Below are 72089 nucleotides of genomic sequence, written 5' to 3' on the forward strand. Positions count from 1 at the left end.
TCAGGGCTGGGCAAAGACAACCCAAATTACACCTGTAGGAGAGAGAGCAAGTCTCTAGCAGTCCTTACTGAAAGAACATGTGCAATTTCTGCCCAGATTGGTACACTGCTGGAACTGTACAAATTTCCACAGGTAAGCCTGTGTGGGATGGGGAGCCATGAAATCATGTCTACTTTAATGCCATTCTCAGGTGCCTGAAAAGGAAGAAAGGAGGAGACTGTGTTTATGCATCTCTCACAGGATGTAATCTCCCAGGACGAGTGTATAGAGTCTTAGTGAGGTATGCACATTTCCTTTGTTTGGCAGCCCTAAGCACTATGATTTCATCCATGTCCATTGATAACAAGGTTCCAGGGACCATCTGCTGTTGACCAGATTGGGTCCCAATCCTGAGTCAACAAGTCATTTGCATGAACATCATTTGCAACGATGCAAATGAACTGCATCAGAGGAGGCAATGTCAGGTGTAAGGTGCAAGTGTCAGAAAGGGCCCATGTCACTCAGGGCTCAGACAAGAACATTCTAGCATCACAGCCTCCAAAGTGCAAGATAGGGAGGGACAGCCTCACACACCCAGGGCCCAGGGCAGCCACAGGACATTCTATGTGTGACCCATGCAGGGCTGCACACCAATCATGATTGCAGAAACACCACAAGCCCATGAGGCCCTGCCTGGGGAAGCAAAAGTCATGCTGAATTTATAAGATTCCAAATCAGTAACTCAAGATCAATGCAGAAATAAATTTGCATTTTTGATTTTCTAAAAATTGACCTCCTTTGCTTTTCCTCAGTTCTTTTAACCATGCTAATTCCGGGATCAATATGTTGTGATGATCCACTTCTGCACCCTCAACATTGGTTTCCTCCATTATTAATGCTGTTGTGAGAATTTCCTCCCTTTCCTCACCCTAAAGCAGAGGATACTAGCTGGAAGGAACCCCTGTATTCGCCATCATGCCAAACATCTATGACTATGACAAAGGTCACACACACCTCTATGGCCCTGGAGCAAAGGGGATTTTAGGGCAGTGAAACCATAGTTCTATATGATTCTGTAATGGCGGATACATATTACTACGCATTTGTCAAAACCCATAGAATGTACAACACAAAGAGTGACCCTAATTCCAACTATGGACTTTCATTAATTATAATGTATCTGGACTGGTTCAGGAATTATAACAAATGTACCACACTAAAGTTAGTAATTTGTAGTTAATAGTGTTATAGTAATAATGTTATATAAGTTATATAGATTACTAATGAGATGTTAATAATAGGAAAACTATGCTGGGAGGGATGAGGGGATATATAGGAACTCTATAATTTCCACTTAATTTTTCTGTAAACCTATAACTGTAAACCGTTATATGAAATAAAATCTATTTTTTTAAATCATATTTTCCTATCTGGTAGCCTCTAGCTACATGTCACCATTGAGAATTTAAAATGTGGCTAGTCTAAATTGAGATGCACTGTAAATGTAAAATACACTATGGGTTTCAAGGATTTTATATAAAAATATGAATGTATAATACCTCAATGACAATTACATATTGACTACATGTTGAGATAATAATTCTTTGGAGATGTTGGGTTAAATAAAATATATTAAGATAAAAAAATGAAAGGCTTACATGGCTACTGACTTGGGAATTGCAAGATGCACCACCACACACACACACGAGACTCTGGCTGAGGCAGGGGGTTCTAGGTTTTGCAACCACCTCATAAATTTATGGCCTCCCACACTCAAACCCTCCTCTCCTGACTTGGAGCAAGGCTATTGCTATGGGTTGAATTGTGTCTCCCAAAAGATATGTTGATGTTCTAATCCCTGGAACCTATGAATGTGGCCTTATTTGGAAATAGGGTCTTTGCAGATGTGATCAAGTTAAGATGAGGTCCTTAGTGTGGACTCTAATCCAATATGACTGGTTGGAGAGGAAACAGCATTTGATGACAGAGGCAGAGATTGGACTGATTCAGCTGCAGCCAATGAACACCGATGATTAGCAGCCACCACCACAAGCTGGGGGAGTCAAGGAAGGGCCTGCTGATACTTTGATATCAGATTTCTAGGCTTCAGAACTGGGAGAGAATGAATTTCCTTTGTTTTAAGTCACCCACTTTGTGGTATTTTGTTACAGCAGCCCTGGAAAGTCATACAAGTATAAATGGCAGAGCTCATGTCACACAGGAAACATAAAACAGAGGCAGACAAAAGGGGCTTTATTCTCTTCCTTCCAGGTTGGAGTGATTTCTAGACAAACTGGTTGCTGTAGCAGAGGTCCCTGGTGTCACTGTGGTTTTTCTGGGGCCACAGGAGCTGGTGAAGCTGTTGGGCTGTTTGAGGAGACAGAGATAATGGTATGCAGAGCCCTAACTACTATGCTGGAAATTATGGAGATATTTGTGATTTAAGAGTCCTTAACTGGGGAAAAGGCCGTCACAAGGTGATTGGAATCAGGTCCGACTTGTCCTTCCCCACTGATGTCTGAGAACAATGGGACCTTGTCCAATTCATGATGAACCAAAGAAGACCTTCCGTGTAACCTTATTTATAATATTGAAAAATTTCCAAACTCTTAAGTGTCTATTGATAGGATGCTGGTTAAAGATATTATAATAAATTTCAATTAAGTAATCTAGTCATTAAAAATCAAATCGGAGTCTATTTTTGAGCAAAAACTAAGTTTAGCTATTATAGGATACCAATGTTGTGAAATGAAATTTTTATGTTTGTATACATAAGAGGAAAATTGGCTGGAAGACAAAGCACCAAAATATTAATAGGGAATATCTTTGAAAGATGAACTTACAGTTGACTCAGTTTTCATTTTTGTCTCTCTTTGCTTACCTGATTTTCTACTAAAATGATCATGCAATTTTGGTAATAAGGAAAATTGTGTATTGTTTTACATGACTAGACCATAATCGCTGAAGATTCTAATGAAACAGGTGGGAGAAATAAGGGATCAGGTGTGTCTCTGACTTTTGTCAGGAAACAGCGCTCAAATCTCTGGCTACAAGAGGAGTGCTGCTTTTCTAGGGTAAGGGCTTAAACAGCTTACTCCCTCTCCAAGGAGAAAATTATCTAACGTGTAGTTCAAGCCTGCAGATAAACTGCTGAACCTAAAAGACAGTTGTCTTCAGATCACTGTTATAATCTCCATCTTCTTTTAGTCTCCTAAGCCGCAGCATCGCTTTATCCATCCTATGTCATCCATGCACCCTTGTTGTTGATGTTAGTGGTGGTGGTTGTGTGTGTGTGTATGTGTTTGTGTCGAGGTAAAGGTGAGGGGAGGGAAAAGGTCAAGGAAATAATGATGGCAAAGATTGCATCATAAAATTGAGACTTCACAAGTACTATCCAACAGTCTTAATCTTACATGCACCTTAAAATCCTGTGTCATTAAAATGTGACGTTGGTGACAATCCCAACCAAATAAGAATACACCTCTAATTGTTGACTCTCTTTCACTCCAGATGAAAACTTGGTAGATGACAGAATTTATACTAAAAATTTAATGAGAAAGGTAGAGAGAATTCAAACCGTGAAAAATTGATTATTTTAATTAAAAAGTAGGATTAGTCTGTTTTGCAACATTTATAATACCAAGAAAAATAAAGAAAATATGCAAAAGCAAAACAAAGTACTGAAAGAAAATATAAGACAATATCTTTATAATAGGAAAGAATTGTTTAGAGAAGGCATACAATGCAGAATGATAAAGAGAAGATTAATAAATTTGAACTACATTAAAATGAAAAACTTCTGCACCAACCACCAAATAAATACATCATGCACAAAAATGAAATACAAGCTACAAACAGATTGAAGACATATGCATTTCATATATCATTAAAATATTAGTACCTAGTACAGAATATATAAGGATCTATTTACAAATGTAGGAAATAAAGATAAAATAACTCAGTTGAAAAGTGGACAATGAATATGGACATACAACCGAACAAAAAAAGAGGAATCTTCAAATAGCATCAAAGCATTTAAAAATACTTCACTTCATTTGTAATGATGATCCAAAAACTTCAACAAGAAATAAGAATCCATTTTGCACCCAACAGATTGGAAAACATTTTAAATGTCTGACAATATACTACGCTGACAAGATTGTAGAGTCAAGGGCACTCGCACACTCCGTTGGCGGGAGAACAAATTGGTAGAGGGATTTAGCAATATCAACTAAATTTAAAGATGTTCATAGCTTATGACCCAGAATTTACCATCCTAGGTATATATTCGAGAAGAATTCTTGAACTGGTACATATTCAAAAGTTTGCAAGAGAGTGTATTGCTGGATTTTCATATTATCAAGAAAAAGGAAAAATGTATTCACCATCAATAGCAGAGTGGATAAGATCTATTGTGGCACATTTATATATCAGCATAGAAGACATCAGTGAAAAATGCTGCTACACAAATCAGCATGGATAAATCAAACAATATTTAGTGAAAAATACAATATATTGCAGAAGGACACGTAGAGTGATTTCATTTATATCAAGATTTAAATCTAGCAAAATAATGTTATATAATTCTGTGGATACATAAACACCAGTAAAACTCTGCATAGGGATAAATAACATAAAATTCATGTGAGACTTCAATGCAGGAAATGGAGAAATGAACAGAATCAGGCAGGGAGGACTCAATTTGAGAATATCTGCGTATCTGAAATGTCAGAAACAGACTTGGTGTTGTGTGAAAATTTAATAATGATTAGTTATGCTTACATAAGTGATCTTTAATTTTATATTTTTAGCTGTATGTTGGAAACACTCCATAATAAAAAATTAACAGGTGAAACCACAGAACCAGTTTCATGACGGGGATGCATATCGTTAAAAAAAAAGATCTTCTAAAGGAAATTTGCCATTCCATGAAAAGCCTATGAATTCTAAAGACATTTCTTAGAGTAGTAATCTGAGATACCAATAGATTTTTCATTGCTATACAGTTTGCATAAAAGGAAAAAAATTCACCTGACATGGTTGACAAGTTTATTGAAAATCATTTGGAAGTCATTAAGTACTATAAAAATATAATGGATGATATTTGTCATAGCATCATTTGGTGATTCTGTCTTTTGCACATTTTAACCAGTATGGGTGTTATGGGTGGAATCGTCTGGTCTTTATTGACTTTACAGAGCAATCATGATGCTTTCTGGTCTTTCACTTTCTATGCAGCATTTTTTTTTTAATTCTAAGAGATGGTACTGTAAACACTAGTAAATAATTTGACACATTCTTCCAAGACTCATATGCAAATTATAAAAGACAAAAATACTCAATAAAATAAAGTGATTTGTTAATTTAAAACGCTCATTAATTGGTCAAATAATATAGATTTATTACATATCTGTGAACAAAATGCCTACTTTATTTAGCAACCAATGTCTTTTGGATCACTTTCGTGATTGCTGTTTTAACATCTTTGTTCCGCAAGCTATAGATAAAAGGGTTTAACATAGGACTCACGAAGATATAAAAAACAGCTACAATTTTCCCGTGTTCCACAGATGCCTCAGAAGGGGGCCTCAGATACATGCAGAACAATGTCCCATAAAAGATGATGACAGCCGTCAGATGGGACCCATAGGTGGAGCAGGCCTTGCGTCTCCCCTCAGCAGAGCGCATATGCAGAATAGCTGTTAAAATGAAAATGTAGGAGATGAGGATGATGGTGAGAGAACAGGTAAGGTTGGAGCCAGCCACTACAAACACGGCAGTTTCTTTGACATGAGTATCTGAGCAGGCAAGGACTAGGAGAGGAGGGTCCGCACAGTAAAAGTGGTTGATTTCATTGGGTCCACAGAAGGAGAGAAGAAGCATCAGGATGGTCTGTGCCAGACCATTTGCAAAGCCATAAGTGTAAGGAGTAGCAACAGGAGAGAGGCAAACGCATCTGGACATTTTGCTACCATACAGCAAGGGTTTACAAATGGCCATGTAGCCATCATAAGCCATCACTGTGAGCATATAACAATCTGTGATCCCCAGGGCAATGAAAAAGTGGAATTGTATAAAGCAACCAATGAAGGAAATGGTTTTTCTTTTGGATAAAAAATTAACCAGCATCTGAGGAGTGACACTGGTGGCATAACAGAGATCTACGAAGGAGAGGTGACTGAGGAAGAAGTACATTGGAGTGTGAAGTTTTGGGTCACTTCTGATTAACAAAATCATGCTCACATTGCCGATCCCTGTGATGAGGTAGATGACTAGGAAAACCACAAAGAGGCCAGGCTGCAACTCTGCTTGATCTGTCGGTCCCAGGAGAATAAACTCAGTCACTGCTGTGTAGTTTTTCTTTAACATTGTGTTTGCTTGGCTTCAAGTGAGGTCTAAAGTAATGGAAATAAAAATGCATTTGTCTTTTCTCGTTTCTCCATTACCCTCAACATGTCAGCTAATACTTCTTCCCCTTCTCTCAAACTTGCAAATACGTGTTACATAAGTAAGCATGTGATTGATGTTTTAAATAGATAGGGTTCCTTTATGTAAAGACAGTCATATTTTTAAATGCTTTTCTGCAAATGTTTTCATATTTGAAAAGCCTTTATGTTTTCTGCACATCTTTATCATATTTATTCAATTATAATTTCCTCAAACACTTTCCTTAAACGTTGTTTTCCTCTGAAATTGTAATCTTTCATTTTTCAGTATACCTTTTGATGTGGTATCTAAAGCATCTGTCATTGAGAGCAATCTGAGCTGAATGGACTTAGGGCAGTGGAACTGATGGATGGCGTATATTCTTGTAAAACTAGGATCTGTCTACTCGCCCCTGTAAACTCAAGATCATTTTCAAGCTCTTCCCTCTCCCGGAAATGTATGTCCATTTTCCCCACTCTAATCTACCTCAGGTGGCGATGATATCAACAAATTTTACCTTAACTCTTAGGACTCAGCTCAGGATCTCCTTTGTTTTGTATGTTATTACCCGAAGAGAAAAAATTGGTTCACGGGGCACAAAAGAAAATCTTAGTGTTTTTGTATGAAAACAGAAATTTTTACAATACATAAATTATATATCCGTATATCTATCCATATATACAAAGAGAGAGAGAGAGATGGACAAACATAGACCGCTGTATGTGCATACATATATCAATGGTATTCAACGTTATTGTTTGGGACTGGGGGTGATTAGGGGAAAAATAATGTATTAAAGGGCTCCCTGGTGTGGCGGGAGAGGATAACGGAAACCAGGTTGACAAATATCCCCAGATCATAATGATTTTGTTGTAACTCTACCTCTTTTTAATTCTTGCAAAAATTGAGAAAAACTCTATAAAATGAATTCAAGTTCTTTACAACATGTAAAAGGTCATACTGAAATCATAATCATAGTACCCACACAACTGAGACAGTACATAAGACATCATGAAGTGCATCCCCCAATGTTGCGGCAGAATAAAAGTGACCACAAAGACCCTCATGGAAAATTCTATATTTTCCTTCAGTAACACATACCCAGGTAGGACAACGTTGCACTGACTGTCGTTAATAGCTACAATACCAAGGATGGAACCAGGTTACTTTGTAAGGCACTTTGTAAATCCATCACTCCAGCTTCCTTGGTTATTGCATTTTCCTATTCCGTGCATGAGATTTGGACTTATCGACTAGGGTAAAAAAATGTAAGACAAGTCACCTAAATCAATAAAATCATTTTATGTTGTTTTTTTTATGTTTGTAAGATCATTGTCATAACAGACATATTCTCTTTGGTGCTGGGATGGTATTTTTAATAAGTATCTATTTATTGAAACAGTCATCAAGAAATAATTAATATCAGCACTTATTTTTTTACTGTGGAGAAATGAGGCAATGTGAGCAATGAACATCCCATATAATTTAACTGAGAATTATACGGTAATAATTTTCCTTTAAAGAAAAAGAACACAACACCCTACACGATTTGAGCAAGGAGACCTCAGCGAGAAGTATTTGCATGTGGACAGAAGTGGCTCTGGGAAACCCGAGGCTTTACAGTCATGACATTCAACCTCACCTTGAGAATCTCTCATGTAGATGTTTACTGCCACTACCCATTCACCCAAAGAGTCTAGAAGATTGATCTTTAGCTTTAACATTTGTCACGTCTCCTTGGCGTATCGTTGTGGTTCAATTGGCAGTGGAAAAGAAATTTCCAGAAAGCATCTTCACGAAATGCATTTTGAATTAATTTTAAATAATTAATAATGATTATAAACCTAGAAGTGACCAGTTCTCCATGAAGGGGGTACAGATCACTAAATGATATGATGCGTATAATTATAAAGAGTAGCATTGTTAACTGGGAAAGAGCCAGAAAGATTACTTAATACCACTCCCTTATTTATCTTCATGAAGCGAGAGAGAGTAAGCATGGTTAGTTCCTGCGAGTCAGCAGAGTGTAACAGTTACTGGGGTCTGCAGCCAGACTTCCTGGCTGGAAATCTCACATCCTCTAATTCCTAGCTGTGGGGCTTGGGCAAGCCATTCATCTCTCTGTGCCTGAGTTTCCTCACGCGTAAAATTTGGTTATTAATAGCAACTTCCTTCACGTGTGGCAGTTAATCCCAGTAAAACTTTTAAAATATGTCTGACATGTATTGAGCACTTAATAGGTTGTAGCTACTATTACAATTTGGTGAAAAATGCAGGTCTAGTCTAAAACAAGACTCAACATCAAAGTGTGAGCTCCTTGGGGACAAGGAGTTTATCTAATCTATAGCTACAGCTTCAGTGACACCTAGAACAGTGCTTTCCCAAGTGGAGGTAATCACTAATTATTGATGGAATGATGTTCTCTTTGGTCTAGTTCCCTTTCATGATAAGTACTGCTCCACTGTGCATTTGTAAATACTTGTACTCTGAGAGAATAGTAGAATTTAATTCAAGATATTTGCTAATTCATCAGAATGTTTCAGCTCATAATTTTATTTTTATTGATTAAAATATTTATTTCAGATTCCAAAATATATTTTAAAAATACCTAATCCTACCTGTGAAAGAAGAGTGATTTCCCAGTGAGAACATGGGTATAAAGAACCTGAAGACTTGTAATGTCATTGTCACATAGGGACCAGATCCCCGGGGTTTAATTATTTCTAGCAGAAAGTCAGACTATGAGCAACCACTCTCTTTTTATTCTATTGAAAATTCTAAACTCATTGGGAACATGATTTTTGCCCACTCCCCGGTATCATCAGGGAATCAAATCTCTGAAGAATGATGCAGCAATGGGATTCATTATTTATTTCAATTTACTCCTGAATGTCTTAACATTTTTTGACTTGAGGGAATCATTAAGTTCTCATGTTTACAACATATAAGATAGAATAATGCATGGTATAGGGAGTAAGTTTTGGAGTCCAGAGGACCATTGGAAGATAAATAAACTTTTGTTGAATTTGGAGTAGTTATTTACAGATTCCGAGTCTCGTGCTTTATTTTTCAATAAATATTTTCAATTCCTATTTTTCAATAGGAATAATAATACATAACTACAGGAATATTGTACATATGTGGATAACATAGATGTGCTAATGATTCTTCCTTGGTCACCCTACCCCAGCCAGACCTATTGTCTTTTTTCTCTACCTTGCTCTGTCCACCTGGAGTTTTACCCTTAGGGGTCACATCAATAGAGCTCCTTTGGTGTATAGTTTTCAGCTGAGTTTGACCAATGGGAGAAACCACCAGGATGTCACAAGTGGGAGGAAAAGAACAAAGTAGCTCAGTTTCCTTCTCATTCTCTCTCAGCTTCACAATGAAGGTGCTAGAGTGGCTGCAACCTTCCAGGGAAAACTCCTGCAGAGGTGTGTGTTGGGGTGGCTAGGGACTTTCTTCCTGGTTCTAACTCTCATTGGGCTCTGGCGACATATGCCACTGCCCAGCCATTTCAGGACTAGGGGTGGAAATTGCTTTCTGCAATTAGCCTCCAGGTGCTTCAACTGCGTTGACTGATTTCTTTAACTTCACTTGTATTCTCTGTCATTTCATCAAATTCTCTTCAGTTAAACTGTTTGCATAGAATTTTGTTTTATGCCAAGTTCCTGACTCAGGCCAGAGCAGCACATAGTAGTTTTTAAATAAATGTTGCAGTGGAAGTAATAGCTATAATTATAATTATTGTAATAATGATTATTTATTTTGATAAAATTTTGGGATATTTCTGGGTTCACCATTGTTGGAGCTTAAAGGGACTATTGAATCATCTGGATCCTGAATCAACTGACGACTACACACAGGAGTCAGATATTTAAATTCCTAGCATTATCAAAGGTAAACTTGGATTTGAAAATCTGGCTTAGACATATTTTCTGTTTCTATCCTCTGAACTGAAGTCACCTACACAAGCAGAGCAGTGGGAAAACTTTTGTTCCCTCTTTCCCTTTCCAGAGCCATGACCAGTCAGCGTGTCTGATTGACACCTGTGTATCAATCCCATAAAGAAGAAGCAGATGCTTTGTATTGAAAAACCAGGCAGCTGCAATGATCCTTTTCATAATCTCACCCATCTCCATTCACCCTACTGAGGTAGATAAGTGGGGAGCGTAGCGAGAAGAATGCAAAGTTTCCTCTAAGACCTTCCCCTCCAAGGTCATTTAGAAGCCTCCGCCTCCATCCTTTGTATCACATTTGGCACCCTCTTTTATCTGCTTATGCATTCCAGAAATCCCTGAGTCTTCCTAGATTTCCTGCTCTCATTCCCACTCCCTCCCATAGACTATATCATCTCCATGACTTTTTAGATAACTCAAGTCAAATTTTCCCACATGAAGAAGGAGGAGGAGAAGGAGAAAGGAATTACAAGCAATAGAGAGGAACTTGAGAAAAGCTTGCAATGATGCTTTGCAAGTATTGATAGGGGCCGGCCCGGTGGCATAGTGGTTAAGTTTCCGCGCTCTGCTTCGGCGGCCTTGAGTTTGCAGGTTTGGATCCTGGGCGCAGACGGCTGCATTGCTCATCAAGCCATGCTGTGGCGGCATCCCATGTAAAGTAGAGGGAGATGGGCATGGATGTTAGGCCAGGACCAATCTTCCTCAGCAAAAAGAGGAGGATTGTAGCCCAGGGACAATCTTCCTCACACACACACACACACACAGACACACACAAAAGTATTGATAGGTCATTTGTCTTAAAATCTTACAAAATTTTATTGATTACTTTCTTTAATAAACATTTCAACTTTGGGGAAATGCTATAAATGGGAAGTGCATGATGTGAGGAAAAAACTCATAGGCTCTTACCACTTTTTGTCTCCTCCATCACTATCACCCTGGTACCAGACGCAATCTTTTTTGCCTGGAAACTAGGAAACTGTAATAGCTTTTAGTGGCCACCCCTGTCTTCTCCATAAGAAATCTATATATTCATACATTTTCAAAACTGTCTGAAACATGGCTACCCATAAATATAATTACTCGCTAAGCATCTTAATGAACCCATATGGTTTGGCGTGTTTTCAGAGCCAGCCCAGAAATATCTAAGAGAATAATATTTGATTTGAAACCTCTCTCTGTGTCCTTGAAAAAAATTTTTAATGTCTCCAAGCTAGAGGATTTTTATCAGTAAGAAATAAATTATAATATCTCTATCACCAAGATATAATGAGTTACATAAACTTTGTTTTTCCTTGGTAGTGAATACAGATATGCATTTAAAATGCTTAGCACGGTGGTGGCTGGTATCTAGTAAATGCTCAAGAAGTGATAGCAGTTATACTAAGAGAGTTGCAAATGCGTTCGCTCTACAAGCAGTTGATGTGAAGAACATGTGGAAATGCGGCTTTTTACATTCTCTGTAAGTGCTCTGCTCTTCCACAGGAGCCCCATCCTGCTGAGCAGAGATGCGGTGAAACAAGATTGCAAAGAATGTTTTCTACAGTGAATCCTCCATAAAAACAACTAATTCTATTCGTCCAATCTGAATTTAGGAAAATCCAGAAATAATTTCAGCTACTAAAGGCATGTATACAGAGTTTATAATGTTGAAGTTGACTATAAAAATATTTGCAGGGTCATCAACAATGGACCGATTATCATAGATTTGTTGAGCAAATTCAAATTTTTATAATGAACATAATGTATCACTTTAGGTGAGAAAACACAATTTTTTAATGTATTTCTTCTAACCAACATACTCAACGAAGGATTTGACAGTAGCATGACTTTAGGACTAAGTGTTATGAAATATGAGATAAATTATCCTAGTAGAACATTCACCCATCTCAATTAACCAACTAGGCAGAAAGACATTTTTTCAGAATGAAAAATAAAGAGTGCATATAAGTTTGTTTCATTTTTTTTAACTAGCAAGATTTTTGCCCATCTGACAAATGCTTTTATTTATTCTTTGCATGTTCATGGCAACTGGTAATAAATATTGTGCTTGTTTCTCTTTTGTCTTTTCAGAAACAATGTAATGACAAAATATCTTTAATTAGCATATTGCCTGGGTCCTTATGTCAAGAAATAATTACATATCACACGGATCTGTGACGTGTGGCTTTCTTTTAAAGAGTGGCTTTGGACTTAGAACAGTCAATAATTTAAATAACTCTCTTGATTGATCTTTCTCTTTAGGCAGACGCCCAGTCCTCCACGTTGTAATCCTTGTTCTCCTTTTATAACTTAATGAGGCCTCCCATCCCTGGGGAAGGGGGGCTTTGATCTGCGTGCATAATCTTTGTGCTTCTCTCTGAGCTGCATGGTGGTGTTTGCGCTGCTGTCGCCACCATGACGAGTGCAGCTTGGGGTCATCACTTGCTCTTGGCTGGACGCAGCCTGCTCGTCTTCCCTGCTGACCCAGCTGCACTGTGGTTCTTGTGGGAACTACAGACCCCCTGACGTCTGCCCCTCACATTCACCCACAATTGGCCTGGGAAGTCTGCTGTGCAGTACTCAGCTTCACTGGTGCAACACGTCCCAGTCATCAAATTTTAGCTATTTTCATACTTCCACGTTAGGGATATGCTGGAAATTTGGAAATTTGGGTACGATCCATGCCACAAGGACACTAAAGAAACTGTGGGGGTATTAACTCAAGTCCAAGTGGGAATGCTTAAGTAAGATGAACTTTGTTAAATGCTTAAATGCTTACGTTTACTTTACTGTGGCTACCCAAGAAATTGATTCAGAGCTAAAGCCTACAGCAAGGAGATTGGGGTAGCCTATCTCAGAGAGATCTCCTAAGGCCTTGAATTTTCTTATACTTTTTTCTATCTACTCACTAGTATGCCAAAAGGTGAGGCTTTGGGCTCTTTACTCTCTCTTTCTGTCATAATCTACATTTTTTTTGTGTGTCATGCATTAATGGTGGATGGAGTTCAGAAGAGGAAGATTGGCTTAATCATAAGAAAGGTATGACAGTACTATGTGATCTTTGTGTGGTTATTTATAATGATAGTGTTACTATGAACCTGGCCCAAAAGTATTAGGATTTTACTCTGATTTCAAATACTAATGTAGTAAGACGCGAAGAGAAAATATTAAGGTAGATAATGTACATCAAGAACCATAAACTAAACATATCTTTGTATAAGTGGTCCAAGCTAATAAATCTATTTAAACTAATTTCATTTAAACTAATATTTCAATTAAATATGAGAGTCTAAAAACTGATTCCCTGCAACTTGGAATTTAATTCATGAGAAGTGATCCTAGATTACTAGTGAAAATGAAATAAATTACTGTTTACATGAAAGACCACTAATTCACAACCCTCTGCCTAGCATCACTGTTTAGTTATTCATTCAATAACATTGAATTCTTTATTCACTGAATATTAACTGGGCGCCCAAAATTTTATACCGATGTCTACAGGGGGTATCAAATGAAATGACACTAATTCTGCCCTAAGAGCACTTACCATCCTGTAAAAGAAATAGATTTATAAAAGGAGTCAAGTACCACAAGACAGGCAAAGAAAACCCCCCACGGGCATTCAGAAGAGGGAAAGACTATTCCAGCTGAGGATATGATGAGCAGAGTCATGGCAAAGATCTTTTCACTCTAAAGAATGGAATACTTTATATCTGCCCTAGAATTAATCCCAATATCGAAACCAGTACTATGTGTGTTTGCATTTACCAAGAGACACCGTGTGCATCTAATGATTCACCCATAAATTAGGATCCCATCCATTAGGATGTGACTATTAAAACACCTCCAGGGTGAGTTGCAATGATGTCCCAAAGGTGACTTCTTGATGAATGCTTCAGGGATGAGTCTCACAAAGTTAGCCATTCAGCTATAAATCCTTCTACTTTGGGGAACTTTGAGGAGGCTAAGAAATCACTATCCCTCCACAGGTAAGTCTGATAGTTCTGAAAATCAATAATTCTAAGAAATATTGTTTGATTTCTTATTATTTCCTCTTTTGAACAAAAAATGGAATAAGTAGTGACCCTAAGAACTGCCACATTAAGACAAAGTCACAGGCAGACAGAGGGCAGACTCTTTCTGGCAAAGAGAGCAGGTGACTTGTGATATATTAGGAGGTCAGGCAGGCCTTGCGCCATAGCATCCCTGGCCTTAGTTACAGACCCATTTCACAATACAGCAAAGATTTAGAGTAGGCTTACAGGGTGAGCTTCAGCCAATTGTTGGAATTCAAAAAGTCCATACATCATACTTCCCTTTTTTTTTTTATTGATGTTTTAACGGTTTCTAACATTGTGAAATTTTGGGTTGTACATTTTTGTTTGTCCATCACCCCATATATGACTCCCTTCACCCCTTGTGCCCACCCCCCACCCCCACTGCCCGGGTAACCACAGTCCAGTTTTCTCTGTCCATGTGTTGGTTTATATTCCTCATATGAGTGAGATCATACAGTGTTTGTCTTTCTCTTTCTGGCTTATTTCACTTAACATAATACGCTCCAGGCCCATCCATGTTGTTGCAAATGGGACGATTTTATCTTTTTTTATGGCTGAGTAGTATTCCATTGTATATATATACCACATTTTCTTAATCCAATCGTCAGTCGAGGGACACTTAGGTTGCTTCCACTTCTTGGCTATGGTGAATAATGCTGCAATGAACATAGGGGTGCATAAGCCTCTTTGGATTGTTGATTTCAGGTGCGTTGGATAGATTCCCAGTAGTGGGATAGCTGGATCATAGGGCATCTCTATTTTTAATTCTTTGAGGAATGTCCATACCGTTTTCCATAGAGGCTGCACCAATTTGCATTCCCACCAGCTGTGTATGAGGGTTCCTGTTTCTCCACATCCTCTCCAACATTTGTTGTTTTTTGTCTTGGTGATTATAGCCATTCTAACGGGCGTGAGGTGGTATCTTAGTGTTGTTTTGATTTGCATTTCCCTGATGATTAGTGATGTTGAGCATCTTTTCATGTGCCTATTGGCCATCTGTATATCTTCCTTGGAGAAGTGTCTGCTCATTTCCTCTGCCCATTTTTTGATCGGGTTGTTTGTTTTTTTGTTGTTCAATTGTGTGAGTTCTTTATATATTATGGAGATCAACCCCTTCATCATACTTCCCTTTTAACTTGTATTTCTTCTCCAATTCTAGAGCCTTAGAGATTGGCACAAGAAAATATACTCCCACTCCATATGCTTTTAATAATTTCCCACATTTATTATTAAAAGTTTAAAGAGATTTTGCTAAATGAGTGTAAGGTTAAAGGTGAAAAGAAAAAAAAAAGTAAATGTGAATACTTTTCCTTCTTCATCCGAAGGGCTTCTCTTGGGTTTTTCCAGTTCACTTTTGCACTGAAATGTGATGGCGTTGCTATATCCAGGATGACCAAAACAAGTTTACGATGCTTAGTTCAAAGGGAATACAGTTTTCTCTAATATGTTTGTGTCTTTTCCCAACATTTCTATGGATTTTATTGACCTTTCAACTTAACCATCCCATTTGGCCTAAGTTCTCAGGAAAGATTGCATAGGGCTTAAAGATTTTTAGGTTTCTTTCCCCTGCATTGAAGATAGATCTTTAGTTCTTTCCTACAGTAAGCATAATTGTAGCTCTTTTCAATAATTCTGTTATTTGACCTATACATTTAATGAACACCTTCTTTTGGAATATCCTTATTCCTTTCATTTTCTCACTCACTTTCCACTTGGAATGAGAGAGAAGCACTGAATGAAGAAGGTATCTTAACAATTTGGAAGGTATCCATCTAGTGGAAGTCCATGGCATTGTGGGCTATGCTATGTGAGATGGGACTGAAACATTCTCAGACACGATTCAACACAAATGATCTGCACCAGCGTTTTTAAAACTCTGATTATTTTAGTGAGAACGATGAGACACAAGTTGTTCTCCACTCCCTCACTTCAGCTTATAACTTGAAATATAACTATACTAAATCTACTTTCACAACTGGTGTTTTTCCATATGAATCCCAGAAATTAAAGCCTGGACTACGTGTAATAAATAATAGAATGACATGATCCTTAATGAGAAAGTTTACTTCCTTTTCCTTCTATTTCTTGAGTGCAAGAAGACTTGAGATAGGATCATGGAGATTCTCAGAAAGATTCTCTCTTTTCAAGCTTCCTAAAACAACAGAGTACTATAAGAGCTAAAGTTAGGGGCTAGCATATTTCCTTCTTCAAACTAATGGAGAAAAATTTTGTGTACATTAATGACGGGAAGTTCTATACTGAAGGGTACTTTGTCACAATACCTCAGAATCCACCGTAAGGGGAAGGTGTAAATGAGCAGAGGGTAAAGCCATGTGATAATAAATCTTTTCTTTGGTTTAAACACGTTGTTCCAATGATCTCATTCAGTGCTTCATCCCGGCTGTGCATTAAAATGATGTAGAAAGCTTGTTAAAATGTACCAACGTGTGTGCCCCACCTGGGACCCAAATGTCAGTGTTTTTAAAACTCCCACACCTGAACTTAATGTGAAGCCAGAGTTGAAAACCACGGATCTAAGTGTTAGATTTGTGAATATGTGATTTAATAAAGCAACAGAGTTATTTTTGAAAGGTGTGAACTTTCTATGTCCTCCTGGCCTTGCAAAATTTGCTGTAGTAATTAAAGGTAACTCATTTTTTTCAGTCCCCAGTAAATTTCCACCTGTTTCCAACAGTCTAACCTGCAAGTTATAAATGTCAGTTATCAAGGTTTTGGTCAGGCACCATTTTCACTAGCTTGTGCTATTAAATGAACCCCTGACGGCGCTCCCTCCTGTACATTGTTTACATGGCAGCTGGAGTGTCTTGTACTAACTCAATCTCCACTAGTAACATTAGGGAGGTAAGAAATCTACATACCATGAAAAATCAACTGATGTGAGTTGGCAAATCTACCTCATTGATTTATTTATTCAACTAATGGATACTGTGTCGCCTATGATTCAGGCACCTGCCCAAGTTCCAAAGGTCTGGGGATATGGCACGAATAAATTTCCTGCTCTCATGTGTATAACATTCTAATGGAGGCAACAGACAAAAAATATGAAAATAAAAATTATTTGTGTAAATAATAATTTTAGAATTGATAAATGATATGAGAAAAACAGATCATGGTACATGATTAACAAGCTATTTGAAATGAAGCTAACTTAGACAAATGGCCGGGCAATGCTTTTCAGAGGAGGTGTCATTAGAAGAGAGATCTAAATGAAGTAATGAAATGAGTCACTCAAAGGTCTGAAAGAAGAACATTCTAAGCAGAGGGAACAGTATGTGCAAAGGCCCTCAGGTGGGAATGTGCTCAGCATGTTCAAGAAACAGTTATAAGGTTAATGTGGCAGGAGAAGAAGGACTGAAGAGAAAGTGGTCAAAGAGTTTGGAGAGGTAGCTGGGAAGGAATCACTAAGTCCTTTAGGCTCTGCGATGTTTCTTAGAAAATTTAGATTTCAGCCCAAGTGTGACGGAAAATCTTGGACCATTTCACCAAGTCAGTAACACGATGTGATTTATGTTTATAAAGACCACTGGCTTGCATTGGGAGATAGAGGATTTCCCGTGTGGAAGAAGGAAGATCACTGTAGTAGCTTTGGCAAGAGATAATTTTGTCTTAGATCCGACTGGTAGCAGAGGAAATGCTGACAAGCTATTTTAAGATGCAACGTGCAATATTTTGAAGGTGGAGAAAACAAGATCTCCTGGTAGTTTAGATTAAGGATGTGAAGTCAAAGGTATGAGATAAATTGAAATAGTAATATTAAATATGTATGAGATATAAAATAAATTGGGACACTGTACAGTAAAAAGAGATTACCGAGAGGAAAGGGCATGTTAAGTGAAGAAACAATCCAGATACCGGGTGTTGATTTAGAACAAAGGAGACGGGACGGACAGAACTCCAAGGGACCAGGAGAGGTTCACTGCTGTCAGAAAGTAAGAAATGAGGTAGAAACTGAACCTGAATAAACACACAATAGGCTCTCAAGAATTATATGCTGCTCCAATTACAGAAGGTTTGCCTCTGCTGACAGTGATGGAACCAGTAAACAGAGACTCATCCATTCTCCCTATTCCCTGATCAACAGTTTATGCCATGATCCACCGCAGTGGTAGCCGTGTTTGAGGATCAGGGGTTCTGACTGCATAGCCTATTTAGGGAGACCAGTGAGCTGAGACACATTCTGTGTGTGCTAGCCAAGTTGAGGGGGGGGTTGCAAAGCAGCCAGCAAAGCATGGTGCATGGCCTTCAAAACGTGTTTCCACTGCAACGTCCACTTTAGTCAGCACCACCGACCACCTGAAGGCACCTCTGGAAAGTCTTCCATCTCTGAGGGAAATAGTAACCTATTTAAACCTCTCTTCAAAACCTGTATGTTATAGGGTACATTTATTTTGTCTATTCTTGGATTGCATGCAATTTATTTCTCTCTTTATACCTGAACAATTCTTCTTCTTTTATTAGAGAACATGAAGATAGAAAAAGTTCCCCAAAGCAATGGCACTGAGGCAACTGGGTTCATTCTTCTGGGACTGACCAGCCGACGAGAGCTGCAGCCCATCCTTTTTGTGGTGTTTCTCCTGATTTACGTCATCACCATGACAGGGAACTTTGGATTGATTATATTAATCAGAATTACTCCCGGGCTGCAAACCCCCATGTACTTTTTCCTCACCCATTTAGCATGCGTGGATATTTTTTATTCCACTAATATCTCTCCTCAGATGCTTGTTAATTTCCTATCTGAGAAGAAAACCATTTCTTACTTGGGATGTCTGATCCAATGTTTTGTTTTTGTGACTCTGCTCCTTACTGAATATTACATGCTTGGTGCCATGGCCTATGACAGGTACGTGGCAATCTACAGTCCCCTGTGTTACAGCAGCAAAATGTCCAGGCCACTTTGCATCTGCCTGGTCACTTTCCCTTACCGCTGGGGTTCTATGGCGGGCACAATGCAGGTGATATTGACCTCTCGCTTGTCCTTTTGTGGACCCAACACTATCAACCATTTCTACTGTGCTGACCCTCCCCTCTTAATGTTGACATGTTCTGACACTTACATAAAGCAAACGGCCCTATTTGTGTCTGCAGGGATTAACCTCACAGGTTCCCTACTCATCATCGTCGTCTCTTATGTTTTCATTTTCATCACCATTATGAGGATCCATTCCAGTGAAGGGCAGCGCAAAGCCTTCTCCACCTGTGGCTCCTACCTGACGGCTGTCACTTTGTTCTATGGGTCCCTATTCTGCATGTATCTGAGACCAGCAAATCAGCAGTCTGTTGAACAAGGGAAAATTGTGGCCACGTTTTGCATTTTTGTGAGTCCCATGCTGAATCCATTTATCTACAGCCTGAGGAACAAGGATGTGAACCAGGCTTTGAGAAGAGTGTTTATGAGAAACCTTGGTATAATGGAGAAAAGTTCCGTTTTGACACTCTCCCAATGAATACTAAAAAAAGAATCTCAAAAATGATCAAAAACCCTTGTTGGTGGTGCCTGAATGCAATTCTCTGGAATAAGAATGATGTTCTTTATGTACGCATAGCTTGGCATCAATTGAGAGTCTAATGGAAAAAATGAATGGAAAAGAGGTTGGAAATGATGATTGATAGGAAACACAAGAGTGAAAGTCAGTTGTTTGTAATAATGCAGGGTCATGTTTTTAGTCTCACTAAAGAACTCATTTCCACTTGGTTATTTAGCAGATAAATTCTTCCTTTCACTTCCTAGGTCATCAGTATTGAGCATCGCTGAGCCATCTTATCAGCAAAGAAAGTGCTTTACCATATATTTCCTCGATATGAAAACGACTTACTTTTGTACAATATATTACATAGTTTCCTTTAATGAAAGCTGATTATCTTCGCAAAAAATCTCATATCTCTAATTTCGGATGTTTGGTCTCAATATATTTTTGGCATATTTTTATGTCTACTTCTCTTGAATATAAAAACATGTGTTTAATTTTTTCAACAAAGAACCTGATATTTTACATTTTAATAAGCCAAGGATTTGTTTCATTAGTTTCCTTTAATCGAAACAGATACCCTTATTAATGGGAGATAACCATTCCTGATTTAGAATTTTCATGTCTTACATAAGAGGTTTATATCATTTTGTTCCTACAATATTAACAATTATTTTTTCTACAATATTATATATTACCTTTCATTTTGTGTCTACTCACAAACTATTTTAAAATAACCACTATTCTACTATGCATGAATTTGTTTTCAGTGTTTTACAACTAAATAGTAGAATAAGCATATTCTAGATTGTTTGATACTCTTTGAAATTGGTCTTTATTTAAGAGCATGATATAACTTAACATTGATGTGAAACATTTTAGTACATCACTACATTAATATTTAGGAGATTTTTTATTTTTCCCTCTTTAGGAAAATCTTTATGCATATAAGTCATTACTTCTGATCAGTTATTGTATTAAGATAGATTTCCAGAGATTTGTTCTTACTTATTTTTATATTTCTTTCTTTTTGCATGTAGCAATGTATGAAATCACCGCCAGCAAAAGAGTACCCTAGTTTCCCTATATCCTCAAAGGCATTGGAAGCATCCATTTGATTGTGTGTATGTGTGAATATAGTAGATGTAAATTCAGTACAGAAAACATTCATGCAGCAGATATAATTTATTAGAACTTAACATTAATTTATTTTACTTTTTCTCAATTTCATAGTATGCTAGCTACTATGATGGTAATGTTTAAGTTTGAGAAGAAAAAGAAAAAAGCTTTTATTTGAAGGAACTTTCTTTTGAGATGGAAACTTCCTGAGTAAAGGAATAATTAGGTTTCCAGATTTAAAAACAGTAGATAGAGATATTCATGTACACCATCTCTCATTCCTAACAAACAATTAAGTACAGCCTTGTTTACCATTGAAGATCTCAACCTATTCAGAAGTATAATAATTTTCGGGAGAAAAATAATAGAAGTTGGAATTAGAAGAAAACTGGATGATCATCCTATTCAATACTGTTATAGAACAGATTTTTTTGTGTGTGTGAGGAAGATCAGCCCTGAGCTAACATCTGTTGCCAATCCTCCTCTTTTTGCTGAGGAAGATTGGCCGTGGGCTAACATTCGTGCCCATCTTCCTCTACTTTAATTGGACGCCGCCACAGCATAGCTTGACAAGCAGTGTGTCGGTGGGCACCTGGGATCGGATCCTGCCAACACCGCGCCACCAAAGCCAGGTGCGCGCACTTAACCTCTTACACAACCAGGCCGGCCCCTAGAACAGGTTTTGAATCCCTACTTTTTCCTACTTTCATATTCCAATTCTAACATTAATAAATAAAGATCTTTTAATTTTATATCCTGGGATCTGGATGATATTGGAAATATGCACTTTGTTGTTTGTTTGTTTCTTGATTATAAAAGCAATAATTGTTTGTCATGGGGAATTGGTACACAGATATAAAGTTTCACTTTTCCTTAATCCTAGTATTTTACAAAGTTCGCGTAATGTATATATTGTTGTACCGTTTCTTTTTCATAAAAAGCAGTATAAAATAATATGCCTGTGTCTTAACTGAGAACTTCTTCATTTTAATGTGTGTATAACATTCTAATGCAAAAATTTGTCACACAATAGTCATACTCTTCTTAGAGTCTCAACCAACGCACCCTTTCAGGGGTTCTAGTTATTTACACCCATCATACTGCCTGTGCTTAACCGGTTATTAAATGCAGGAGTCCTCACTTTGCATAGTGCTGTGGAAACTGAGTTCCATGAAAGCAAAGACACATTTCCAGTCTGTAGATGGTGCAGTTTACCAGCACCATGCAAAAGGAGGGCTGCTTGTGTTAATATATCACTTGTCTCCCTTTCCTCAATTATAAAAAAAATCTTAGGAAAATCTCCCAAGTTTCTTATTATACCTTCAGCACGTTTTTAAAATTGGAATACCTGAGTAAAACTGTACAAACATTTTTGACTCTTAAAAACATAAGGTGAGATGAATTTCCAGAGAAATTGTATAATTTTATTTTTCTAACATCAATGTATAAAAGTGCAGTTTTTTGAACTCTCTTAAATGTAGATACTAGACAGAATAATATTTCAATTCATATTTTTGATTACTAACAATTTATTCATTAATTTTAGCATTTTTGTATTTTTATTAATTTTCAGTTCATAGCCTTTGAAATGCATTTATATGTTGGTGTTTAATGCTTCAAATGATTTCTATAAACTTACTGTATCTTAGTATTATTATCACTTTATCTTATGTGTGACAAAATCTTTGTCAAATTGTTAGAGCTGCTTATTTTAAATTTTTTTAAGGTCAAAATGAAGTAACTTTTCTATTGGGAATTTCTCAGTCTGCTATTAAGCTCAGAGACATTTTCTTCTGATTATTGAAATGTTTAATATTTATTTGAATTTTGATCAAATTGTTTTTGAGGATTGTTTTCAGTGATTGAATGACTCACAGTTGAGGAGTTATGTGTGGACATGACAGTTCTTTTGGGGGATAGTTGTTGGCAAAAAGCAAATCCAGATACAGATAAGATTCTCTATTTAGATATCTTTGTTGAAACTATATTGCATCATGGACACTGGGATGGTGCAAAAATAAATGTATGTGTACAACTGTTAATAAATAAACAGCATTAGTGTGCCAAAGTTGTATGCTTTTCTCCTCATTTATAGGCCACCATCACCTCTCCACCTTTCTAGTAAAAATACTTAACTCACCTGTAACCTTTCAGCCCTAAGCAGTCCTCTCTGTGGCCTCCGTGCCATACATCTCCCCATCGGATCTGGGGACCAAGCTATAACAATACAATTAATACTAAAATATTTTTCCACATTTTTCACATAATTTACTATGGATATGTGTTGGATGTGTCGCCACATATGATATTGTATATGTGTGCATATTCTTCTAAATTGAACTATTGTATGCATAATTTCTGGGTTAAAAATATCAGGTAGCTAAAAGCATCTGATTTGCATTCTCCTAATGTAAATTTGAAAGGCAAAAATAACAAAGATGGAATTTCTCTACTAGAAATTGAAACATTTAGGGGGCCTGCCCGGTGGCATAGCTTCGTCGGCCCGGAGTTTGTAGGTTCTGATCCGGGGCACGCACCAACGCACCGCTTGTCAAGCCATGCTGTGGTGGCATCCCATATAAAGTAGAGGAAGATGGGCATGAATGTTAGCCCAGGGCCAATCTTCCTCAGCAAAAAAGAGGAGGATTGGCATCAGATGTTAGCTCAGGGCTGATCTTCCTCACACACAAAAAAAGAAATTGAAACATTTTAAATCTACATTAATTATAAGAATTTGGTTTAAATTTGTATATAGATTGGTCAAAGAAAAAATCGAAATGGATTCATTCAGTATACAATTAAGATAACATCACAAATTAATGAAAAATAAAGGGTTGCTTAATAAATAGAAGGAAATGGGTTAAAATGTGAGAGAAAAAGTTATATACAATAGTACAACATACAACAAAATTGTATCTAGAATAACTCAAGGTATTCCTATAATATATAGCCGCAAAAAATCAATAACATAATATAGATACTTGCTTATTTAATTTTAGGATGGAGAAAATCCACAAAGCAAAACAAAAAGAGACAAAATTTTTCCAAATAAAAATGTAAATATTCTTCACTTGAAGAATATTGGAAACAACTTGAACAGTAATCATCAAGCTGATGTATATATTTCATTTGTTAAACATATATTTCAATTCTTTTTCGGTTCAAATTAAAATAGAAACCTTGCCTAAGAGTTTCAGTTGAGACAATAAAGAAGCAAATAATCTTAAATGATATTTCTTAATATTAATATAAGTACAGTGAAATGGTTACTTTCAAACGTTACTAATCCTACATGTAAATGGTTGATGCTTTCTGGAGAAAAATTTACCCATAGAAAAATTTAACAAGGGCTTTAAAAGTGCTCAAAGCATTTAAGTCAGCAATTCCACATTTAGGAATTTATCCTAGAGAAATAACAAGAGGGATATGGAAGTAGATATACGAGTCAATCATAACAACAATAGGATATATCAATATGATGGAATAATTGTTTGCAAGATAAAGTAGAAAAAAATAAACCAAATGCAGAGAACAACTCTCTTTTAATAGGAGATTGCAAGTAAATTTTACTTTCGTTCCAAAATTGAAACTAAATTTTGTTGCAAAATTTAAAGATCTTTTAGTATTTTTCAATCTGCCTCTCTACAACTATGTGTTATTTTTGTAATTAACTTCAAGTATGATTTAATTTTGTGTATTAGACCACATTGAAAATAATGTTCACTAGAAATATTTAGTCTATATGAAAACACAAACATTATACTCTCAAGTGAAAATCAATGTTAAAACTTGCATATGGCAAATGATTCCAATTTTGTTTTAGGAATTATAAGAATATATACACACAGCAATTTATTAAGAAAAATATAAGAAAATTCAAACAGAAGTTGTCCATTGGTTTAGGACACATCACTGACAAATGTTACTTCCTCACCACTGTCTGTCTTTTCAGTTATTTATAGTGAACATGTTTGATAGAACAGCCTTATTCAATCAACTGAGACTTAAGAATGGAGCTCAGTTTTCTAAAACTGCATGTCATCTGAGTGATTTTCTGGAAAGTTATTTGAACACAGAGTAAATATAGCAGTTGATTTCATGTGAACATTTAGTATCACGGTCTAAGTTAAAATCAAGGCACACAATATTAGAATACCAGACATTTAAGACAATTTAAAGAAATTTTAATATACGTCTCAATATGCAGCCATCTAGTTGAATAATAGTGCATAGATTAATGAGGATGATTTATGTATCTCTTTATATAACCTTCTTTACTGAAGATTTTCTCAATAGAAATTTTGAGAACTACTGGAACAGACTTATCTAGAGAATAATGTCACAGACAGTTTTATGAACCAAAGTAAGAATCGAGTGTTCTCCTCCAAAAAGATATGTAAACACCTACTTATCTATATACTGTTTCAGGGCCTTCTCAGGTTGCAGAAGCCACTTGACAGACTGTATTAACTCTTAATAAATTAGACCTAACTCAGTGCTACTACATAAAAAGTATACGTAGAATGCTTTATACTATACTGTGCTTGAATTCAATCCATATTCCTGGAAACTCACAAACAGGTGTTGACAGTTTATTTTCAAAACTGAGGATCATAACCAGTATTTATAAATAGACAAAAAGTTTTTTAGAATGTGTATGATTCGGGTTGTGGGAGAATTTACGGAATGTTTTAACCTATGTGTGATCTATTTAAAATTTCCCTGAGGTGATTCCAGTAATTAGTCAGGCACCAGAGACATTGTTCTACACCACACTTGAAGAAGAAATAATTTCATAAGTAAAAAAAACTGCAAAACTAATCCCCCTGCTTTGAACGTCACTATGGCTCTGTAGACCACATAACTCAGAGAAGATGGATTTCCAGTGTTTCCATCAGAGTGAGTTAATTACAAGATTTATCCCCAAGAAAGTAAAGATATTAAAGTATTACATGGAATTATTGGATACTGTCCATTTTATTTTTAGAGATTCCCTGCTAAAGAAACTATTGTTTAATTTCAATATTACAGTTTTTATTAAAACAAGTTGTCTTGAAGGTATTAATTTTGTGGAAAATTTAGCTAATGTCATTGACAGTTCATGAAGATAAACAAATCATGACTATAGAGTAGTAGATTTGTTCTTTGAAGGGAGTCACCATGTCATCACAGACACTTAGTAACGACAAATGAACACATGCTTAAACTGCAATTTTATGAAAGAGATTTCCCTTAATCCTTTGCTGCATGGCATGGATCACATCCTTGTTCCTTAGACTGTAGATCAATGGGTTCAGCATTGGGCTCAAAAAAGTATAGAAGACTGCAATTATTTTGGACTCCTCTATAGACGTCTCAGATGGGGGCCTTAAGTACATGCAGCAGAGGGTTCCATAAAATATGGTGACTGTTGTAAGGTGGGAAGCACAGGTAGAAAAGGCTTTGTGCCTGCCTTTAACAGAACGGATCCTCCAGACAGCTGTAATAATGAAAAGGTAGGACAGGAGAATGATGAAGAGGGAGCTTGAAAGAGTAAAACCAGCGAATACAAACATTGCCATCTTCTTGACATAGGTGTCAGAGCAGGCCAACATTAAAAGAGGAGGGTCAGCACAGTAGAAATGATGGATTTCAAGGGAACCACAGAAGGACAAGTGAAAAGTCAGCAGTGTCTGAGAGAGTCCACTGAGGAAGCCAAAAGTGTAAGGGACCATGACTAGAGAGATACAAATGTTCCTGGACATTCTTGTACTGTAATGTAAGGGGCTGTGAATGGCAACATAGCGATCCACTGCCATGGAAGCCAGGATATATAACTCAGTGATCACCAGGGCAATGAAGAGAAGACACTGCATGAAGCATCCAGCATAGGAGATGGTCTTCTGGTCTGAGAGGAAATTGTGCAGCATATTTGGAGTAATGTTGGAGGAATAACAAATGTCTACAAAGGAGAGGTGGCTAAGGAAGAAATACATGGGCGATTGGAGGTGGGAATTGGTCCTGATCAGCGTGATCATGCACAGATTCCCTGCCAATGTGATTAGGTAGATCACCAGAAGCACCCCAAACAGGATCTTTTCTAGCACTGGATCCTCTGTGAGTCCCAAGAGAATGAATTCCGTCACTAGAGTGTGGTTTTGAGAAGACATTTTCTTAGCCCTTGAAAACTGACAGTGACAAAGAAAGTGAGGAATTCTGTCTGATCCAGATTCTGCTTTTATTATTTTATTCCATCCATTTTATCACTTACTCATTGATCTATTCATCTATGAGGAAATTACTCTTCTCTTTTCAACACACACATCAAGATTTCTATGTAAATATTTTCACACTCTATTTCTGTTATCTCTCTCTCTCTCTATATATATACATCTCAAACACGCAAACACATCCACTCTCTCTCTCGTGTATATATAATGTATTTACATATAATTGTATTTTATATTAATTAATAGATAATATGTTATAATATTACATATTATATATACATATGTATACATTTATAACTGTCTTCTTGGGGAACTTCATATTTGATATTTTTTCCAAATGTTTTGGGGAAAAAAGCCAAAAAAATGAAAATTAGGAAAAGCAGCACATCATCAACATCATTCAAATGGACAAACAAAGGAAGTTGGATTTCTAGGGTCCCTTGCGCTGTGATATCCTCTTGTTTCAGATATAAAATAGAAGATAAATGTTCAGCACAGCATTTTTCTTGAAACCTATAGTCATCTGACTTAATTTCTTAAAGAGGACACTGAATGTAGTGAAATTTAACTCGATATATGGCTCAGAAGGTACAGAACGAAGACTTGTTCTCTCTGCTTTATAAATTTACCCACTCATTTATTCATGCACACTGCAAAATTTGATATTTTTCTGTTCTAGGATCTGTAGTTGCAGCAGTGAACAAATTCCCCGTCCTCATGGAGCACATGTTGTAGGAGGAGGAACAGATATTAAACACATAGATAAAAACGTATAACATCATGTCAGTTAGAAGCAAGTATTATGAAGAACATAACGGCAGGATGCTTTAGATGCAATTTTTTCCACATTTAGAGGATACTAATCTCCACACAAAAGAACAAAACATATTTTTGTGAACAAACGTAGAAAATGACCTACCTGTAAAAGCTGATTTACCATATTTTGTAAAAGCACAGTGGGAAGATTTATAATGTATTTGCTAAGTATATTCCATAGAGTATTTTTTAAACAAATTTTAAAAACCAATTAAAATAGTCTTTGTTCGTCAAGGGCATAACCTTAATTTAATGCTTTGGGAACTAGATTCTCCTTTGAGGGCAATAACACTACCTAACTCTGCTAGACACTGCTTGGTACTGTGTGTGAGATCTTCAGCACACGTAAAGAATTTAACCATCACCTTTAATACTATGGAAGGAGGAAAATACATGCAGATAAGTTTTGCAATTTTAATATAGTAAAGAACAGGGAATCCCAATCAGAAAGCTTAAATTTTTCTCTATAAACACTGAAATGAGGTTATCTAATGATAGTGAGGAGTAGGAAGGTACAGCAGGTGAGAGATTTGAGGAGCAGAAAGACGAGGAAAGCCACAGACTAGGAAAAATATTCACATTCAGTTATTCTGACAAGGACTTGTATTCAGAATACGTGAAGATTTTCCACAATAAACTGCTCAAAATATAACCATCCTAACCAAAAAAAAAGTCTATGAGGTGAATAGAGAGTTCATAAAAGAAGGTTTGCGAATAGCCAATAACCACGTGAAAAGAATGTCAACAACCATAACTGTCAAGAAAATGCAAATTCTAAATACAATTGGATACCACTTCACAGTCGCATCAATGGCAAGAATTAAAAAGATTAGCAAGAAAAAGGTAGACAATGACAACGTGAAGTAATTGTAAATTTCATAATATGTCACTTGATGGCGTATAAAATAATTTAATGACTTTGGAAAACTGGTTGTTCCTTATAAAATTTCTCGTAAAGTTAAGTGCCATATAAAACTATAGCCCAGCAAGCATTATGTATTTATACAAGAGAAAAGAAGACGTATACCCACAAAGAACCTCAGATATATGTTGACAAACGCATAGATAAACAAATTGTGATATACCCATATAATGGAATATCCCTCAGCAAAAAATGAACAAACTACTAATACAAGTTAAATGAATCTCAAAAGCATTGCATATATATAGAGAGAGAAACTTCCTGAAGGGCAGAGTGATGACCTCCCAAAACCTGTTTCTCCAAAAAAGCAATGAGAACACTGGCAAAAGTTGTCAAAATCAACTCTTGAGAACCCTGGATATTTACCAAAGGCTTGCAACAGTTCTAGGAAAATTAATCCATTTATTCAAGTAAACATGTCACAATGTTGCTAAAAAGAGTGAGCTTTGTGTCTTTTTTTTTTTGTGAGGAGATCAGCCCTGTGCTAACATCTGCCAATCCTCCTCTTATTTTTTTGCTGAGGAAGACTGGCCCTGGGCTAACATCCATGCCCATCTTCCTCCACTTTATATGGGATGCCGCCATGACATAGTTTGCCAAGCGGTGCATCGGTGGACGTCCGGATCCCAACCGGCGAACCCCTGGCAGCCGCAGCAGAGCACACGCACTTAACCGCTTGTGCCACCAGGCCGGCCCCTGTGTCCTTTTTATATGCCCTATCCCCACCCCCTCTCCCTACCTGCACAGCATCCTTGACAACTTGAATTATGATTTCATGGCTGAGCACATTTGTCAAACTGCACTAAAATTATTATATTTTATTGTAAGTAAATTTACCTGCATAAGTTTGATTTAAAGGTAAGTTTCGCTTTCCTCAGAGTCAACGAGATCAAATTATTCAGTGGATGATTAATACTGAGGTACGAATAAAAATGACAACAAAGGCAGAACATTATCAGGGCTCTTCCCATACTTAGATTAAAACAGGACAAGAGCTAACCATTGAAGCTTAATCTGTCAAACCCTTTCTTCACCTGGAAAATTTTTAACTATTACGTCAAGGATGGAATCCAGAAAGAAATCTGTTTATCTCTTATCTCTTCTCTTCTCTTTGTTTCTGGTATCAAGGAAGTTGGGCTAAAAAAAAAATAAGAAAATGAATGAGAGGGCCAGCCCCGTGGCTTAGCGGTTAAGTGCGCACGCTCCGCTGCTGGCGGCCCGGGTTCAGATCCCGGGCGTGCACCGACACACCGCTCCTCCCGCCATGCTGAGACCGCGTCCCACATACAGCAACTAGACGTATGTGCAGCTATGACATACAACTATCTACTGGGGCTTTGGGGGAAAAAATAAATAAATAAAATTATAAAAAGAAAATGAATGAGAGAAGCAGCAGAAGGAGAATTAGTTGGATGAAGAGTTTTAAGTAGTAAATAGGAGTGGTCAATGAAATACATAAAAGCTTTCTCAAGTCTTCACGAGTCTGTTCCTTGCTGAGTATTACAAGGCTTTTAGGCTTGTAACATTACAAGCCTCAATACTGAGGCTTGGCCTATGACAGGGACATGGCAATCTGCAATCCCCCACATTGCAACAGCAGAATGTCAAGGCCATGTTGCATCTACCTGCTCACTTTCCCCTCCCTCTGGGGTTCTATGGTGGGCACAATGCAGATAATATTGACCTCTCACGTGTCCTTTTGTGGACCCAACACCAGCAATCATTTCTACTGTGCTGGCCCACCCCTCTTAATGTTGACATGTTCTGACACTTACATAAAGCAACCTGCCCTGTTTGTGTCCACAAAGATTCAACTCACAGTTTCCCTACTCATCACCCTCAACTGCTACATTTTCACTTTCATCACAATTATGAAGACATATTCCAGTGCAGGGCAGCACAAAGACTTCTCCACCTGCAGCTCCCCTGACGGCTGTCTTTGTGTTTTATGGTGGCATGTGTATGAGACCAGCAAATGAGCAGACTGTTGAACAAGGGAAAATTGTGGCCGTGTTTTGTATTTTTGTGGGTTCCATCCTGAATCCATTGATCTACAGCCTGAGGAACAAGGATGTGGAACAGGCTTTGAGAAGAGTGTTTATGAGAAACATTAGTACAATGGAGAAAAGTTCTATTTTGACAGTGTCCCCATGATAAAATAATAAGTCTCAAAAACAATAAAAAAGATATCCCTTGTTGGTGGTACCTGAATGTAATTCTCTTGGATAACAAAATATTTTTTATATATGCATAGTTTGGGATCAAATGAAAGTCTAATGCAAACAATGATTGGAAAAGTAGTTTGGAAATGATGATTGATAAGAAACACAAAAGCAGAAGTCAGCTGTTTATAATAATACAGGGGCATGTTTTTAGTCTCCCTCAAGAACTCATTTCCACTTGGTTACTTAGCAGATAAGTTCTTCATTTCACTTCCTAGGGCATCAATATTGAACACCACTGAGCTACTCTTACCAACAAGGGAAGTGCTTTATGATATATTTCTTGAATATGAAAATGATTTACTTCATATGATATACTACCTAGTTTCCTTTAATGAAAGCTGATTATCTTCTCAAAGAAACTCACATCTCTAATTTCAATGATTTTTCTCACGGCACTTTGGTATATATTTGAGTCTACTTTTCTTTAATATAAAACTGTATGTGTTTTATTTTTTCAAGAAAGAACTTAATGTTTTACATATTTTAATTCCTCTATGATTTGTTTCATTAGTTTCCTCAATCAAAACAGAATCCTTTCTCAATAAAGAATACTCACCTCTGATTTAGTATATTCTTCTCTTACAGAAGGTTTATATAATTTTCCCTACTACATAATTAACAGCTATTGTTATATAATTTTACATATTACCTTTTGGTTCCTGTCTACCCATAAATAATTTTACATAATAGTTCCTCAAGTCGGCATGAATTTGGTTTTAGTGTTTTAAAACTAAATAGTATTGCAAGAATATTCCGAATTGGTTGATGCTCTTTGAATTTGGCTTCTTTTTAATTGTATAATATAACTTTGTTAATATGACATATTTAGTATGCCACATTCTTTTAATAATCAGGATGTTTTTATTTTTTGCCTTCTTTAGGAAGGAAGAAAAAGACAAATACTGTATGATCTCCCCTTTACATGGAATTTAAGAAAACTGAACTCGTTGAACCAGAGACTAGAATGGTGGTTGGCAGGGGTGGGGAAAGTGAGGAGATGTCAGTTAAAGGGTACAAACTTCCAGTTATAAGATGAATGAGTTCTGGGGATCTAATGTACAGCATGGTGACTATAGTTAAAAATACTCTTTTTTTGTACTTGCAAGTGCTAAGAGAATGGATCTGAAATGATTTGGCCACCTCTAAGGCAACAACAAAAAACTGTAATCATGTGAGATGATAGAGTGCTAACTAACCTTATTGTGATAATCATTTCACAATATGTAGATGTATGAAATCATCATGTTGTCCACCTTAAGCCTACACAATGTTATATGTCAATTATATCTCAACAAACCTAGAAACAAAAGAAACTAGTCAATAAAATTTTAAGACTAAAATCATAAGGCTGTATTCTCTGACAACAAACTAAGTTACAAATATGTAACACTGAAATATCATTTAAAAGTCCAAATATAAGGTAATTAAGAACTCTCTTCTAAATAACCCATAAGTTAAAAAGTCACAGGGAATATTACAATGTATTGAAAACTGAACGATACAAAATACCAAATTTAGTGGGTTTCAGCTTAAGCAGTGTTTTAGTGAAATATGAGAAAAGAAGCAAGACTCAATCAATAATCCAAACTTTTGTTTAAAAAAATGAGAAGAAAAGATAAAAGATAATCTCAAGTAAATTCTAAATTTTTCAAAGCAGAGAGCATTCATTCTTTGCCTAGACTTGAGTTTGTGGACCAAGGCTTGCAAGTCACAGGGAAGAAGTAGGCCCCAATAGCTCAGAGGCCACAAACTAAATCCAGAAACTCAAGTCTAGGAAAAGAAAGATCACTCTATTCGTCTCTCTTCCCCTTCCCACAGGGGATATTACACAAGCACATTCACGAGAAACGGGAAACTACTATTGTGACCCACAGGTTCTGGCTTCACTTAGTAAGTCAAAGAGGTATACAGAAGGGTGTTTCTTAAAGACTCCTAGCCCCAAAAGACAGATGGTAATAAGAATGGAATAAATTCAAGGAACTGAACTGAGAGAATGTTTGTCCTGTTTACCATTGTAAACAAGAGTACACCAGCATTTCAGGGAGTATTAACTAGGACTTTTCACTTAGAGCAGTTGTCCTCAAAATTTGAAGTGTTTACAAATCACCCAGGATTTGGTTAAAACAGAGATCTGTGTGTGGTAGACCTGAGGCACAGAATGCAATGCTACGTTTCTAACAACCTCCAAGGTTAACACTTTCGCTCCTGGTCCATGGACCACACATTGAGGAACAAGGGCCTAGACTAATAAGTGCAGCTCATTTCTTCCCAGACATGAGCTTTTTAGCTGAGACACTTGTGTCATATCCAGAAAGAACATCAACACTCGTCATGAAAATGCAAAGACATTTGAGCCAAATATTTACAGTTATGGTTTATTGGAAATTGGAGGCATTGCCATCCTAGTGACCATATTTCATCTGAGCACATTCTTCGAGGCCTGATTACATCTTTTTTCCGCAGACTGTAGGTGAATGGATTAAGCACTGGGCTTAGAAGTATAGAAGACAGCTATTATTTTTGATTCTTCGATAGTCTTATCTGTTGGTGGTCTTACATACATGCAGAAGAGAGTTCCATAAGATAGAGTAACAGCCATCACTTGGGAACAACAGGTGGAGAATGCCTTGTGCCTTCCCTCTGCTGATTTGATCCGGTGGATGGCAGCAACAATGAAGGCATAGGACACCAGGATGATGGTGAGAGAGTTGGAGAGGTTGAAGCCAGCTGGTATGAGCATGGCTGATCTTTGACATAAGTATCAGAGCAAGAAAGCTTCATGAGTGGCGAATCAGCACAGTAGATGTGGTTGATGACACTAGATCTACAGAAGGTCAAGTGGAAGGTCAGGATGGCCTGGAATAGCCCATCTGAGAAGCCATGGACGTAATGAAATGTGGCTAAGCAGATGGAGACACGCCTGGACATTTTCGCACTGTAGCGCAGAGTGTTGCGTAGGGCCAAGTAGCGGTCATAGGTCGTTGCTGCCAGCATGTAAATCTCAGTCAGGAGAAGTGCAATGAATATGTAACACTGTGTAAAGCAGCCAGCGAAGGTGACGGTCTTCTTTTCTGGTAAGAAATTAGTCAACTTCTGTGGGGTTGCGTTCGAGGTCTAGCACAAATCTACAAAGGCTAAATTAGTGAGGAAGAAGTACCTGGGCACGTGAAGGCGAGAGTCGAGTCTGATTAACACCATCATGCCCAGGTTGCCTAAGAGGGTGACAAAGTACACAACCAGAAACAGCACAAAAAGGAGAGGCTGGAGTTCGGGGCCATCTGTGAGCCCCAGGAGAATGAATTCTGTTATTGCACTCTCATTTGTGATGGACATTTTCTAGAGTCTGTGCCTGCATTTGAAACAAATGAAAATAAAGCAGCATGAAGGTACAAATCATATTACTGACGACTGAAACAACTTTTCTCTAAACCTTCGCATGTCATTAAATGAATACTATCATAACCGGACTTTGTACTTCTACTAAGCCATGATTTCAGTTGCCACTGTAAGTATTCTATTTCCATCTGTATACCTACAGTTATACCTATAGGAATACCTATAGATAACTCTACTTATACCTTTTCCTATTTCCATATGCAACTGTGGTACGTATTCCCTATATCCCTGCACTATTTTTTGCCTCTCGAACTCTACACATCCTATAAAGCCTAGTTCAAAGCCCAGTCCTTTGTGAAGCATGCCTCACTCCACTCACAGCGTGCATGAGCTGGAATTAATCCCTTTAGGCTTTCTGCTTCCAGCGCACTCTATACACTGCTAATTTGTTCACTGGGACATTACATCATCATAGTGAATCTACTTTCTACCCATATTTTAGTTCTTCAGGGTGAGGGACAAAGTTCATTATTGTACTGTGACTTCTCAGCATATGTTTATACATTGATTTTACAAAGAAAAGAAAAAAACAGTGTAAGCATGAAAGATGAATTACTTGCAATGTTTTACTCATGTCTGTGTCGCCACGGAGATTTTCATGATGTATTATGCTTAGGAGAATTAGTACTTTTGAACTTTAGTGTACAAAGCAGTTGCTTTGGAAGGTCGTTATTCAATAAAAGTCACAGAACATTCATTTCATCAAGTCTTATGTGGGATACTGGGATCATCGTATTCAACAATTATCCAGAAAATTCTGATGCGGATGTTCCCAGAATCACTCTTTAAAAAAGCACTGCCACAGTGGTCCCATAAACTTATGCCAAATAATTGAACAAATAATCATCAAATCGAATCAAATCTTACTTAGCATTTTGAGGACCATCTACAGCAATGATGTAATGTATTGATAAAGAAAAGGAGTAAGTTTTCATAGTTTGTATTTAAGTTATGAATCACAGCTTGTGTCTATTAGAGGTATTCCAAACCCTATGGCTTTTTATCTCCTTCATGTCACTAGAGCTGAATCCCCTTTTCCTTTCTCTTGAGATGCTTTTATTTTTTGCCCTTTCTCTCATACTTTGTTTCTTTTAAAAATCTTCCCAATTCTTGTTTCTTTTCAATAATGAGTCACTACAACTTACTATAGTATTAGTTTTAGAAAGATAGTGACAAATTCTTTTTTTGTGTGTGTGAGGAAGATCAGCCCTGAGCTAACATCTATGACAATCCTCCAGTTTTTGCTGAGGAAGACTGGCCCTGGGCTAACATCCATGCCCATCTTCCTCTACTTTATGTGGGATGCCACCACAGCATGGCCTGACAAGCGGTGCATCAGTGCATCATTGTGCGCCCGGGATCTGAACACAGGCCGCCAGCAGCGGAGTGTGCGCACTTAACTGCTGCACCACAAGGTCAGCTCGATAGTGACAAATTCTTTTGGTGCCTATATCTCCATTACTCAGAATTGTAAATACTTAATAAACAATTGTTGAATACACTAATAATTGTTATAGATGAAATATAATGACCCTTAACCATAAGTTACCACTTTTCCCCATTTGTAAGTAGGATTAACAGTATCGGTTCTGTCTCCCTCTCAAGTCATGGTGGACATCAAGCTAGATATTCATAAACAAGTATTTATTGATGCTCAACATGTCATGTGATTAGGCACTTCAGATGCAGAAATGAACAAAACCTTCAAACCCCCTGCCCTTCTGGCATTCACATTCTAGTGGACAGAGAGAGACAGTATTGTGAGTAAGTAAACGGTGTTTCAAATGGCACTGTTATAGAAAAAAATAAAGAAAATGGGGTTTAGAGGAAAGGGTGTTCAAATTTTAAATAGTAACATCAACAAAGAACTCATGAAAAGTGACTTTTTTAGAAACAAACTGAAAGAGAAAGAGAACAAGCAATAAGGTTATTGTAAGAAGGATGTTCTAGGAAGGATAAAGATCAGATGCAAAGACACCATATGTGATCTTTCTGTGAAACTGCTAGTGACGTGTATGTACAGAGTTCATGCAGAGGAGTGCAGAAAATCCAGCAGAGACATTCACTAAAATGCAAATGTTTCACTTCATTGAAAGTCTGGTTGCTCTCTACCTAAGACTTTCCTTCCAAGAATATCAATGGCCTTCCCTGGAGAAGAAGAGTCAGGGGTTAGTTGCAGTCCTTTCAAGAAATGTCTAGAAGGAAACACTCTGGAATCAGAATATTTATTTGTATGACAGCAGTGAGGTGACTTAGGAGATGTCTTCATGTTCTGCTACACCCAGAAAACCTCAGAGAGAGAACAAGTGGTGGTTACCAGAACAGAGAAAAATGGAAGGAAAAAGAACAGAATTTGGCAATTTCAGATATATAAAGACATGGCAGGAAATTGGACTTGAGGGTTTCATTTGCAGAAGGACTCATTTGTTGCATGTCACTAATGATGGCCTGTGGGATCTGAAAAGGTCTTGACTCACAAGCTCAGTGACCTGTGTGAGATCCAGAAATATCCAGTTGAATAGAACAGAGGTACTGATAAGTGAAGAGGCAAAAAGGACTGAATATTATGTGTTTACAGAGAAAGAAAATCACAGCCAATCTGACTGCCTGAGTCAGGCCAGAGCAAAAGGTGAACGTCTTCTGAACAAGGTGCTTGTGCGTTTACTGGTTCACAACCAGGCGGAGCCTCTACCTGATGGAGAAAGAACTCAGAGGAGTAGCTCAAGGATAGTAGAAAATTACAAATTGTGAAACCTGCAACTAGGACCAGCTACATAATATACAGTGTCCAGGAGAAAATAAAATGTAAGGGATCCTTGTTCAAAAAGTATTAAGAATTTCAAGACTGTGACAGCAGAGTATTAAACCAAACTTGAGAGACTTCTGAAAACACGGTCCTGTCAACGGTATAAGTTGCATGTCCATGAAGCCAGCCTTTCCTGGCACACATGGGCTATCAGAGCTGACAGTGAGGATGTGGAAGAAAAGGAGAGCATCCTCACCCCTGCTAAAATAAAGACTAGAAGAAGGAGAAGAAGGAAGAGGAGGGGGATCATGACGTGAGTGGAGGGGAAGAAGAAGAAGGGTGAGGAGGAGCAGGAGGAGGAGGAGAAGAAGAAGAGGAAGGGGAGGGGGAGAAAGAAGAAAAGGATGAGGAAGAAGGAGAAGAGAAAGAAGCCCCTAAGCAAGGAGTTAGCCCTGGAGAGATCCTCTAGATGGTCACCCAGCTCAATAGGCTAGCTTTTTCTGTTGGCCATTCAATTACAGGTGAATGAGAAAAGACTTTGTTTAAGACAAAAAAGCAAGTAGAGCTATGGAAAAACTTTTAGCCACAACTCATTATAAGAATTGTCCTTAATTTTTTCTTTTACATGGATCTCTTGAAAAATCTAATGAAACTGTGGATCCTCAACTAAGTTAAAGCACACACTCAAAATTTTACCCCTCCCTCCAAAGATATAAGAATCTCATAGATCACCTGGCTCTAACTATAGGAATTCCTGTTTTGGGGTGAGCTCCATCCTGCACCTGAAAATGTCCTTACGTTTGTTGTGGTGAGCAGAATGTTTTCCTTCTTTGGTTCTTTTGAACCAGTGACAGGTCTACAAAATATTGTCCAAGAAGATCAACTGAAATTTCGATAAGCCTGTTGCCAGGAAAGTTAGCTGTGGTTCAAACTCTGCTACTGAAAACAGAAGGGATTGCCTCAAAGCATTTTGAGGAAACAGGGTACACCAATGTTGAAATTGTCCTAGAGGTTTGTGGAAAATATGGTTTGTCCATTTATGCATATAGAGGTGGAGATAAGGAATATGTTTGAAATGAACACTAGAAACATAATAACCAGTCACTTTTTAAGAAACAACCTTCCAGGTGACTTAAAATCTTGGTAAATAGAACTGCTTCATTTACTGGAAATGGGGAGATGCAGGGAAAAAAAAGACCAAAGGAGATTTTCGTGTTGTCCTCAGGGACGTAAAGAGCTCTATGCCACTGGGAACTACAGATAAAGAAAAGCTGACTACTCTACTCTGTTTTCAGAATGACTTTCTGTTTGTAGTAAGGAAAGTAAATGGGCTACCTCCATCTCCTTCTCATTGATCCCTCCTCCTGCTCCCTACAATGGTAACTTAGAAATGTTCCACCAGATAATTAAGGAGAAGAAAGGCTTGAAATTCAGGTTTTAAGGCGCTTAGAGGCAAGTAGTGAGAAAATAATATCAATTCATGAGAGCATCTACAAGGAAAGAAAGTGTCCACAAATACAGTTCCAGAGTGAGTGGTGAGCCTAAAGGCCACCAGAATGTCTGGTGTGAACTTGACGTTTGCAGCTGAAGTAGATCAGCCCTCGTTACAGGCGTACACTGATGCCTGACTCATCAGCAGGACGGTCCTCATGATCAGACCCACATGAGGAGGGGAGCACTATGCTGCTCACTGAGCTTTCTCTCCGTGTTTAGAGAAGAATTCCATCATGTAAACAAAGGATGTGGGTAGGTCTGGAACTGTATCCAGCTCTGTCACCACCTTGCTCTCTGAGTGAAATTGGGTAACATTTAGCTCAGTTGCAACTTTTTCAAAATAAATAAATCAAATTAGACGATGTGGGGCCTGCCCTAACATAGTGAACATCAAGCAGGCAATACCTTAGCATTTAGAAAGTCAGAACTTCATGAATCTAATTCCAGTTAGTGATTCTGATTCTGGATCCATTGTTTATGAATTCCATGATAGTGGCAAGTTATTTAACCTGTCCTACCTTAAATCCCAGCTATAAAATGAGAAACGCAATTGTCATGAGGAATAAGATAGTTGATTCAAAGCATAGAAAAGTCTTTTGCATACAGTAGGGATGTGATGGGTGATGCAAGAAATAGAATTAAGATTTTTTTCAGAGCTGATCTCTCCTCTCTACTTCTTAGTCCACAGCCCCTGAGGGCAGGGCATGCCCTCTTTCAGAGCTAAAACTCTAGATTCCTGAGCCCCATTGATTTGTAAAGCCATAGAAAATCTGATTTTGTGTGTGTGTGTGAGGAAGATCAGCCGTGAGCTAACATCTGCCAATCCTCCTCTTGTTGCTGAGGAAGGCTGGCCCTAGGCTAACATCCCTGCCCACCTTCCTCCACTTTATATGGGACACCGCCACAGCATGGCTTGCCAAGCAGTGCATTGGTGCGTACCCGGGATCCTAACTGCAAACCCCGGGCTGCCGCAGCGGAGCGCACGCACTTAATCACTTGCGCCACCGGGCCAGCCCCGAAAATCTGATTTTTAAGGATGGAAAATCCTTGTAATTTGTAGACCTGACTTTGAGACTTGAATAAAGCCTCTCTTAACTAAAAATAAAGAAAGTAAAAACACAGAGACTTACTTCTGGTTCTGTAAGCACCTATTTTCTTAACTTCTGATTAAGGAAGTTTCTTGGTGTCTTTCTAAGCAGTAAACATAGGAGAGGAGACAGTTTTAGTATAAAAGAAAAAGCAAACATAAAAATCAGACCATCTTAAAAGTAGGATTAGAGGGGGCAGCCCCGTGGTGTAGTGGTGGAGTTCAGCAAGCTCTGCTTCAGCAGCCTGGGTTTGCCAGGTTTGGATCCCAGGTGCAGACCTACACCACACATCAGCCATGCTGTGGCAGTGACCCACATACAAAATAGAGGAAGGCTGGTGCAGATGTTAGCTTAAGGCTAATCTTCCTCAAGTAAAAAAAAAAGAGGAAGATTGGCAACAGATATTAACTGTAGGCGAATCTTCCTCGTCAAAAAAAAAAAAGATAGGATTAGAGTCTGTTTTGCAGCATTTACTATACCAGGAAAAATAAAGACTTAAATATGCAAAAGCAAAACTTTAGAACGTTGAGAAAAAAGATAGGAGAATATCTGTATAATAGGAAAAAATTATTTTAGACAGGACCTACAAACCACAACGATAAAGAGAAGATTGGCAGCTTTGAACTATGTTAAAATGAAAAACTTCTGCAGCACCAAATATACCGCTCACAAGGATGAAATACAAGCTACAAACATGTTGAAGATATTTGCATTTGATACATCATTAAAAGATTAGTATCTGACTCAGAATATATAAAGAGCTATTACAAATGCAGGAAATAACCAGCTGAAAGGTGAACAAAGAATATGGACATGCAACTGAAAACAAGAGAAATCTTCATTTGGCATAAAAGCATTTAAAAATACTTCCCTTCACTTATCATGACAATTCAAAAACTTAAAGAAGAAACAAGAATCCATTTTGCACCCATTAGATTTGAAAACATTTTAAAGGTCTGGCAGTACATTGTGTTGACAAGAATGTGGAGTAAAGGGCGCTCTTACACCGTCTTGGCAAGAGCGTAAATTGGTGGAACAATTTGGTGATATCTACTCAATTTAAAGATGTTCACATCTCATGACCCAGAATTTACGATCCTGGGTATCTACATGAGAGGAACTCTTGAACTGCTACACATTCAGAATTCCACAAGAAAATGTATTGCTGGATTTTCATATTTTCAGTAACTAGAAAAATGTAAGTGTCCATCAATAGTAGAATGAATAAATAAATTGTGGCATATTTATATATTGCCGTAAAATTATCAATGATAAATGCTGCTAAATGAATTAGCATAGATAGATCTAACAATGTTTAGTGAAAAGTAAAATAAATTGCAGAAGGCAACATGGAGTGATTTCATTTATATCAGGATTTAAATCAAGCAAAATAATACTATATCAATCTGTGGATACATAAACACCCAGAAAATGCTAAAACTCTACATAGGGATAAGAAATATTAAATTCATAACTAGAGTTTAATTCAGGAAATGGGGAGAGAAACAGAATGAGGCAAGGAGGGGTCAATTTGAGAATATCTGAGTTTCTGAAATATCTGAAACAGAAGTGGCGTCATGTGAAAACTTAACGATGATTAGTTGTGCTTACATAGGTGGTCTTTATATTATAATTTTCTATTTTGGGCTGTGTGTTGGAAATATTCCATAATAAAAAATTAGCAAGTGAAACCACAAAACCAGTTTTATAATGAGGATGCATATTAGTTAAAGAAAAAGAAATAAAAATTCTTCTAAAGGAAATTTGACATTTATATCTTAAAGTAATAATCTGAGATGCCCAAAGATCTTCATTGCTATATAATATATATGAAGAGGAAATAAATAAAAACTCCCTTATTATGGTGGACGAGTTTCTGGAAAATAGTTTAGAATTTACTGAGCACTATAAAAATCCAACAAATTATCATTTGTCATAGCATCATTTGGTAATTCTGTCTTTCATAACTTTAACCAGTATGAGTACTAGAGGTAGAGTCATTTATTCTCTACTGATTTTATAGAGCAATAACAATGCCTTCTGGTCATGACTTTGAATTTCTCTGTGGTATTATTTTCAATTCACTGAGATAGCACTGTAAACACTAACAAATAATTTGACACATTCTTGCAAGTCCCACATGTGAATTACAAAAGACAAAAATATACTCAATGACAAAACATGATTGGTTAATTTAAAATGCTCATTAATTGGTCAGATAAAACAGGCTTATTACATCCCTGTGACCAAAATGTCTACTTTATTTAGCAAACAGTTTCTTTCGGATCGCTTTCCTGATTGCTGTTTTAACATCTTTGTTCCGCAAGCTATAGATAAAAGGGTTTAACATAGGACTCACAAAGATATAAAAAACAGCGACAATTTTCCCCTGTGCTACAGTTGCCTCAGAAGGGGACCTCAGATACATGCAGAACAGTGTTCCATAAAGGATGGTGACAGCTGTCAGATGGGACCCACAGGTGGAGAAGGCCTTGCGTCTCCCCTCAGCAGAGCGCATACGCAGAATAGTCACGAAAATGAACATGTAGGAGACGAGGATGACGGTGAGAGAAAAGGTAAAGTTGGAACCAGCCCCCACAAACATGGCAGTTTCTTTGACATGAGTATCTGAGCAGGCAAGGACTAAAAGAGGAGGGTCTGCACAGTAAAAGTGGTTGATCTCGTTGGGTCCACAGAAGGAGAGACGAAGCATCAGGATGGTCTGTGCCAGACCGTTTGCAAAGCCATAAATGTAAGGAGTAGCAACAAGAGACAAGCAGACACATCTGGACATTTTGCTACCATACAGCAAGGGTTTACAGATGGCCATGTAGCGATCATAAGCCATCACTGTGAGCATATAATAATCTGTGATCACCAAGGCAATAAAAAAGTGGAACTGTATAAAGCAACCAATGAAGGAAATAGTTTTTCTCTTGGATAAGAAGTTAACCAGCATCTGAGGAGTGACATTGGTAGTATAACAGAGATCTACGAAGGAGAGGTGACTGAGGAAGAAGTACATTGGAGTGTGAAGTTTTGGGTCACTTCTGATTAATAAAATCATGCTCACATTGCCGATCACTGTGAGGAGATAGATGACTAGGAAAACCACAAAGAGGAGAGGCTGCAACTCGGCTCGATCTGTCAGTCCCAGGAGAATAAACTCAGTCACTGTTGTGCAGTTTTTCTTTAACATTGTGTTTGCTTGGCTTCAAATGAGGTCTAAAGTAAAGGAAATAAAAATGCATTTGTCTTTTGTCATTTCTCCATTACCCTCATCACGGGGGTACTTCTTCATCTTCTCTCAAACTTGTAAATACATGTGGCAGAAGTAAGCAAGTGACTGACGTTTTAAATATCTAAATTAATATAGAACCCCTTTGTATAAAGGCAGTCCTATTTTTAAATGCTTTTCTGCAAATCTTTTCATGTTTGAAAAGCCTTTATTTTTTCTGCAAGTCTTTACCATATTTGTTCAATTATAATTTCCTTAGACAATTTCCTTCAACATTGCTGTCTTTGAATTTGTAATCCTTTGTTTTTCCATACACCTTTTGATGTGGTATCTCAAGCATCTGTCATTGACATTCATCTGTTTTTCAGAGCTGAATGGACTTTGGGAAATGGAACTGATGTATGGCAAATGTTCTTGTAAAACTAGGATCTGTCTACCTGTCTCTCTAAACTCAAGATTATTTTCAATCTTTCCCTCTCCTTGCCACATCTGTCCATTTTCCCCACTCCAGTCTATTTCAGGGGGCCCTGATATCACCAAATTTTACTTAAATTTTAAGACTCATCTCAAAGGATCTTTGCTTTCTGTATTATTGCCAATTATATAAGGAGGCAAAAATTTCTTCATGGGTCTCAAAAATAAATCAATGTGTTTGTATAAAAACAGATGTATATAGCATACACAAATAATATGTGTGTGTGTGTGTAGGTATACACATACACATATATTGGTGGTATTAAATATTCATGAGTGAGTGATAAAATAATGTATTAAAAGTCTCCCAGGTGGGGGGAAGATAATCATGAAAAAAAAGATTGACAAACATATCCCCAGACCATAACAATTTTGTAATAACTCCACTTCATTTTAACTCTTGCAAAAAATGAGACAAACCCTATAACATGAATCAATTTAAGTTCTTTAAAACATGTAAATGGTCAGACTGAAATAACAACAATACCAGCTACACACTGAGACAGTACATAAAATACCACGGCGTGCGTCTCCCAACATTTTTGCAGGATGAAAGTGGCCATGAAAACCACTGAGGAAAAATCTACATTCTCTTTCAATAACACATCCCCAGGTATGTAAATATTGTACGGACTCTTGTTGGTAGCTACAGTGCCAAGGAGGGACACAGGTCACTTTGTAAGGTACTTTATAAATGTACCACTCCAACATTCTTTCCCATTGCATTATCCTATTCTGCACTTTGGACGTATTGACTAGGGTAATAAAATGCAAGAAAAATATCATAAATCAATAGAATCAAAATCATTTTTTATTTTTCTTTTTTAAGTTCATAATGTCATAGTAATTGTCATAATAGGCAAATATTCCTTGGTGCTATGATGGTATATTTAATAAGTCTCTATTTTTAAACATTAATTAAGAGCCAAAATAATAAATACCTCGATTAATTTTTGAATGCTTGTAATGCAAGCAATGAACATTCCAGATAATTGAACTGAGTACTTTATGGTAATAACCTTCATTTAAAGAAACAGAACACGACGTCCTACATGATTTGAGCAAGAAAACTTCAGAGAGAAGTATTTGCATGTGGACAGATGTGGCTCTGGGGACACCCACGGCTTTACACTCATGACATTCACCCTCACCCTGAGGCTCTCTCGTGTAGATGTTTGCTGCCACTACATAGTGACCCAAAGAGTCTAGAAGGTTGGTCTTTAGCTTTAACAAGGATGATGTCTCCTTGGCATGTGGTTGTGGTTCAATTTGAAGTGGAAAAAGAAATTTAGAGACGACATCTTCATGAAGTGCACTTTGAATTAATTTTAAATAATTTATATAGATTATAACCTAAACGTGGCCAATTCTCCACGAAGGGGGTGCCGACCATTACATGATATGATGCTTATAATTATAAAGAGTAGCGTTGTTAACTCGGAAGGAACCAAATAGTTTATTTAATACCACTTTGTTTTTCTTCATGAAATGAGAAAGTAAGCATGGTTAGTTCCTGAGAGTCAGCAGAGTGTAACAGTTACTGGGGTCTGAAGCCAGACTTCCTGGCTGAAAATCCCATATCCTCTACCCTAGCTGTAGGGCTTGGGCAAGCTATTCATCTCCATTGTAAACACATAAAGACTTGTACTCTGAGAGAGTAGTAGAATTTCATTCAGGGTATTTAGTGATTCATCAGAATATGTTTCAGCACATAATTTTATTTTTGTTGATTAAAATATTTATTTCAGTTTCTAAAATATGTTTTACAATACCTCTTCCTACCTGTGAAAGAAGAGTGTTTCCCTGACGAGAGCATGGATATGAAGAACTGAAGAGTTTATAATGGAATTGTTATAAAGGGACCAAATCCCCATGGTTTAATTATTTCCAGCAGAAAGTCATTCAGACTGTGAACAACCACTATCTTTTTTATTCTTTTAAAAATCATAAGCTTATTGAGAACATGATTTTTGCCCACTCCCCAATATCACCAGAGAATCAAATTTCCCGAGAATGAGGAAGCAATGGGATTCATTATTAATTTTAATTTATGCCTGAATGTCTTAATATTTTTTGACTCGGGGGAAATATTAAGTTCTCCTGTTTACAACATGTAAGATAGAATAGTGTGTGGTGTAGGGAGAGAGTTTTGGCATTTGGAAAACCACTGGAAGATGAATTAGCTTTTGTTGAACGTGGACTAGTTATTTATTTACTAATCTGAGTCTTGAACTTTATTTTTCAGTAGGAAAAATAATACATAGTGTTGGATTCCCAAGGGGAAGGGGAGGGAAATCCCAACTCACCAGGTCTCGGGATGACGCGGGCCCACAGACACAGAAGACCGAACTTGATGCAAACGCAAGAGGTTTATTGAACGGAGCTCCGGGTCGACTCGTGTCTCTCGCAGGAGACAGAGGGGTCGACCCCGAGCCTTAGGGGGCAAGTTCTTTTATAGGATTTGGGAGCATAAAGCGGGAAAAGGTTGGCGCGGTTTTACATGATTGGTTAATTCAAAACATTCAGACAGTTACATTTTATGGCGCGAATTGCTACGGCGCGAAACAGCTATCAAGGTGCACACACATGTCCCCATCTGGCCCCCCTCCACCCCGACCCTCCCAAACTTATCCCTCTGTAGCACTCCCTTGTTCTCAATTTTCTCTGAACAGTTTATGGTGAGTCTTCTGCGAACAGAGTCAGTTGGGATCGATAGACTCTATTCATAGAAGACTCGCCCCAACTGCCCCTTAAGGTGTTAACATATTAAATTTTTAACATAATTTACATTCTTCAATAGCTATGGGAACATTGTAGAAACATGGATAAGATAGTTGTCTGGTGATTCTCCCTTTGTCGCCCTACCCCACCCAGATCTGTTGCCTTTTCTTGTCTGCCTTGTTCTGTCCACCCAGAATTTCACCCTCAGGCGTCACGTCAATAGAGCTCCTTTGGTAACTAGTTTCCAGCTCAGTTTAGCCAATGGGAGAAACCAGCAGGATGTCAGCGGTGGGAGGAAGAGAAAAGTAGCTCAGTTTCTTTCTCATTCTCTCCCAGCTTCACAATGAAGGTGCTAGAGTGGCTGAAACCTTCCGGGGAAAACTACCGTGGAAGTGTGTGTTGGGGAAGAAGGTGACCAGGGACTCTCTTCTCGGTTCTAGCTCTCATTGGGCTCTAGTGACATATGCCACTGCCCAGCCATTTCAGCATTAGGAGTGGAACTGTCACATAAATAGAGTCACATATGTAAATAATCATTTCTGAAGTGATAAATGATATAAGGAAAGATAGATCATGGTTCATGATTAAAGAGCTATTTGTTATGGAGTAACTTAGATTAGTGGCCAGGCAATGCCTTTCAGAAGATGTGTTATTAGAAGAGAGATCTGAATGAAGTGATGGAATGAGTCACTCAAAGGTCTGAGGGAAGAACTTTCTAAGCAGAGGGAATAGCATGTGCAAAGGCCCTGAGGTGGGAATGTGCTCAGCATGTTCAAGAAACAGCTGGAAGATCCATATGGCAGAAGAAGTACTGAAGAGTAAGTGGTCAAAGAGTTTGGAGAAGTGGATAGGAAGGCATCACCTCAGTCCTTGTAGGCTCTGTGATGTTTCTTAAGAAGTTTAGATTTTAGCCCAAGTGTGTTGGAAAATCTTGGACTATTTCACCAGATCAGTAACATGATGTGATTATACTTATGAAAGATCATTGGCTTGCATTGAAACAGATGATTTCAAATGTGGAAGGAGGATGATTGTTATTGTAGATTGGGCAAAAAATGATTTCATCTTAGACCAGACTGGTAGCAGAGGAAATGCTGATAAGCTGTGTTAAGATTCAATATATAATATTTAGAAATTAGAACAGACAAGATTTCCTCATAGTTAAATACAAAGTGTGATATTGAGTATATGGGGTAAATTGAATAAATATGAAATATATATGAAACATAAAATAAATTATGTTTGTCCAACACATTGTCCACTTTAGTTAGCAACACCAATTTTCAAAAGAACAAAGTACTACTTTCTTTAAATATTTAGGCAGTTTTTATATTTTTCCCTCTTTAGGAAAATGTTCATAAATACAAGTTAGTGCTTCTGATGAGTTATTGTTTTAAGATAGATTTCTACAGTTTTATTCTTGCATGTTTTTATATTTCATACTTTTTGGATGTACTGATGTGTAAAGTCACCACCAGCAAATGGCACCCAAGTTTCTCTACATCCTCAAATGCATTGAAAGTGTTCATTCTATTCTGTGTATGTGTGAATATAGTAGATATAAATCAATGCAGAAAACATTGATCCATCAGATACAATTTATTGAAACTCAACTTTAATTTGTTTCACTTCTTCTCAGTGTCATAGTATGATCGATACCTGAAGGTCGTGTTTAAGCTTGAAAAGAAGAAGAAGAAAAAAGCCTTTATTTGGAGGAAGTGTCTCTTGAGAAGAAAACTTCTGAATGAAAGAAAAATTCTGTTTTCCAGATTAAAACATTGTAGATAGAGATTGATGTTGACTTGTCCCCATAACCCACTCTTAACAAACATAAGCATAACTTTATTTATCACTGAAGACACTCAAAATATTCAGAAACACGATATTTTTAAGGGGAAAAGTAATAGGAACTTGAATTAGAAAAATCTAGACGACCATCCAGTTCAATACTGTTATAAAAGGGGTTTTGAACCTCTGCTTTCTCCTACTTTCATAATTAAATTCTAACATTAATCAGTAAAGACCCTTTAATTTTACATCTAGAGATCTGGATGATATTGAAAACATGCAGTTTTTTGTTTGTTTCTTGCTTATAAAAGCAATAATTGTTTATCATGTAAAATTGGTACATAGATGTAAAGAATAAGTCAGTTTTACTTTTCCGTAATCTTAGTATTTTACAAGGTTATTATAATGTGTATATTTTTGTACACTTCTTTTTTCATGAAACCTATATAAAATGATTTGCCCCTTCCTTAACTGGGAACTTCTTCATTTTAATGTCTGTATAACATTCTAGTGTAAAAATCTGTCACTCGATAGTCCCAATCCCCTCATGATCACAGCCAACACACCCTTCCGGGGTTCTAGTTATTTACGGGCAGCTTCTGCTCTGTCTACCATACACCTGTGCCTGACCGGTTATTAAATGCAGGCAGCCCTCACTCTGCACTGCACTGTGGTAACTGGGATCCCTGCAAAGCAAGGACACGTTCCCAGTCTGTACAGGTTTCACTTAAGCTGGTACTGTGTAAAGTGAGGGCTGCCTGTGTTTAATATGTAACTTCTTTCCTTTTTCTCAACAATAAAGCCGACATTACTATGAAAATCTTCCATTTCTTATTATGCCTTCAGCACATTCTTAAAATTGGACTGAGTAAAAGTGTGCAAACATTTTTAAGATTCCTTAAAACATAATGTTAAATTGATTTCCAGAAAAACTGCATCATATTGTTCTTCTTGACACTGTGGGGGTCATAGATGGCCCCCCCATAATGTGTCTCTGTGGCTTGATTATTTTTAAGAACAAATGACTCTGAAAGAAACTTCGAAGTCCCCAGCAACTGCCTAAAAGAATTTAAAAAAGAAGGGCCTGTTCCGGGAAGGTGGTAATACCATGAGATAACTGTGATGTAATGTAAAATGTGTCTCTCAGGTCACATTGTCTGGAGTTGGCCCTTTTGCATTTCCATCCCCACGTAAATTGCATTCTTCCCTCCTGAAGTCCCAAAGGACCAAGCCCAACACTCTCCTTTGTCTTTAGCTAAAAATGCTGTTTAAGGTGTCAACCTCAGCTGTTCTGGTAAGTGGCTCAGTTTTCCTGGGTTTCTCCCGTGTATACATGTTATAAAGCTTTGTTTGATTTTCTCCTATTATTCTGTCTCACGTCAATTTAAATCTTAGGCCAGCCAGAAGCACTTAGAGAGAGCAGAGGAATTGTCTTCCTCCCCTACAACACAATCAGTGTAGAAAGTGCCAGTCTTTTTTGAACTCTCTTAAATAGAAACACTACACAAAGCAGTCTCTTAATTCATATTTTTGATTACTAACATTAGTACTCATTAATTTTAATATGTTTATATTTTTATCAGTTTTTCACATATAGCCTTCAACATTTATCTATATGATAGTGTTTCAGTACTTCATATGATTTCTGTGAACTTATCATATCTTAATAAGTTTACCCTTTACCATATCTGGGGCAAAAACTTTGCCAAAGTATTGGATGCCTCTTTATGGCCAAATTCGAGTAACTTTTCCACTGTGAATTTCTCCACTGCAATTAAGCATAGCAATATTTCTTCCAATTCTTTAAAAACTTAATAATTATTTTACTTTGGATCAATATAAATTTTTTTTCAGTGTTTGAAATGACTCACAGTTGAGTATGTGTGGGCATGTCAGTTCTTTGGGAGGATAGTTGCTGGCAAAGGACAACCTCGTTAAGAATAAGATTCTGTATTTAGTTATCTTTGTTGAACAATAATGTTGCATAATGGACACATAATGGTATAATGAAAAAATAAGTGTTTGTGTAAAAACGTTAACAAATATACAGCCTTAATGCGTAAAGGTTAAATGCTTTTCTCCTCATTTATGGCTTACCAGCACCTCTCTGCCTTTCTGGCAAAAAAAACCTTAACTCACCTGTAACCTTTCTTCCCTAAGCAGTCCTCTCTATGGCCTCCATGCCATATATCTCCCTGTCAGATCTGGGGACAGGGCTATAACAATACTGTTAGTACTAAAATATTTTCCATATTTCTAAAATAATTTACAAGGGATATGTATTATATGTATAGCCATAATTGATCTTTATTAATAAGTGTGCATGTACTTTCAAGATTGAACATTCATAATTTCTGAGTTAAAACATTGGATAGCTTAGAAGCATCTGATTTGCATTCTCCTAAGACAAATTTGAAAGGAAAAAATGACAAAGATAGAATTTCTCTACTAGAAATTAAAACACATTTTAAATCTACTGTCGGGAGAGAGAGAGAATCTCCCTCTGCCCTTTTCCTTAAGGTTCTTATGTCTGGCCAAATAATTAACTAGACAGGTTAGCAGGAGAAAATAATACCAAGTTTAATAACATGTATACATGGGAGAAAGCAGGGACACTGAGTTTCTCAACACAATAGCAGAAATTCTCGTCTTAAATACCATGTTCAGCCAATGACAAAGGAGGATGTTGGGGGTGGGGGGGAGTCAGTTACAGGAGATTACCACTAAAGCACAGTAAACAAGAGTAAGGTTATTATGCAGATTTAAGGCCTCACCTTCCACATTGATAAGTCTCTAGAAATGAGGCCATCCCCTCTTTTCCCAATACAGAGAGGGAGACACCTTTACAAATGGAGATTTCCCTAATGAATGTAAATGTTTTTCTGGCAACTCCTTGCAGGGCCATCTAGAGAATGTGGCCAGAGAGACATAAGATGGGCTTGTTGATTCCTTTTCTGTTGTAACATCTATTTTACATTATATTACAGCCATCAGATAGAAGATCTGTTCCAGGAAGGAGTTACCATGTCAAATTCTTTAGGCAGGTAGTGGGGGAGGTCAAATGTCCTCAGAGAAAACAACCAAGGTAAAGAGATTTCAGGGTGGCCAAATCTTGATCTCCCACACTACCTTAATTATAATAATTTGGTTTAAAATATTTGTATACATTGGTCAAAGGAATAGAGGAAATAGGTCAAAAATGGATTCACTTAGCGTATGATAAAGGTAACACTGCAAAACGGTGGGCAAAAAGGGGTTCCTTAACAAATAATGGGAGGGAATGAGATAAAAATGTGAAGGAAACATTATGTGCAATGTTATATCATACAACAAAAATGTCTCTGGAATAATTCAAGACATTCCTGTAAATATTCTTCATGTGAGAAGTCATCAGAAATAACATGAAAGGCAATCATCAAACTGATGTATATTCTTTGTTAAAAATACATTTCAAAAATTTTTCTGTCAAAAAAACCCAGAATCCTTTCCTAAGAATTTCAGTTGAGAAATCAAAGAAACAAAAAATCTCAAATAACATTTTCTAATATTAATAATGGTATAGTGAAAAGGTTAATCTCAAATATTACTTGTCACAAGTATAAATTGTTAGGAGCTTTCTGGAGAAAAATTTACCACAGAAAAAATTAGCAGGAGCTTCAAAATCATTCAAAGTATTTAATTCAGCAATTACACCTCTCGGAACATTCAGAGAGATACATACATAGAGATACGACTCAATCTTAAAAATAGGATACATCAATATGCTGGAATAATGGTTTGCAAGATAAATCAAGTGGAAAAAAATATACCAAAATGTTGAGAGCAGCTCTCTTTAAGTAGGAGATTACAAGCAAATTTTGCTTTCATTCCTTATATCTTTCAGTACTTTTTAGCTTGTTTTTCTACAATTGATACGTAGATTATTTTTGTAATTAAGTTCAAAATGAATTAATTTTTATACTACATTAAAAATGGTGTTCACCAAAAACATTTAGTCCACATGAAATGCAAACATTATACCATCAAGTTCATACTTGTATATGGCAAATTATTCCAATTTTGTTTTATTAATTAATATATATGCATAAAATTATTGAGAAGAAATATAAAAAACATAAACAGAAATTATCCATTGGTTTAGGACATATCACTGATAAATGTAGCTTCTTCATTTCTGTCTGCATTTTCTAGTTATTTAAAATGAACCTGTGTGCTTTTATAATCTGGAAAATATATCCATAAAGTACTATCTAAATAAGTCTACCACGTATAACAATTGCCTGCTTTACATGGAACAGTGGGGTAATTCAAATTGTATTGCACACAAATTACCATCTTTACCTGAAATGTCAGAGGACATCCACATTAACTATTATCAGCTGTATCACTCTCATCACAATCACCATGATTTCATGTACAGCACTAACCTCATTGGTTTATTATCCCCTGCATTCTGTCCACAGCATTTGCAGTGCTGAGGAGTTTAACCACTGCAGTGTGAGTTGGAAAGAGAAAGAATATGGAATCGAGGGATTTGCCTTTGTACTACTTAGTGGCTGAGAGACTTTGGGTAATTCATTTAACTTCTCTGTGCCTAAGACTCCAAATGTTATAAATGGAGATCATAGTTTTCTCACTAGTTCAGTTGCAAGGATTAAAATAAATAGTGATATAAAAATGAGAGCCAAATTATAATTGAGTGTCACTTATGACTATTTTTATGCATGTTGATTTATGTTCTATTCTGTCTTTAAAGAAATTCTGAGGTGACTTTCACCCCAAAACGTACACAACGAAAAAATTAAATCACAAATAGAAATAAATAAATAGAATATTTAAAAAAAGACTACAAAGAGATCAACCATTGGATTAAGAGAATTGCCAAGACTAAGTTTAAGTTTGGCTCCTGAAAGCTGCAGTGGTTCTTAGGACTAAAAAATAAAAGGAAGCATACAATTATTTAGACAAAATATGGAGTACTTTTAAAATGATTCTAAAATATATTTTTCAAATAGGATTATAAATCTGGATATCAGCATATTCTGGTTGCTAGGAATGGTTGCTAACAACTCTTTGCTTAACAAAAAGGGAAGTTTCTTATGAATTAAGAAAATGTTCCACAGACTAAATGATGCTGATCCTCAAAAAGAAATTGGAACGAGGGAATCTATTACATTTAGGACCTCTCTCTTACTCATTTCTAGGTGCTAATCACTATCTTATCACAGACACTTAGTCATTTCAAATGAACAGATGGCTAAACTGCAATTTCATGCACAATTTCCCTTAATCCTTTGCTGCATGGCATGGATCACATCCTTGTTCCTTAGACTGTAGATCAATGGGTTCAGCATTGGGCTCAAAAAAGTATAGAAGACTGCAATTATTTTGGACTCCTCTATAGACTTCTCAGATGGGGGCCTTAGGTGCATGCACAAGAGGGTTCCATAAAATATGGAGACTGTTGTCAGGTGGGAACCACAAGTAGAAAAGGCTTTGTACCTGCCTTCAGAAGAACGGATCTTCAAAATGGCGGCAATAATGAAAAGGTAGGACAGGAGAATGATGAAGAGCGAGCTTAAGAGAGTAAAACCAGCAACTACAAACATTGCCATCTTCTTGACATAGGTATCAGAGCAGGCCAACATTATAAGAGGAGGATCAGCACAGTAGAAATGATTGATTTCAAGGGAGCCACAGAAAGATAAGTGAAAAGTCAGCAGTGCCTGAGAGAGTCCATTGAGGAAGCCAAAAGTATAAGGGACCACGACTAGAGAGATACAAATGTTCCTGGACATTCTGGTACTGTAATGTAAAGGGTTATGAATGGCTACATAACGATCCAATGCCATGGAAGCAAGGATATAAAACTCAGTGATCACCAGGGCAATGAAGAGAAGACACTGTGTGAAGCATCCAGCATAGGAGATGGTCTTCTGGTCTAAGAGGAAGTTGCGCAGCATATTTGGAGTAATGTTGGAGGAATAACAAATGTCTATAAAGGAGAGGTGGCTAAGGAAGAAATACATGGGCGTTTGGAGGTGGGAATTGGTCCTGATCAGCGTGATCATGCACAGATTCCCTGCCAGTGTGATTAGGTAGATCACCAGAAACACTCCAAACAGGATCTTCTCCAACACTGGATCGTCTGTGAGTCCCAAGAGAATGAATTCTCTCACTACAGTGTGGTTTTGAGAAGACATTTTCTTATCTCTTGAAAACTGAAAGTGAAGAATTCTGTCTGATCCAGATTCTGCATTTATTCCATTTTTTCCAGTAAATGCATTTCGTCATTTAGTCTTTGATCTATTCATCTATTGGGGAATTACTCTTTTTTCAACAAACACATCACACATTTAAACCTGCCATAATGGAAAACTTCATATTTGGTATTTTTTTTTCAAATTTTGTGGGAAAAAAAGCACAAGAATTGAAATCAGATACAAAAAACAACAGGTCCTTGGCATCACTCAAATGGAAAACTGAGCCAAGTTGGATTTCTAGCATCCCTCCAGATCAGATATCCTATTTTCCAGATGCAAAATCAAAAATAAATATTCAGTACAGCATTTTCACTTGAAATTCATAATTGTTTGGCTTAATTTCCTTCAGAAGGCATTGAATAAGTAAATTTATCTCTTGACATATGGCTTAGAAAGTACAGAATGAAGAATTGCTCTCTGTGCTTTGTAAATTCACCCACTCCTCTATTAACGTACACTACAAAGATTGATTTTTTTTACTGTTCCAGCTTCTGGGTTTATAGCAGTGAGTGAATTCCCCATCCTCGTGGAGCATACGTTGTAGGAAAAGGTACCGATGTTAAACACACAGATAAAGATGGATAACATGTCAGTTAGAAGCAAACAGTATGAAGAAAAATGGGGGCTGGGATGCTTTTAGATGGCCATTCAAAGAAAGACCTTTCTGAGAAGCTAGAATTTGTGCAGTAAATAAGGAATACAAGTATCTGGAGAAGAATGTGAGGTTTTTCTGTCCCCATTTTATGTGCAACTAACACATATGAAAATATTTGTCTAGGGAAATACAGATCATGTTTAAATGTGTCCCTAGCTCCCACCTGGAGCCACTATCTCTCAATTCTTTGTGAAAATAAGATACAGCTGGAAAAATTGTACCTCAGAATTGCACCCTAAGGATACTTTTATCTAGTTTTCATGTATACATCAGAAGAGATTGCATATAATAATTAATTTTTAGAGATGTCATGAAATATTAACATATGAATAGAAAAATCAAGTAAAATTGATAAAAATAATTTTTCAACATTGGTGGTATATTAATCTTCACAGAAAAGAACAAGCATATTTTTAGTGAACAAATGTATAAAATGACCTACCTGTAAAAGCTGACTTCCATATTTTGTAAAAATGATGGGAGAAGACTTATAATGTATTTCTTGGTTACATTCCCTAGGGTATTTTAAAAACAATTCTAAAACATCCAATTAAAATAGTCTTTTTTCCTCAAGAGTATAACTTTATTTTGGTGCTTTGAGACCCTAGATTCTCCTTTGAGGCCAAAATTTCTACCTTACATTTGTGTACGCTGCTTGGTACCAAGTGCGTGAGATCTTTGGCACAGATAGAGAAATTAGTCATCATCTTTAACAATATGGAAAGAGGGAAACATGGGTAGATAAGTTTTGTATTTTTGGTATAGTAAAGATGAGAGGATTCTCAACAGAAGTCTTCAATGTTTCTCTATAATCACTGAGGTTAGGTCATCTAATGAGAGTGAGGAGAAGGACGATGAAGTCAATGAAAGATTTGAGGAGCAGAAAGAGTGTGGAGGGCAAAAGGGTGACATAATCAATGGAAGGAAGTAGAAGCGCTGGTCAGGGGTGAGGACACTTTGGAGTGTGGACATTATGGATTTATACTGGAACAATCTGCCCCATTGAGTTAATTTCATCAACATGCTAGGAAGCAAAAATGAGTCTGAGAGCCAGGATCATTCATGAAATTGATGATTCTTAAAACTGGTGGTTTAGGAGGAGGGTTGAAATTAGAATAAAGAATATTTGAACATTGTTTGGTGCTGCATTTGTTAGAGAATAAAGAAATATAGAGATATTTTCACTAGTCTGTCCAGTGCACTAATAGTTCCAAGTCAATACAATCAAAGAAATCAAAGTGTAGTCTGACCAAGAGAAGCATCTCTGATTTTGTTAGTTCTCCAAATGATGCGTTACACTGTAAGAAATCAGTCATGAGATAAAGCTGTATATCAATGTCAAAATGTAGACAATTATCAACTCACCACATTTGAGAAGATTTGAGCATTACAATATTTTTTTTCAAATTGAAGTGAAAAGATTTCTCTATTTCAATTTTTATCTCAATTTGCTCCTGATTTCCTGCACAAATAAAATAATAAAATTTAAAGAATAAAATCTACTGCTAAATATTCCCTTGAAATAAAAGTTTCTTGTAAGATTGTAGAGCTAATCTTAGGATTGCAGAACCCTCATTTCCTGAGGCCTTAATGTGGAGATTTCTTGTTTTACATAAAAATAGTGGAAGATTTGACCTTTCTTTAAACAGAATGTCAGTTTTTAGTTTGAAGAAAATTTGTCCTAAAGTGATTCTGCATGTATGCATTTAAGTATTTTCTAATATACTTTAATATATAATAACATTGTAATAATCATAAGATTTACAAAAACTGTTCTTCAACAAGAAACAGGACTAGCTCTGTAGTAACTGAATGGGCAGGCAAAACGTAGTGAATTAGCATTTTTAGACTTGGAAGGGCAAGTACCCATACTTTTCAATATGGGATCACTTGATCAGAAGTCCGTACATAAGAAGTTGATGTTCATTTATTTGTACAGTAATGAATAAGATTAGAGGATCCAGACTTCACCTAAGTGTATAATACCAACTCAAAGAAGACTTTTACACATTCTTGTTTTACTTTCCTAGAAAGCCTTCAGAAGACTATGTAAATTATACTTGATGACATGAATTCCTTAGTTAATATCATTGTGCTTCAATTGCAATTACCAGTTGACGTGTGTCTGCTAAAAGGACACCTAGTGACTTAGCTACACAAATGTCACAATAGTCAGATAGTTGGAAACATCCTTCTGACACTGTAAGTTTCTTACTCGTACTGTTTTTGTGTGTGAGGAAGATCAGGCCTGAGCTAACATCCATGCCAATCCTCCTCTTTTTGCTGAGGAAGATTGGCCGTGGGCTAACATCTGTGCCCATGTTCCTCTACTATATATGGATCGCTGCCACAGCATGGCTTGACAAGCAGTGTGTTGGTGTGCGCCTGGGATCCAAACCTGCGAACCCTGGGCTGCCAAAGCGGAGCATGCGCACTTAACTGCTGCCCCACTCAGCCAGCCCGTTTTACTCGTATTTTTGTGATTATTCAATTGGCTATCTTTTTAAAGTTATAGTAGATTCAACATTGTACTGGAAATTCTAATCTATGTAATAAAATTATACAGATTGGCAAAAAAATAAAATTGTGTTATTTACAGATCACATGATAGTTTACATAGAATCTCCTCTTAAAATACAAAAAGAAATGTTAACTAGACTTATTGTGGTGATCATTTCTCAATAGATACTGATATTGAATCATTAAGTTGTACACCTGAAAATAAACTAAAATATAGATGCAAAAGAAAAGTTAAGAATATATTTCAGAAGGTGACATGATTAAAAGATCAATACACATAAATCATTTATATTATTATGTAAAAAACAACCACAACTGGCAAATAAAATATTTAAAATACCACTTATAATAACATCAAAAGCATAAACTACTTAGAAATAAATATAATAAAAACTGTGCAAGAGATACACACTGAAAATCACAAAACACTGCAGAGAGAAATTAAAGACCTAAATAATGGAGAGATATATCTCACTTGTAGATTGGAATGTTCTGTTGATGCAAATAATCCATAATTAATCTATAAGTAAAAATTGAGATGAGTTCATTATGAGCCAGACCTAAGGACCATCTAGCCCGGGAGAGTGCCTTCATGAAGGAAGGTAGAACTCCAAAGAAGTGAGGTGTACAGAGTGGTTATATACCGTCTTGGAACAAAGAGCATACTTCACATATGACAGGAATATCTCTTTCACAGTAGTCATGAGATTTCTTTGCTGGCACAGCAGGTCAGTGGTCATAAGGTGAACTCAGCAGATCCATAATTAATTCTTAGTTTCTGGGAGGAGATTCTTATCTTTAAAGAAAAACCAATATGGGGGGAAATTACATCCTTGTCTTTAAGGGCATCATTCTTGCCTTTGGGACATTGTAAATGTTTAAATCGGATGTATAATACATGCCCAACAGGCCACATCAGTCCTTTTTAGAAAAACAAGGCCAGGCCTAATTAGTTTTAAACCAAATGGTTGCCTCGTATACTCTAATATATCCCATTGCTTTTTATTTAGTTATCAATTCAATACTAAGTTGTCAATTCTTTCTAAATTGATCAATAGTTTTAATGCCAGTCCCGTCAACATTTTAGCAAGCTTATTTTTTCAAAAATCAATAAACTGATTATAGAATATATACACATATAAAAAAGACTTAGATTAGCCAACATCATTTTGAGAGAAAAGAAAAATTATTGAATGATCTACACTACCTAATTTCAAGAGTTAATAAGAATTTATAGTACTCAAAACAATGTGTGGATCTAAGGATAACAAATAGATTAATGGCACAAAATAAAGAATCCAGAAATATATCCACTCAGGTATAGTCAGTGGATTTTTGAACAAAGGTACAAAGGTATTTCAATGGGGAATGTTGATGGAACAATTGAATATCTGTATAGCAAAATTTAACTTTAATTCCTACATCGCATCATACTCCAATACTCCAATATTAATTTGATGTGGATCATGGAACTAAATGTAAATACTAAATTTACAAGTCCTCTAGGGAAAAGAAAATAGAAGACTGTCTTCATGATCTTGAGGTAACCAAAGATTTCTTAGGAAGGACAAAAAGGCATTAATTATGAAACAATAAATACATATTTTTTGTGTCATCATGTTTCAAAATGTGCACTCTTCAAAAATAGTGTTAAGATAATGAAAAGGCAAGCCACAGACTAGGAAAAACATTCCCATTAAGTAAATCTGACAAGAACTTGTATTCAGAATACATAAAGATCCTCCACAATTCACTGATTTAGCCGCCAATTAAATTTTAAAAAATCAAAGATGTGAACAGACACTTCACAAAAGAGGATATAAGAATATCCAATAATTACATGAAAAGAACTTCAGTACCTATAATTGTCAAGGAAATGCATATTTTAACTAAAATGGGATACTACTTCACAATCTCATCAATGGTAAGAATTAAAATGATTGACAGTGACAGTATGAGGCAACTGGATCCCTCATAATACACTACTTGATGGAATGTAAAATAATTCAACTACTTTGAAAACCGGCATTCTTTTTCTTAAAAAGTTACAATTTCTTAAAAATTTATGACCCAATAATTCCACTTTCAAGTATTTAACCTAGAGAAAAGAGGACAGATATCCACAAAGAAACTCAAATGTATATTAGCAGATTCATAGATAAACAAACTTTGATACATGCATATAACGGACTGCTATGTAGAAATAAAAATGAACAAGCTACTCACACACCTTAAATGAATCTCAAAAACATTATATGGAGATGGGACCCAACTTTCTGAATGGTAGAGTGATTGATACCAAACCTCTTAATCTCAAACTCCTGTGCCCGATGCACAGCAAGACAAACACAGAGACATTGGTACTTGGAGAAGGAAAAAGATCTATTCACATTGGCCAAAACAAGAAGGCAGGAGCCTGTGTTCACTCAAATCCGCCTCTCCAAGAACAGAAAGGAGGTTTTTCTAGAGCTAAGGGGCTCAGCAGGAGAAGCTCCAGAGAAACAAGGGGGTCACTCCCTCTAAGCCCCTGGGCAGTCTAACTTCTGGGCTTCAATGGCTGCTGAGGGCGCCCATCCAGCTATCTAGTGATCTCAACATTCCCGAAGGCATTCTATTTCTTCTGCAAAACCAGCTCACAAATCCTCAAGACCCCTGAGTCACCCCTCAAGTTAAACAGGAAAACAGCAAATTGGTTTACTATCTACAGTAACCCTCAGACACTGGGCTTCATGGTGACCTCTCAAAACCCGCTCCTCCATGAAAGCAAGGAGAACACAGGCAAAAGTTATCTAAAACAACTTTTTCAGAATGCTGGAAATCAACCAAGGGCTGGCAGAATCTTAGAAGTATTTAGTCTGGAAAAGTGACAGAATCTTGCTAAAACAAGTGAGCTTCTTGGCAGTTTTTACTTGTCCTATTCCCACGCCCTCTCCCCAGCTGTATAGTAGCATTGAAAACTGGAATTGTGATCACGTGGTTTTGCACATTTGTCAAACTGCACACTTAAAATTTGTACATTTTATTGTGAGTAAATTTGTCTCCATAAATTATGATTTAAAGATAAATTTTGCTTTCCTCAGAGTCAAGCAGATCACATTACTCACTGGTTGTTTAATACTGAGGTACTGATTAAAAAACACAACACAGCACAATGTTATAAGGGCTCTTTCATACTAGAGATTAATGCAAACTGAAGGCTTAAACATTGAAAGCTAAAGTTTTCCTCAAACCCGTTCTTCACTAGAACTTTTTTTTAACAAGTACATCAAAAATGGAATCCAGAAAGCTATATGGTTTATCTTTTATCTCTTCTCTTTTCTTTGTTCCCAGTGTCACTGAAGCCTGGGGTGTGGTGGGGGGAGGTGGAAAGAAGAAGAAGAAGGGGAGAAGGAGGAGGAATAGGAGGAAGAGAAGGGGGAGGGGGAAGAGAGGTAGTCAGATGGAGAGTTTTAAACAGTGAACAGGGGTTGTCAAGGCAACTATTCATGGGCCTTCTCCGTGGAGACAGGGCCGCAAAGAGTGTTCACCCAGGTTGATGGGACCAATGAATTTCTAAATCTATCCATCACACACATTGCACAGTCTTTGAGAATTAGGTACACTGAAACATCAGTATAATAAGTAAAGATGATATTTCTATGTTGGTTAGGCAGTCTGACATAAGCAGAAAGAAGAAAACACATGAAACTCAAATCTAGGCACTATAGAAAAACCAAAGGACCAACAGCTGCATTTTCCAAGTTTTAGCCTAAAAGTCATGTCTTCTGTAATGCCTTATGGCTTGATTTTTTCCTGATCCTCTGTTCCATAAAGAGGGTCTAGTGGTTAGTTTAGTCCAAAAGTTTATGTGTAACAATTACAAACATACTAAGAAGCTTTTGACTCCTGGGTTTTGTTTTTAAATATATGAGAATAAGTAGGCAGTCAGCAGACTTAATAAGCCAAAATGTACTGACTTTAATACTGCTAGTTGGAGGGCCCCTGACCATTTCAGTATGTGAAAAGCAATCTCACGTCAATCACTTTCAATATAATATTGATCATCATTGCAATCCCATGTGCTAAAAACACTGCACATACTTGCATTTTTCTATCAGCGGAATTCTAAGCACTATGATAGGCAGTGTTGCAAATATGTTTGAAAAAAGGAATCTACAAATTGCATCACATGGAAAAACATCTAACCCATCTACCAATAACGTTAACACTAGTTTTAATGTTCTTATTGTGGTATAAATAGCATATAGCATCACTGCCTAAACTAGGAGTTTGCAAATAAAATGAGCAGTGGATAAGCAAGGAATTTAATGTTACTGAGTAAATGTACAGTGGACTGCAGTAGCTATTGTAGAGTAAGATTTCTTCTGATAATTCATGACCCCACCCTTACCACCAACATACACACACAAAGGCAAATACATACACCTCTACACAATGAAGTTTTGAGCCATTTCAGGTAATAGCTGTCCTTTCTAAAGAGACAGAGCCTTGCCTGTAATGCAATCATCCTAAAAGTATGCAAACTTGAGACCATCATGTGAAAAGTCTGTGAAAGAGAATAAATGAATCCATAATGAGAGAGGAAATGAGAGACAGAGAGATAAAGAGACAGAGAGACAGAGAGAGAGACATGGTGGCACAGAGAATTCCAGGTCTATGTTAGTTTGAATTAACTTTGTGTCATTCACTGAAAAGGTCCTGAAGACTCTATTACTATATGTTGAAATCACATTTACTTTATGTAAAATGAAAGATATAGGACACCGAAATATCATCTGCTTATTAAAACGTTTTGTTTCAAAGAAGATAGGACATCTTGTTTTAAAAAGAATAGAACACTATCCAACAGATCATCCAGCCGGATATAAGATAACTTTTCTTTTCTAATATTAACTTTTTGAAATTGTGGTTATTGAATACTTTCAGTTCCAGATGCCAGAAGCAACATTTTGTCTTCCCACACCCTGTGCCTTCCATTGGAGTGATTCTTTTTTTTTAATTAATTTATTTATTTTATTGATGTTTTCATAGTTTTTAACATTGTGAAATCTTGGGTTGTACATTTTTGTGGAATGATTCTTTTTTAATCTGAAAACTTTTATTGATGATTATAAAGACATGGAGGCAAAGTTAGATATTAAGAGGTTTATTTTCTCAAGGAGTGCTCAGTCTATGTTAGGAAACATTACACAGCATTTCTGTGATTTGTTTCTGTGACTAAGAGCTTGATTAGTGTTGCAATATCTTTAGAATCACAGGAATGGGCATGTGTAACTGTTTGGGAAGGATGAAGAAGGGTTAGGGACAATCAAAAAGGAGATTATATTTGTGCTGTGTCTTAAAATGTGAAGAGCTCTCCATAAAAATAACTACAAGATGGACAAAAACCATTGGATTAGCAAAAAAATTATGTGTTTTTAATACACAGTGCCTGAAAAGCAGAGTAAAAGAGGATTAAATTGTAAGATCTGGGTTTAATTTCTTATCAAAAACCATAGGCTGTAGCTGAAAGCAAAATTATTCCTTAGTCTCTTTTAAATGGCTACTTTTCGATTAGGATGACAATCAGTCTTTCGATGAGAAAGGGATATACTAGGATCACACTTAGTATATTTTACTGAATTCTGACCAGTTTAAAACATTCATGTTCACATGTCAGTGGTCACTGTAAAGAAAATCCAGTCCTACTGGGGAGATATCCCAGTTATGAAAATACTGGTCAAACCAGGGGAAAGCTTCAAAGTTGTTACAATCAAATTGCAACCAGCAGTAAAATAGAGAGGTATGGTTAACTGCTAAGGCATCAGGGAAAAGATATCCATCTTTTTTTTTTTTTTTTTTATGTTTCAACATATGAATTTTTTTTATTTATTTATTTTTTTAATTTTTTAATTTTTTGTTTATTGCAGTAACATTGGTTTATAACATTGTAAAAATTTCAGGTGTACATCATTGTACTTCTATTTCTGCATGGACTACATCATGTTCACCACCAAAATACTAATTACAACCCATCACCACACACATGTACTGAATTATCCCTTTCACCCTCCTCCCTCCCCCCTTCCCCTCTGGTAACCACCAATCCAATCTCTGTCCCTATGTGTTTGTTTATTGTTGTTATTATCTACTACTTCTTGCTCTAGCTCTTTAAGTGTAAACTGCTTACCCATTCAAAGATCAAGCCACATGACACTTTATTTTCAGAGATTATGAAGAATTCCTCTTTTCTAAGCCCCAGAAACTTCCATTCCATGATCCTTGGTGTTTTTGCTCTGTGATTCCCCCTTGCATTTACCCTGTGGTTTGTTCCCATTACTCCCTCAGCGGTCTAGATCACTTGTCTAGGTTAGAAACACTTGACTTCAGCACTTCTAACCAGGATTTAGTTCTGATGTTTCTCTCTAGTTCACTGGGGACAAGAGGCAGTCTCTAAGCCCTGTTTCAGTCCTCTGGCCATATTCTAGTTCAGTCTACTCCCTATCTCCTGTCCTCTGTCAGTTACATGCACCACCAACCACTGAGGGAGTCACCGAATGGGGGACAAAATGGGGTCATTCCTCCTGCCACTCAGTATTTTCTCTTTCAGCTGCTTTTAGACTGGGTTTTATACCTCTGAACAGGGAGTTGAAATGTGATATTTGTTTATTTTCAAGCATAGAGGTTCTGTGGAATAAATGGGATTTATACAGAGTGATCATATTCCTCAGGATGCTTAGGACATTTGGTCCAACTCCACTATCAAAAAAATAAAAGAAACCTCATGACAGAATGAAATGGAGCCCGGGTCAGTGGAGGTGGGTTTGGTCACTTCTAGGTTCCCTCAGAGTCCTTAATCCCATGCTTTGATGATTCTAAGTACAAAAGTAAAAAGAGATTGCATTAAAAATTTTACCTAAGGAAGCTTTGACCTCCTTGTTTCTCAGACTGTAGATGAGAGGATTCAACATTTGGATGACCACTGTATAAAACACAGATACCACTTTGTCTTGGTCCATTGAGTAGCTGGAGCTGGGGCGCAGATACATGAACAGGATTGTGCCAAAGAAGATGGTGACCACCATCAAGTGGGAAGCACAGGTGGAAAAGGCTTTGCGCCTCCCCTCAGCAGAATGGATCCTCAAGATGGCAATGAGGACGTAGAGATAAGAAATTACAATAATCACAAGGCAGCTCAGCTCATTAAAACTGGCAAAAGCAAAAATGACAATCTCATTGACATGTGTATCAGAACAAGAGAGTTTCAGGAGGGGTGGAGTGTCACAGAAAAAGTGGTTGATGACATTTGAGTGGCAGAAAGACAGTTGGAAGGTGAAGCCAGTGTGAATGGCAGCATTCATAAAGCCTGCAAGGTATGTGGCCAACACCAGGAGGACGTTAAGATGGGGGGACATAGTGACTGTGTAAAGGAGAGGCTTGCAAATGGCCACGTAACGGTCATAGGCCATCACGGCCAACAGGAAGCCCTCAATGCCAGCAAAGGAACCAAAAAAGAAGAATTGTGAGGCACATTCATTAAATGAAATGACTGGGTTCTCCACCCACAAATTCACTAGCATCTTAGGGCTAACAACAGAAGAATAACAAAAGTCAACAAGGGACAAGTTACTGAGGAAAAAGTACATTGGAGTGTGGAGACGTGGGTCAGTCTTGATTAATAGGATCATGCCAAGATTGCCAAGCACAGTGATCATATAGACAACTAGAAACACCAGAAAAAGAAGGCACTGTAGCTCTGGATGATCCCTGAATCCCAGGAGAATAAATTCAGTCACTGTTGTGTGGTTGCTCATACCTTTGTCTCAGAATGGATGATTCATTTGCTAGGATAAGAAAGAAACCGAGAAAGTAAATTGTACAAAAAAATACCAGAAAAATCATAATTCATTCTCTGCTAAAAGTAAGATTACTTCTAAGACGTCCTGACAACATGTGTATTAAACCTCTTTATTTTCTTATTATAGTAAAAAGAAGACAAGAGTCCTTAAGTTAACTCAGTAATCTATTTTATTTAAAAATGAATGTGTGTGTGTGTGTGTGTGTGTGTGTGTGGCGGGGGTGATGATCAACTGCTATTTGTCCATATCCTAACTTAACTCCCACCTTTTCTCTCATCCTCCCTTGATCCTTTTTCTTTCACCATCTATCATAGAATCCAATTCCTTTGCATTTGCCTTGGCAATTAAACATCTGATACCGTTGAATATATTAGCTATATCCAATTCTGTTGTACTTGTTTTTTTCTTAAGCCCACTCTAATCAGGCTTTCACTCCATCACTCCATGGAAATTACTCTTGTCAAAGTCATCAGGGTCTTTATTTTGCCAACTGCAGTGGTCAATTCTCTGTGCTCATCTTTTTGATCTATCAATAACATTTGACCGAGTTGATTGCTTACTACTCCTTGAAAGACTGTCTTCTCTGATCTTCCAAGGCACCAGGCTCTGAGTTTTCCTCCTACCATACAGGTTGCTCCTCCTCAGTCTTCTTTGCTTATTCCTCCTCTCTCTCTGACTCTTAAGTTTGGAGTAGCTCAGAGCTCAGTCCTTGATCCTCTTCTTTTTTCTATTTACACTCTACCTTGGTGATCTTATTCGGTCTTACAGCTTTAAACACCATCTATATACCTACAACTCCTGAATTTAGATCTCTAACCCTGAGCTCTTTTCCAAAGTCCAGACTTATAATTCAAAAGCTTACTCACATCTCCGTGTGAGTATCAAATAGCTATTTAACATGACCTAAAACTGAATTCCTCTTGCCCTTCCTTAATTTGCTCCAAACACAGTATTTCCTGTCTCAGGTCAATGGCAACTCTATACTTCCATTTGCTCAGATGAAATTAAACAAACAGACAAATAATTATTGGAGAAATTGTTCTCTTCTCTTTTTCACACACTCCAAAACCAGTCAACTAGGTAATTATATTGGCTTCTACCTTCAAAATGTCTATATCAATAAGCCAACTACCTCCTGCCACCTTTATTCCTACCACCAAGGCCCAAGCCATCATCATCTTTCACTTAGATTACTGCAAAAGTCGTTTAACTGAACTTTCTGTCTCTAAAATCATCTAAAATACTACCCTATAAAATAACCACTTTAAAAAGTTTGTAGCCATTTTGTAGAGCTCTATGTTGTGCATATATATACCAACACACTTTCATCATGTATGTAACAAATACATAATTTAACATCAATGAAAGTATATCCTATATGATATATATGATCCTATATATGTGTATATATGTATACCAATGTGTATGTATATACGTATGTATACATACATATACATATATATATATACTCACACACACAAGATGAAGGCTGAAAACTGCAGTTATTTTCTCATTTTGTTCATTTAAGAGCATAAAATTATTTTATTTAATGCCCTTTAGAGTGCATTAATATGCCAGGTGTTTTGGCACTCTTTCTACACAAAATTAATTAAATTTCCACATTTTTCACACACACATACATATATATATAGATACATACATACACATAGATATACATGTGTTCGTACATTCCTGTATGTATGCATACGCATATGTTGAATATTCTACAAAATTCTTGTCTGTTATTAGTGATCCTAAATCCCTCACAAGCCATGTTCATTTAGTTGGTAACACTAAGTTCAGTCTTTCAGACATAATCCAATTGAGATGTTTAGTCTTAATTTCTTGAATGTTTTTCTGAGTCCTCTTGGAAACTTTCTATATCTGAACACTTTGAGATAATTTAAATCATCTTACCTTTTGTCCTTCTGAAATATTCTCCAGATGTGGTAGTGTTTATTAGCATAATTCTGTTTTATTTATTGGTTTTTGGAGAAATATAAGTTTTATGTCTTACAGTGTGAAATTTATAGCTTTGATGAAAATAGAAGTGGCATAACAGATTCAGCTATGACAGAATTAAGACATGGTTAATCAATGCAACAAAGAATAGAATCTGAGGTAGAAGCTCAGCCTTTTTAAAGCTGTGATCATTCACTTGAGATTTAGTCTCTGCAAAACACTAAACAGTCTAAAACTTGAAATGTGCTAATCCAAAATTAAAACATGCATTTATTTTTCACTGAGATAATTAAACTGCATTCTCCCCAGTGAACCATTTATACCCTGGAGAGTAACTGAGGCATTTAGAGAAGTGCAGAAACCATTTCAAGATCCTGAGACTCCATTGAGTAAGACCTTGAATTAAATGCCACAGGACTAACCAGATCCAGCCTACAAACTTCAGAATCTCACTTAAAATATGATCCATACTCATTTCTAATAGAATATGGCTCTCACTGCATTCATTAATTAGTTCTTTCAACACATACTTAGTGAATTTGTTTTATGGAGCATATAGTATCCTTGGTACTGGTAGAGTAGCCAACAAAATCAATCTTGTTCATTCCTTTGTGCAGCTTACAGTCTGGAGTTGGGGGAAAACAGTTCTTACAGGGTGACATGAAAAAGCAAACTCTAAAGCCCATTTGTGAGCTACAAGTCTTATTTGATCTGCTACTTTTTTCCAAACACCTTCCTGATTGCACTTCTTTCCCTCCTTTCATTTGCTCACTCTGGTACACATATACTTGTCTCCTTACTATTCTTTTTTTTTTTTTTTAAAGATTTTATTTATTTATCTTTCCCCCAAAGCCCCAGTAGATAGTTGTCTGTCATAGCTGCACATCCTTCTAGTCGCTGTATGTAGGACGCGGCCTCAGCATGGCCAGAGGAGCGGTGCGTCGGTGCGCACTCGGAATCCGAACCCGGGCTGCCGGCAGTGGAGCGCACACTTAACCACTAAGCCACGGGGCCGGCCCACCTTACTATCCTTTTAACAAACCAAGGAGGATCTTGCCTCAGGGACTTTGTATGTACTGTAAGTACACCTGGAATGCTCTTCCATGGACATTCATATGCTGTTATCCTTATTCAGGCTTTGCTCAAAAGTTATTTCCACAGAGAGCTGTTTTCTGATGCCGCCACTCCCTATTCTATTGCCTACTTTATTTTTCTTCAAAGCACCACTCACATCCATGTCAAACACACAGACACATATCCCTATGCACACAAAAATGCACATTTGGTATAGAAAAGTCTTCCACACTTGAACATAAGTTTAATCAGATCACTGTCAGTTTTCTTACCTGTTGTATCTCCAGGAGTTGTTACATGCTATTTTTTCCATTAATAATTTTTTAACAACTTTACTGAGGTATGCACATGTGCAAACTCATCAGAGTATATACATTAAATACATGCAGTTTTTTGTATATTGATGAATAATTTTTGAGTGGATTATGAGTAAATAAAGATATAAAAGGTGTCAGTTTTCTTGTTCCAAGCACAAACTAAGGAAGTATAACAGAAAATACCATTTATAACTTAACATGGAAATGGATAGCCCAATCATGCATAGATATGAAGCTAAGATACAGACCCTCCTAGTAGTACAAAAAGTATGATTATTTATAGATGGCTGAGTATGATAACTAAGAAAAACTAATTTCTTAATCTTGTCATGTGTCCAAAGTCCCTAGATGCCAGGATGTCAATTCAATATACAAATCTGGAACTCAGGTGAGAGGTGAGGGCTGGAGATATAGATTTTGGAATCATTGCAGACTTCCATCTGCACTTGGATGCAGATGGAAAACCAAGGTACTGATGAACCAATGTTAAGGATTAAGTCTTTGGCTCCAAGATTTGGAGACCAGCAGGAGGACGAGGAGGAAGAGCCATCAAAGTTATCTGGGGAGAAATGACTGTGGAGGGAGAAGGAAAGCCAGAAGATTGAGGTGATATAGAAATCTAGAAAGGGGTGCTTTTTGGGTAGCTGAAGGAATTATCCATGGCAAATCCTCCTGAGATATCAATTAAAGGTAAGATAGAAGAGCAATGTTTACATGCACTAGTGTTAAGATCTCATGTGTCCTTGACAAGATTAGGTTCAATGGAGAGGCAGTGCAGAAATACAGTTGGAACTCATTAAGGAATATGAGGAAGTAGAGACAATGACTAGAGGTAGTTCTTTTGAAAAGATTAATTTTAAAGGGAGCAGAGAAATAAGTTGGTAACTGGATGGGACTTTCAGCCAAGGAAATCATTAAGAAGGGTTGCACTAGATAATATTTGTAAACAAATGAGACTATTCCAGTGGAGTTGGAGAAACTGATGCTTGGGGAGAGTCAAGATATATTTTCTGAAGTAAAGTTTGTGGAACGCTCCAAAGGTGTGAAAGAACTGGTCTTAGGTAGAAGCAAGGATACATTTTCTATTATTACAGGTGGGAAGAAAAGCATATGTATAAAGATTTTGAGGTGGTGAGATGTGGATGGTCTTATCTAATTGTCTATATTTTGGAAGATGAAGTGTGAGGCAAGAGCAGAAACAGAGAGTAGAGTGCTGAGGGGTTTTCTCTAATTCCACTAAGCAGCTTAAGTGGAGGACAGAGAGAAGAAACAATTAAGTTTGACTAAGTCAGGATTTAATCAGATGAATAGAATGGAGAGAAAGTATAACCATGGAATTGAGGGTGATTGAGAATGACTCATTATATGATGGACCATGAAACTCAATTGGGCAATGAGTGAAATGCGGATATGAGTGTAGTGATGAATAATGATAAAGTGCCACTTTTCTTAGACTGCTGAATAATAAGCAGTTAAGGGATGAATATTATAGTAGATGAATTAAAATAAAAGGGAACATGAAGGAATATGACAGCCATGATACAATTTTGAATGTCTTTGAAAGAAACTTTGGTTAACAGTTGAAAGTGGAAGTTATAGGGAGATGGGAGGTCTGTTCAGAGTGGACAGGATGAGTTAACTCCTCCTTTGTGGTTTTTAGCAAATATTTCAGGGGTGAGGAGGTCTCACTTGGAGCATGCAGGCCACTGGTGTTCTACGTCATGGTTTGCAGTGGATAGTGGAACAGAAAGAAATAGAGAGTAGACATTTACCTGATTCCAAAACATTAGGCTTCCTTCAACATGCCATCTCATCAAAAAAGTTTGTTTCCCCACTATTCCAAAGTTGACATACCCCCATCCCACTAAAATGAGCAACAGATAGATAATTTAATTTGATACATGTTGATTGAAAACTATGTGAACTTGGGAAGTGTAGAGATAAAAACTTAAAGTACATTGATTTCTACCCTCAAAATATTCCAAATTGATTCACAAGATCAGTAAAATTTTCCCGTTATTACTGTGGTACCCACATTGATAAAACTCTCTTGTATCTTACTTGGTACTCTTGACATACATGTGAGTGGAATAGTGCTATTATTTATAATAGATGCTGTAGTACACCACCCAGATTTGCCTTTCAGGGTCGAAGTATTTATTTCCCCAGCTTCTAAGTGTATTGGCAACTGACACTTCACAGCTGAGTTCTGCTCTTGGAATTGTCTCTGCTGAAAGACATTACCACGCCCAATATTATACCCCCTCCCGTTGGGTGACCCATATCCAAATCTTGTCATTATGAAAGTACAAAACTGGTTATTATGGCCCTTTTTCATAACTTGGGATATCTATGAAGGACCATCTCAGCTCCAGAGCTCCTTGTGGAATTGGTTGATCACTGTGTTGCTACTTCGTCACATTCAACTTCTTCTACCCAGCCCTGCTTCCCTTACTCTCTTACAGGTATCGTTCCTGATAACACTCTCCAATAAACTTCCCTCATACAAATATCTGTCTCAGAGCCTGTTTTCCCAGATCCCAATCAAAGACACCAATGTATATATAAAAATAACTAACATTAAGAAAAGCTAAATATCAAAATTGGAACTTAAACCCATATTAGCTAATTCCGTGTATTTTGGTACTTTACCAGACACCACTCTCTCCGCTGTGTTGATTCATCATATGGGCCTAAGGATACACATCTAAGACACTGGAAGATTAAGAAGTAGACTTCATTTTAAACAATCTACATTAACACAGAGAAAAAACTTAAGTAATCAGACAATAAAATTAATATGAAACATATTTTCTTCTACATAACAGGATGGTGTGTAACATGCCTTTATAGTAGGTGTTTCTGTAAGATCTTTTCTAGGGCCCCTTTCACATCCTTATTTTTCAAACTGTAGATGAGAGGATTTAGCACAGGGATCACTACCATATAAAAGACAGAGACAATCTTGTTCTGCTCCATTGAGTAGCAAGACCTAGAGCACAAATACATGAAGAGAATTGTCCCAAATAATAGGGTGACAGCCATGAGGTGGGAGGCACAAGTGGAGAAAGCTTTGTGCCTGCCCTCTAATGAAGGCATCCTCAAGATGGTAATGAGGATACACAGATAGGAAATGAGGACAATCATAACATAGCTGATGACAGTAAAACTGGAGAAAGCCATGATCACGATGCCATTGATGTGGGTGTCAAAGCAAGAGAGTTTGAGTATAGGTGGGATGTCACAGTAAAAATGGTTGATCCTTCTAGAGCCACAAAATGATAATCTGAGAGTCATTCCCATGTGTATGGCTGCATTTCCAAAGCCTGCT

General features: G+C 37.0%; 5 protein-coding genes and 2 pseudogenes across 5 annotated transcripts; 1 reads left to right on the forward strand and 6 right to left on the reverse strand.

Annotated features, from left to right (window-relative positions):
* Nucleotides 1–5161: 5161 nt before the first annotated feature.
* Nucleotides 5162–6451, reverse strand: LOC131395673 (olfactory receptor 5M5-like). Its single transcript, XM_058527516.1, has one exon. It carries the CDS (start codon nt 6346–6348, stop codon nt 5410–5412), a length of 939 nt encoding a protein of 312 aa, XP_058383499.1. The 5' UTR covers nt 6349–6451; the 3' UTR covers nt 5162–5409.
* A 12437-nt stretch (nt 6452–18888) lies between these two features.
* Nucleotides 18889–19872, forward strand: LOC131395387 (olfactory receptor 5M11-like). The gene has a single exon (XM_058527284.1). It carries the CDS (start codon nt 18889–18891, stop codon nt 19870–19872), a length of 984 nt encoding a protein of 327 aa, XP_058383267.1.
* Nucleotides 19873–26213: 6341 nt separating this feature from the next.
* On the reverse strand, nt 26214–27343 carry LOC131395674 (olfactory receptor 5M10-like). Its single transcript, XM_058527517.1, has one exon. It carries the CDS (start codon nt 27159–27161, stop codon nt 26214–26216), a length of 948 nt encoding a protein of 315 aa, XP_058383500.1. The 5' UTR covers nt 27162–27343.
* A 6202-nt stretch (nt 27344–33545) lies between these two features.
* On the reverse strand, nt 33546–43107 carry LOC131395675 (olfactory receptor 5M11-like; annotated as a pseudogene).
* A 10283-nt stretch (nt 43108–53390) lies between these two features.
* Nucleotides 53391–54332, reverse strand: LOC131395676 (olfactory receptor 5M10-like). Its single transcript, XM_058527519.1, has one exon. The coding sequence runs from the start codon at nt 54330–54332 to the stop codon at nt 53400–53402; it is 933 nt and encodes a 310-aa protein (XP_058383502.1). The 3' UTR covers nt 53391–53399.
* Nucleotides 54333–64421: 10089 nt separating this feature from the next.
* LOC131395677 (olfactory receptor 5AP2-like) lies at nt 64422–65360 on the reverse strand. The gene has a single exon (XM_058527520.1). It carries the CDS (start codon nt 65358–65360, stop codon nt 64422–64424), a length of 939 nt encoding a protein of 312 aa, XP_058383503.1.
* A 6245-nt stretch (nt 65361–71605) lies between these two features.
* LOC131395678 (olfactory receptor 5AP2-like) overlaps nt 71606–72089 on the reverse strand; it is a 975-nt pseudogene continuing 491 nt past the window's right edge.

The sequence above is a fragment of the Diceros bicornis genome, chromosome 31, assembly GCF_020826845.1.
Source record: "Diceros bicornis minor isolate mBicDic1 chromosome 31, mDicBic1.mat.cur, whole genome shotgun sequence".
Taxonomy (NCBI): domain Eukaryota; kingdom Metazoa; phylum Chordata; class Mammalia; order Perissodactyla; family Rhinocerotidae; genus Diceros; species Diceros bicornis.

Excerpts from the sequence above, each read along its gene's own strand:
- LOC131395673 (XM_058527516.1), bottom strand. The coding sequence starts at position 6,348 with ATGTTAAAGAAAAACTACACAGCAGTGACTGAGTTTATTCTCCTGGGA.
- LOC131395387 (XM_058527284.1), top strand. The coding sequence starts at position 18,889 with ATGAAGATAGAAAAAGTTCCCCAAAGCAATGGCACTGAGGCAACTGGG.
- LOC131395674 (XM_058527517.1), bottom strand. The coding sequence starts at position 27,161 with ATGTCTTCTCAAAACCACACTCTAGTGACGGAATTCATTCTCTTGGGA.
- LOC131395676 (XM_058527519.1), bottom strand. The coding sequence starts at position 54,332 with ATGTCTTCTCAAAACCACACTGTAGTGAGAGAATTCATTCTCTTGGGA.
- LOC131395677 (XM_058527520.1), bottom strand. The coding sequence starts at position 65,360 with ATGAGCAACCACACAACAGTGACTGAATTTATTCTCCTGGGATTCAGG.